The following is a 72089-nucleotide window of genomic DNA, read 5'->3' on the forward strand; positions in this document are numbered from 1 at the left end:
TTTTATGTCCGTTTTAGATTATGGTGATATTATCTATATGCATGCATCGGCAAACACATTAAAACCACTGGATGCTATTTACCATTGTGCACTCGGGTTTATCACGGGTGATAGTTACAAAACTCATCACTGTATCCTATATCAACATGTGGGTTGGGCCTCTCTATCTGTGAGGCGAGAGCAACATGCTCTCTTGTTTATTTATAAAGCGCTTCTTTTAAAACTACCTCCATATATATCATCATTAATTTCCACTAGATATACAAATTTTAAAACCAGATCACAGATGTGGATTACATTAGAGACTCCTGCGGTCTCCACAGAGTTGGGTAGGACTGCCTTTAGTTCCTTTGCGCCTTATTTATGGAACAAACTGCAGATCCAACTTAAGTTAGACACTCTGGTGTCCCTTGCCCATTTTAAAAATGTTATGGAGGATCAATATGATGTTGTCTGTGATTGTTTCTGTTGAATTGTGTCTTTGTTTTGTATGTTTGAAATGTTCTTGTCTGTATGCCTAAAACTGTACATGTCAACATGTTTACACAGGGCACAGCCGTAAAAGAGATCCAGGTCTCAGTCTGTTTTCCCTGTTAAAATAAAGATAAAAAAAATAAAAATAAAGTTATCCTAGTGGGATCCTAATTGGATGTTCCGTTGTGCATGTGCGTTTATGCTTACACAATCGCGCATGTCAAGGGAAGAAAACCAAGTATCCTGGCAGATTACAACTTGTTCAGAATGAGTGTGACGTAGTCAGGTAATTTTCAGGTCAATGCCTGGAGGTCAGTCAGAATTGGTGTCAAGGGAGTCTGTAGTAGTTTTTCTACAAGTCACTGTGTCTTCCACTATTGTAGTGGCAGTAGGTATGAAGTCTATTTCATAGCTATGTTATCCACGGAGGAGCTAACCTCACGACGGAAGTACTCTAAGTATTAGACCAGTCGTACGTGGTGTGATCATGGTTCATGACTTCTAATAATTTTCTCCTGAACGGAGGGTTCTATTTATTAGTGGCATGTGTTAACCATTGGAAGAGTGCAATGGAGATTCCCTTCCCAGTGTTGCACTTTGAGTGACTCCTATGTCGCTATTATCAATAGCAATTTAACTTGTGAGGTTACTAATCCTCTTACTGAGTGTTGCTGGACTGACTGTGGTATTGGTACTGGTATTCAAGGGGTCCAGTTGTCCTACCGATTTATTCTGAAATGTTATCTACCGGAACACATGATTGGAGCATATTACTAGTTGTATTGTAGTTGAACCTACACATGGCAAGGAATGATTATTGTTGCCATTTGTTTTGGAGGTGGACAAGTCCATTGGACTTCCTTTACGACCAGTGTGGTACACCTCAGTACTATCTTAGATGTGTTCTAAGATAATCCCCGTCTAGGGGCCTGTCTGCTCCTCACTGTTCTCATAGGAGAGTTTACAACTAGATTTGATTTATGCTCTGGCGGCCTTGTACGGTGTTGTCCGTAGTCTCGACCCCCCCACCGGCCTCGATGAGGCTCATCATGGGTCTGGGCTACTATTCCCCCCCTTTGTGTCTCGGGACCCCCCCACCAGCGGGTGGTATTGGTGTCCGAGGCGCAAACGAAAAGGTCGGACCCTATGTACGAGTTGTCAGTGGCCACGTTATTATGAGAATGGCTGTAACCTTTCAACCAAATCTCCTGGTGTTTGTGCTTCAACACCCTCAGTGGCTGTCGAGGTCTGTCAGTCACTACCGCGTCCGCGTGTGGCAACCTCTTCAGTACCTGCAAACTGAGACGAGGATATCGGTCTGTGATATCGCAAAGTGTTTCACCAGTGGGAGTCATCGGGTCAGTTGCTGGACTGACGCCATTAGTGTCATTGTAAGGGGTGACAGTCCCCAACAAAGCAGAAGGTGTATCATCGGAAGCAGAGTGTACTCTGCGCATCAATGTTTTTCTTGCTGAGATGGCCGCGGAAGTGTCCGAAGGGCAAGAGAAGTTCATCTCAACTACCGTATTGCACGACTGCAAGGAGGAGGGAAGTTGCTCATTCACAGAGACAGCTGGCTCGAAATCATGAAAAGAATGGTCAATCAGATTGGCTGATGGAATGTGTCGAGATATCGTAATATCTCCTTGGATCGGATTCTGCACCAAGAGGTTTCTAAACGTCTTTTTCCCAAGGGGTGCTTTCGACAGATACCCCTCGTGAATGACTGCGTTGCAGCTAGCGTTAGGGGAAGACAGTGTGGTCAGTGGAGAAGGCACTGTGGCCTGTGACCATACCTGGTTGGTTTTCCAATCCATCAATGGGAGTAATCGATCCATCAAGTCTGCTCCAAGTAGCAGGGGTACAGTTTCGAGGCTCGTAACATACACAGGGTGAACGAGCGATACGTCCTTGAACTGTAGTTTCAGCATGACTCTCATGTGAGAGGCGAGATAGTCTGAGTGACCCCTCGAAGTGTAGTTTCGCATCGTTCCACTTTTAACCAACGTTTAGTTGGCTTCAAAGCCCTTTTGAGATCATCAAACAATGTTTGAGAGATGAGTGATATTGTCGCACCTGAATCAATTAGCGCATGACAAGTTAAGCAGTCCTCCAGGACTGTTTCCAGGTATGGCCGTTTAGATTCGTGGTTAGTGGACATATTCCCCACAAAGTGGAGTGGTCGTTCGCAACGACGTGATCTGCCATTTCTGTTCAAGGTGGAAGCAGATTGACTTTTCCGATTTTGAGTGGGCTTGGCTTTAACGAAGCGTTTGACCTTTTTCTTCTTAACTTTTGTATCAGAGTCTACAGACAAAGCCCGGGGGCTTGTTTCTTGATCAAGCGGGCCCTGGATAGGGTCTTGAATGAGAGCGGGAGAAATTTGAACTTTAACGTCCTTGCTATGGGTGTTAATTTCTGCAGACCTGGTGTCCGGTAATTCCCCGTCTAGTCCTTGTGACTTATCTTTTACCCTTTTCTCAAATTGTTCTCGCTTTAGTTCTTCCCGTAGTGGGACTTCTGGAGAACATTGGTCTACGTTTTGATCGTCCTTCAACCCTTTGTTACCCTTGTGCTCTGACACTTTGTGTGGGTTGGGTGCAGGAACGTAGCGAACAGGTCGATTGTAGCGGTAGTCGTTTTGAAGGCGACGTACTTTACAGTTATTTCGACCGCGGCGGTTATTGGAATCATGGTTTCGTGGTAGAAACTGTTGTGGTGCGTCATCTCTCGACGCTCCAATACCTGATAATGCACCCTCTAACTGGAGTGAGTGCTCCTGGTCAAACTTCAAAACCGAGTGGTCAGGGCTCTTAGTGTTGCGAGCTTTTGATGCCTCAAAAGCTGTTCTTGCAAGCTCTCTGAGTTGTAAGATAGGCAAGCCAACGTGGGCTGCAGGGCCCAAGTAGGTAATGAAGGTGGGATACATGTTCGACAGAAACATTTGTTTGAATGGTAACAGCTCTTCCATTCCTGTTTCCGTGAGTAGGCCAAAGTAAGCTGAACGAAGCCTATGATAGAAAGCTTGTGGGTGTTCGTTCCGAGCTTGTTTGACCGTGTTAGCCAGTGAGCTATCGTGTTTGCGAGTCGCAGAACCACTGAATTCTAATTTCAATATTACTCAGTGCCGAATGGCCAAGAGGAGAAGACTGAGGGACACATGATGGAGGCAATGTCTGAAACCTATCGTCTTCACTCCTTTGAGTACCGGACTCCGGTTGCTTGGATGGGTAGTCATGCTGTAGAGCGTGACCATTCTGGACTTCCTCCAGATGGTACCTAAGGGTGGTCTTCTGCTGCATTGCAGAGTCCACTTGAGCGCTTAGAGTACCAATTTTGGACACGTGAGTGTCACACCTGCTCCTTTCGGTCTCAAACTTATCTGTCATGGTTTGCAGATAGAGGTCTCGAGTACGGAGCGAGAGATTCAGTGATGAGATTTCCTCTGCTTGCTTAGAAATCAATATTTCCATCCTCATCACCTGAGTTCTCTCATCATTCAATTGGTCAGCGACTTCAATATGTTCTGCTGATTTGTCATCCAACTTTGTCATTGTGTTCATCAACTGATCGTCTTTGGTCTGCAGAATTTGGAGTAGAACATTGTTACCTTGAGTAACGTTCAACAAAACTGCCTGCATGTTATCAAATTGTGCGCTCCTGTTTATAGATAACTCGACAGATTTATCTAGTTTGGAGTGGACTACATCGTATTTAGTTTTGGCTAAATCGAGTTGTTCCTGCAGATGACGATTTTGTTGGAGAGTTTGTGCTCGTTCATCGTCATAAGTATTTGCAATTACTTTTAATTCTTCCGATTTCAAACGCAGTTCCTCGGCTATCAGAATGTTTTCATTTCCTGCTTTTGTCAATAGTTGCTCAGTTCTCTCCACCTTTGCTCTCATGTTAGCCATGTCTTGCACGTGCTTCAGCTGTGCACTGTGGTATTGGATCGATGCCAACCTTTGATGGCGATACATAAGTGCTAAAGTGGAGAGAACCGTCACAAAGCCTGTGTTTGATGGTTGATTTTGGAGAGCGTTCGCAATTTCGGCTGTGTTTTCGCTAATGTCGTAATTAGGGTTGGTATCCCTGCTGACGTCAGAGATCGATCCTTTTATGGGTTGAGGTTCACTAATTAGCGGAGGAGTGGTGACCACCTCCTTTGGTAGCTTGCACATTATTAGAAAAATGTAGAGGAAAAATTGTCCTATTTTTTTCAATGTTTGGGTTTGGAATTCATTGGAAGCTGCAAAGACAAGTTTAATCTATTTATAGATGTTGACGAACCATCAGTACTGTACCAGTAATGTGGAAGTTGGACGTGAATGAATTTGCAAAAGCAAATTGACTTAATTAATCAATGCCAATGATTAATCCTACCTGGGTAGGCTATCTGGGTATTAAACTTGAATTAACCTGAGGTTGCTTCATCCAGGTTAATATGGGAAGTTTAAAAGTGTCTCATTTGATTGCAAGAACATTAAGGTATGTTCAACAATTTAACTTATTAAATTGAATGAGATGATAATCCATACAATCTCCATTGATTGGATATCATAAGTGTAAACAGTAGATCAAATGTTGGGAACACTCCCCACTATGGTACACTTCTTCCTTGGGCCGAAGCCACATGGGATTCCCGCTGGGGCGGGACTTCTGTCAGTACTGGATTACTGAATGGGTTTTGCAAAAACCAAATTTTACTGATTGATTAATTTTAATGATAAATCAAACCTGTATAGGCTATTTGGGATTTAAACTTTAATTAACCTGAGAGGTTTATTCATCTAGGTTAATGTGGGAAAAAGATTACAATGTCTCATTTAGAAAACTTATTTAAAAGATCCACTTGAGAATGTAATTCTGGCAATTTCACTTATTAGTTCAATTGAATAAGACATCGATATCCGTCTGGATATCACGAGTAACGACTTGAGTGTCACCTGACTAATTATTCTTGAAGGAAAGTACTGGTGACTCTTCAGAGGTCCCTGCTGGCACACGCTGAAATCCAACTCAAGTCGGATGAATTACAATGTGGCACAAAACAAAATGGCTGTTTTCCCTTTTGTTAGCTTAGCATCTCGAGCAAGCTAATGCTACTTGATGCCTGAAAAATGCTCAACATAGGATTCCCTTGGCAAGGGAAAGGTTTTACTTATAACGTATTATGTTCAAACCCTTTTCGGCGATATTTGACGATGTTTTAACTGGAACTCGCGGCAAACAATCGAAATGCACCGTGGTCTACTCGCATCGAAACGCGAGAGAGACAGAGATATACTTATCGCTGGTCAAGCTAATCTCTCCTAAATTTCAATCGGCTGGGTCTTTGTCCTCGCTCGAGAAATTAATAATGACCTAGCCAACACGCATCTGAAACGCGAGAGGCAGAAATACTTAGCGTTTGGCCAAACGTGCTATTTCTCAGATAGCTTTATCAGTCCTCATACAGAACTGTATAGCTTATGCTCGCCACTGACTACCTCAGAGCACAACACGGAGGCGATTCTCCAGAGCACACACGCACCAATAATTCCGGTCTACAATTCCCATAATGTATATAATAAACTTGGTATATTATGTAATCTGCTTTTCAATTTTATATAGGCTGAATCAAAATGAAAGCGTCATCCTATTTTAGATTCCTCGCACGGGGCGTCGTATGTTATCGAAATTACCCAAACGTGCGGCCTAGTTTTAGAGTCCTCACAGGGGGCGCCAAATGTCGTGTCTTTGGCTTTCCCGGATTAAGTGATATGACATGCTAACCTATAAAATTCTTTCTCTAATTAATATTACCTGATTAAGCTAATCATGTAAATGTAATTAACTAGAAAGTCGGGGCACCACGGAAGAACGTTTATAGAGCCGTTATCTTCCGACTAAACTCTTAAAATACTTTGTAATATTTTACATCGATAGCAGTCAATATTAACCCTTGTCTTATTTTCAGTCTCATAATGAAAGTTGTAAATTCTTGGTTATGTTCACGAACCCTGGCTAACAAGTTGAATCAGCAATACAGAATTGGGTTTAATTATTTATTTTCTAAATACCTAAACTAATCACACAGAATTACAAATACACAGAATACAAATGATGTCATACAGAAAACGTCCCGGTGGACGGAACCTGGTTACACAAAGGAAAGGGGGTTGGGCTTGAATGAAAGAGCGGGAAGACTTAGGAACCACAAACAGCAGCTATGCTATCGTAAATACATTATCTTATGCATTCTAAATTACCGCCCATTTGGAAAAGGAAAATGCAATAAATATTTACTCTGAGCTGAGCTTCGGTAGATTGGTCGTAGATGCTGGCCGGGTTGGCCAACAGATCTTCCTGTTTTCGGAAGAATGTCAATGGTGGTCAATTGGATACGTGGTGGTATCTTCGTCTGGTTGTTAGACTGGATCCGTCGTCCGTCCTTTCCTAGCCCACGTCTACAGCGGCCGCTGCTAACTCAACGGCTAGGAAGTATCACTTCTGTAGTGAATAAGCTCAAAGTTCATACCATTCGCCACCAAAGCTCACGCCGAGGTTGGCTTAGTTCTGTACTTGACATGTGTGACCTTCTAACGTAGAGGCTGCAGACCTCCCGTACTGGAACAACATGGTTATCTTTTCGTCAAAGGCTTATATAGTGGAGAGGGGGGAAGGATGTGTTTCATCGTTTATAACCCCTCCTCTTCACAGGGGTGGGCCACTGATCAAGCAGGGCACTTTCCTTATGAAAACCCAAATCTCTCATTTGGAAGCTAAAATTACATTTAATCTCCTAACAAACAATTTCAATATCAAACATTTCAATTGCATAACAATTCCATGTGACTCTGATAACTAGAGGGTGTATACTTTCCCAGGTACAGTTTATGTCGTCCTGTCATCAGTCATAATGTCTCAGATGACAACCGAACCCATACTCATTACGTTCCAAAGCATATTTCCAACTGGTTTTATTACCAAAATATGGTTCCTTTCCCCATTTGTTTGATGTTCCCAGACTCTCTATATTTAACCTGTTAGGGCTAGGGGGCAGTATTGACACGGCTGGATAAAAAAACATACCCGATTTAATCTGGTTACCACTCCTACCCAGTAACTAGAATATGCATATACTTATTACATATGGATAGAAAACACCCTAAATTTTCTAAAACTGTTTGAATGGTGTCTGTGAGTATAACAGAACTCATTTGGCAGGCAAAACCCTGAGACATTTTCTGACAGGAAGTGGATAACTGATGTGTTGTATTACCTTTAAACCTATCCCATTGAAAAACACAGGGGCTGAGGAATATTTTGGCACTTCCTATTGCTTCCACTAGATGTCACCAGCCTTTACAAAGTGTTTTGAGTCTTCTGGAGGGAGATCTGACAGAACAAGAGCCATGGAACGATGATGGCCCATTAGACACCTGGCGCGCGAGTTCATGTTGGGTACCCTCGTTCCAATACGTTATAAAAGAGTATGCATTCGTCCACCTTGAATATTATTCATGTTCTGGTTAAAAAAGGCCCTGATGATTTATGCTATACAACGTTTGACATGTTTGAACGAACGTAAATATATTTTTTCCCCTCGTTCATGACGAGAAGTCCGGCTGGCTTAGATCATGTGCTAACAAGACGGAGATTTTTGGACATAAATGATGAGCTTTTTTGAACAAAACTACATTCGTTATGGACCTGTGATACCTGGAAGTGACATCTGATGAAGAGAATCAAAGGTAATGGATTATTTACATAGTATTTTCGATTTTAGATCTCCCCAACATGACGTCTAGTCTGTATCGCAACGCGTATTTTTCTGGGCGCAGTGCTCAGATTATTGCAAAGTGTGATTTCCCAGTAAGGTTATTTTTAAATCTGGCAAGTTGATTGCGTTCAAGAGATGTAAATCTATAATTCTTTAAATGACAATATAATATTTTACCAATGTTTTCTAATTTTAATTATTTAATTTGTGACGCTGACTTGACTGCCGGTTATTGGAGGGAAACGATTTCCTCAACATCAATGCCATAGTAAAACGCTGTTTTTGGATATAAATATGAACTTGATAGAACTAAAAATGCATGCATTGTCTAACATAATGTCCTAGGAGTGTCATCTGATGGAGATTGTAAAAGGTTAGTGCATCATTTTAGCTGGTTTTATGGTTTTGGTGACCCTGTCTTTGAATTGACAAAACATTACACACAACTCTTGTAAATGTACTGTCCTAACATACTCTAAATTTATGCTTTCGCCGTAAAACCTTTTTGAAATCGTACAACGTGGTTAGATTAACCTGTTAGGGCTAGGGGGCAGCATTGACACGGCTGGATAAAAAACATACCCGATTTAATCTGGTTACCACTCCTACTCAGTAACTAGAATATGCATATACTTATTACATATGGATAGAAAACACCCTAAATTTTCTAAAACTGTTTGAATGGTGTCTGTGAGTATAACAGAACTCAAATGGCAGGTCAAAACCTGAGAGATTCCTTTACAGGAAGTGGCCTGTCTGACCATTTCTGGAACTTCTTTGCCATCTCTATCATTTACTAAGGATCTCTGCTCTAACGTGACACTTCACACGTCTTCCATAGGCTCTCAGAGCCCGGGAAAAAACAGAATGTCGTCATTCCAGCCCCAGGCTGAAACACATTATCGCCTTTCTCAAGTGGCCCATCAAGAGACACTAGCTTATGCGCGTGACCCCGACCGCCCCCGCCTTTGGGATTTTTTCCTCTGTTTGCCGAAAAGGAGATTCCCTGTCGGAATATTATCGCTTTTCTACGAGAAAAATGACGTAAAAATTGATTTTAAACAGCGGTTGACATGCTTCGACGTACGGCAATGGAATACTTTGAATTTTATTGTCAGGAATTGCGCCAAGCGCGTGACACTTCTTTACTATTTCGGATAGTGTCTGGAACGCACGAACAAAACGCCGCTATTCGGATATAACGATGGATTATTTTGGACCAAACCAACATTTGTTATTGAAGTAGCTGTCCTGGGTGTGCATTCTGACGAAGACAACAAAAGGTAATGACATTTTTATAATAGTAAATATGATTATGGTGAGTGCTAAACTTGCCGGGTGTCTAAATAGCGAGCCCGTGATGCCTGGGCTATGTACTTAGAATATTGCAAAATGTGCTTTCACCAAAAAGCTATTTTAAAATCGGACATATCGAGTGCATAGAGGAGGTCTGTATCTATAATTCTTAAAATAATTGTTATGCTTTTTGTGAACGTTTATCGTGAGTAATTTAGTAAAATGTTAGCGAATTCCCCGGAAGTTTGCGGGGGGTATGCTAGTTCTGAACGTCACATGCTAATGTAAAAAGCTGGTTTTTGATATAAATATGAACTTGATTGAACAAAACATGCATGTATTGTATAACATAATGTCCTAGGGTTGTCATCTGATGAAGATCATCAAAGGTGAGTGCTGCATTTAGCTGTCTTCTGGGTTTTGGTGACATTATATGCTGGCTTGAAAAATGGGTGTCTGATTATTTCTGGCTTGGTACTCTGCTGACATAATCTAATGTTTTGCTTTCGTTGTAAAGCCTTTTTGAAATCGGACAGTGTGGTTAGATTAACGAGAGTCTTATCTTTAAATGGCTGTAAAATAGTCATATGTTTGAGAAATTGAAGTAATAGGATTTTTAAGATTTTGTAAATCGCGCCATTGGCTGGCAGTGGCTGTTACGTAGGTGGGACGAATTCGTCCCGCCGGTCCCATAGAGGTTAAGGAGATGTTTATCTTTCAAAGGGTGTAAAATAGTTGTATGTTTGAAAAATTTGAATTTTGACATTTATTTGGATTCAAATTTGCCGCTCTTGAAATGCACCTGCTGTTGATGGAGTGCACCACGGGTGGCACGCTAGCGTTCCAACTAGCCCATAGAGGTTAACACAGGCTATTCAAGTCCTTCAGTAGGGTCAGAGAGAGAGGGGAAGGGAGAAAGGTATTTATGGGGGGTCATAAACCTTACCCACAGGCCAACGTCATGACAGCACAGTGACAGAGACACACACTAACCTGTAGCACAGTGACATAAACACACTAACCTGTAGCACAATGACATAGAGACACACTAACCTGTAGCACAGTGACATAGACACACACTAACCTGTAGCACAGTGACATAGACACACACTAACCTGTAGCACAGTGACATAGACACACACTACCCTGTAGCACAGTGACATAGACACAGTAACCTGTAGCACAGTGACAAACACACTAACCTGTAGCACAGTGACAAACACACTACCCTGTAGCACAGTGACATAAACACACTACCCTGTAGCCCAGTGACATAGACACCCACTACCCTGTAGCACAGTGACATAAACACACTACCCTGTAGCACAGTGACATAAACACACTACCCTGTAGCACAGTGACATAAACACACTAACCTGTAGCACAGTGACATAGACACCCACTACCCTGTAGCACAGTGACATAGACACAGTAACCTGTAGCCCAGTGACATAGAGACACACTAACCTGTAGCACAGTGACATAAACACACTACCCTGTAGCACAGTGACATAAACACACTACCCTGTAGCACAGTGACATAAACACACTACCCTGTAGCACAGTGACATAGACACCCACTACCCTGTAGCACAGTGACATAGACACACACTAACCTGTAGCACAGTGACAAACACACTAACCTGTAGCACAGTGACATAAACACACTACCCTGTAGCACAGTGACATAGACACCCACTACCCTGTAGCACAGTGACATAGAGTCACACTAACCTGTAGCACAGTGACATAGACACAGTAACCTGTAGCACAGTGACACAGACAGACACTAACCTGTAGCACAGTGACAGGGCTGAGTCACTGGCTTACTGGTGTTCTTCCATGCCATCCCTGGGAGGGGTGCATCACTTGAGTGGGTTGAGTCACTGACGTGGTCTTCCTGTCTGGGTTGGCGCCCCCCTTGGGTTGTGCCGTGGCGGAGATCTTTGTGGGCTATACTCGGCCTTGTCTCGGGATGGTAAGTTGGTGTTTGGAGATTTACCTCCAGTGGTGTGGGGGCTGTGCTTTGGCAAAGTGGGTGGGGTTATATCCTACCTGTTTGGCCCTGCATTATGTTTCATCGGAAGGGGCCACAGTGTCTCCTGACCCCTCCTGTCTCAGCCTCCAGTATTTATGCTGCAGTAGTTTATGTGTCGGCGGGCTAGGGTCAGCCTGGCACATCTGGAGTATTTCTCTTGTCTTTTCCGGTGTCCTGTGTGAATTTAAATATGCTCTCTCTAATTCTCTCTTTCTCTCTCTCGGAGGACCTGAGCCCTTGGACCATGCCTCAGGACTACCTGGCTTGATGACTCCTTGCTGTCCCCCGTCCACCTGGCCGTGCTGCTGCTCCAGTTCCAACTGTTCTGCCTGCGGCTATGGAACCCTGACCTGTTCACCGGACGTGCTACCTGTCCCAGACCTGCTGTCCCAGACCTGCTGGAACCCTGACCTGTTCACCGGACGTGCTACCTGTCCCAGACCTGCTGTTTTCAACTCTCTAGAGACAGCAGGAGCGGTAGAGATACTCTCAAAGATCGGCTATGAAAAAGCCAACTGACACTTACTCTTGTGTTACTGACTTGACAACTACTATGATTATTATTATTTGACCATGCTGGTCATTTATGAACATTTGAACATCTTGGCCATGTGCTGTTATAATCTCCACCCGGCACAGCCAGAAGAGGACTGGCCACCCCTCATAGCCTGGTTCCTCTCTAGGTTTCTTCCTAGGTTTTGGCCTTTCTAGGGAGTTTTTCCTAGCCACCGTGCTTCTACACCTGCATTGCTTGCTGTTTGGGGTTTTAGGCTGGGTTTCTGTACAGCACTTTGAGATATCAGCTGATGTAAGAAGGGCTATATAAATACATTTGATTTGATTTGATTAAGTGACATATACACACACTAACCTGTAACAGTGACCATTAGCTGGATGCAACAGAACACAAAAATAGCCATTATTTTTGCAATAATGCATTGCTACAGCCATAGACAACGTTTTCAAAAGAACAGAGGAAAAACAAATTCACAGACATACTTTCACAACTGCATTTATTTTCCTTCATTGAATTACAATCAAATATTATTGTACCACAGTATCTATTCATTATTCAATACTTGTACTTCATTTGAAGATAGAAAAAGCATGAGCTTTGCTTTTGCGCAATTGGCAGTTCTTTCGAATGACTTTTGCTCAACCATCGAATGGAATGAACAAAGGCAGTGAGCCCACACATGAGCTACATAACTGGTCAAAGTCATTCAACCTTTTAAAACGATCATGAGATTGACTCTAAACACCTAAGAGAGTGTACATCTGGGACCATTCTAAGTTAATAGGAACATGGAGTGAAAACATAGACGGGAACTCAAAGTATTCACATAATATTGTTCCCCGGCAAAGGAATATAACATTTAGTCCTAGGAAAATGTCAAGGACCGTGAACAAACCAAGCAGGTCTGCTCTGTAAGCCTTCACTTACAGACCGTTATTTAAAGTAATCTACAGTGTAATGTACACATGTACTACACCACGAAGACAATGCATTATCCCTGATCCACAAAAATTCTACATGGTGTAGAAAACATAATTTGCACGTACATTAGTGCATGTTGAGGCCAGCTTAAGGGTGATGCAATTGTAGGTTCATTTAAAAATATCCTGGACAGGGAGAGTTACACTAGAGGACATCAACTCTGTTCAAATATCACCTTTCCATCCAGCCTCTCTTGTCTTTCTCTGAAATAAAGCAGAAAGAATCAGAATCACCTTTAATCTACACAGACCCAGAATTTGTGACAAGGTGCTGCCAGCAATAGATTACAGAAACAGTAATACTGGAAGATTGTCTGTGTATAACAGGCTACTCAGACACACACATAACCCCACCGACCCATCTACGACCCCAGGGTGGTTTCTGCCCCTTGTCCTTCTTTGATATGTCCTGCCGTGGCGCAGAGTGGGGAGGACTAGGGCCTGTTGGGGCCTGCAGGGTAACCCTAGATGTGTCTGCAGCAAGGGGCTGAGGACTGTGGCTGCAACAAAGGGCTGAGGACTGGAGCAAGGGGCTGAGGATGGAGCAAGGGGCTGAGGACTGGAGCAAGGGGCTGAGGATGGAGCAAGGGGCTGAGGACTGGAGCAAGGGGCTGAGGACTGGAGCAAGGGGCTGAGGACTGGCGCAAGGGGCTGAGGACTGGCGCAAGGGGCTGAGGACTGGAGCAAGGGGCTGAGGACTGGAGCAAGGGGCTGAGGACTGGAGCAAGGGGCTGAGGACTGGAGCAAGGGCTGAGGACTGGAGCAAGGGGCTGAGGACTGGAGCAAGGGGCTGAAGAAGGAGCAAGGGGCTGAGGACTGGAGTAAGGGGTTGAGGACTGGAGCAAGGGGCTGAGGACTGGAGCAAGGGGCTGAGGACTGGGTGGGGAGCAAGGGGCTGAGGACTGGGTGGGGAGCAAGGGGCTGAGGACTGGGTGGGGAGCAAGGGGCTGAGGACTGGGTGGGAAGCAAGGGGCTGAGGACTGGGTGGGGAGCAAGAGGCTGAGGGCTGGGTGGGGAGCAAGAGGCTGAGGACTGGGTGGGGAGCAAGAGGCTGAGGACTGGGTGGGGAGCAAGAGGCTGAGGACTGGGTGGGGAGCAAGGGCAGAGAGGCCCATACCATCTCCACACAGCATCAGAGGAAGTAGCAGAGTATCACGCAAACAAGACCAGACCAGACCAGGCCAGGCGTGTGTGTGTGTGTCTCCAGACATCAATGACAAGTGTGTGTTGACCCAAGGAAGGTGTGTTTAATGGTATGAGTTCACAGGAATGCCTTTGGTGAGCTTTCCCATGTGTCCTTATTATCTCAGCATGTAACATGTATGTAGATGTGTGTCCTTATTACCTCAGCATGTAACATGTATGTAGATGTTTGTCCTTATTACCTCAGCATGTAACATGTATGTAGATGTTTGTCCTTATTACCTCAGCATATAACATGTATGTAGATGTTTGTCCTTATTACCTCAGCATGTAACATGTATGTAGATGTTTGTCCTTATTACCTCAGCATGTAACATGTATGTAGATGTTTGTCTTATTACCTCAGCATGTAACATGTATGTAGATGTTTGTCCTTATTACCTCAGCATATAACATGTATGTAATGTTTGTCCTTATTACCTCAGCATGTAACATGTATGTAGATGTTTGTCCTTATTACCTCAGCATATAACATGTATGTAGATGTTTGTCCTTATTACCTCAGCATGTAACATGTATGTAGATGTTTGTCCCGCTAAAGTAAGTTTGTGAGACCCCCTCTGGTGCTCCCTATCCACACAGGTAATGACCTTTGACACTTATCTTCTTACCTTCCCTCCCTCCCTCTACAGATGAAAGCAAGGTGATCAACAACCCTCATCAACCCTCTAAAAACAGGGCAGGTGCGCTCCCCTCTCCCCCTTACGGGTGTAAACCATAGTCGTTAATTTCTCTACCTGCAGAACACAGGCTGAATGCTCCAAGTGCACCTGGGAGCGGGGGCCAAGACAAACCATCCTTTCTCTCTTCCATAGGAGAGTTATGGCGGGGGGAAGCCCTCTTGACGTCTATGAGGCCCATAAAAATAGGCCTGTCATTTGGTTAGGTAGCGAGCCCAGGAGCTACGGTAGCTGGCTTCTGTTCCAGTAGTGTAGTGTACTGAGGGAGAGGTTTATCCACAGGGTGTATTCTACATCACAAATGGCACCTTATTTCCCTATGGGCCCTAGTCAAAAATATTGCACTACATAGGGAAGAGGGTGCCATTTGGGACACAGCCTGGGTCTAGCCGAATATGAAGATATACTGTATCGTTTGATCAGATCAGAAGGGTTTTATGAGCGTGTGTGTGTGTCTGTGGTTTATGAGGAGGGCTCAGAGGCTAGCAGGTGGGATCAATGGTAATCACGAATCATCGTTTTCTTTGTTCATTGGGAATTTAGACAATCGAGGGATATCTATTTTATCATATATCTTATCAGGTAGCCCAGTGGTTAGAGCGTTGGGCCAGTAACCGAAAAGTTGCTAGATCGAATCCCCGAGCTGACAAGGTAAAAATCTGTCGTTCTGCCCCTGAACAAGGCAGTTAACCCACTGCTCCCCAGTGGACCTTCATTGTAAAAAAAATAAAAAATTAAATTATCCCTATGTCTGTCTCTATAACATCTGTATAATATACACTGAGTGGACAAAATTAGGTACACCTGCTCTTTCCATGACATAGATTGACCAGGTGAAAGCTATGATCCCTTATTGATGTCACTTGTTAAATACACTTCAAATCAGTGTATATGAAGGGGAGGAGACAGGTTAAAGAAGGATTTTTAAGCCTTAAGACATGGATCGTGTATGTGCCAAAAGATTGAAGTGCCTTTGAACGGGGTACGGTAGTAGGTCCCAGGCGCACCGGTTTGAGTGTGTCAAGAACGGCAACACTGCTGGGTTTTTCACGCTCAACAGTTTCCCGTGTGTATCAAGAATGGTCCACCACCCAAAGGACATCCAGCCAACTTAAAACACCACTGCGAGAAGCATTGGAGTAAACATGGGCCAGAATCCCTTTCGACACCTTGTAGAATCCAAGCCCTGACAAATTGAGGCTGTTCTGAGGACTCAATATCAGGAGGGTGTTCCTAATGTTTTGTACACTCAGTGTATATTGTCTATATAATACCCTTTGTGGGTTGAATTGAAGACCATTAAAATCCTATAATTTAATTCAATGAAGAAGACACTCAAAGGGATGAGCTCTCAGCTAAGATGGACAGGAAAAGCCTGCTATCATATCAATATCTTATCTATTTTATGCCGTCTGCTGATAACGTCTACGTCATATAACACGTTCCTGTATGAGATCCTGCTGAACATGAGATTCAGTGTCCGTTAGTGAAACGTTCAACTCTGTGTGACTGTGATGAATGTCTGTTACCATGTGAAGAGGGAGACAGAGTAACTGTACATGTAGTGAAGGTGGAAGAACGACATCTGATTGAGTAGCATCGTCTTGAGACCTGGACATTTCTACTGTTTTTAGTAACAACCAGCAGTAGTAGACTGGTGTGTAAAGCTAACAGGCTTTAGCTCAGTGGTGGGATCCCAGGAACAGACGGCCCAGGTTTGAGACCCAATCTGTTACTGCAGATCACTGCTTTGGTTTCTTAGCTAAAACGTGTGTCCATTCGGTGTGTGTGTGGTGGTGGTGAGTGAGTGAGTGAGTGAGTGTGAATGTGTGTCTATGTGTCTGTGTTTCCGTGTGCGCGAGTGCGTGTGTGTCCGTGTGAGTGCGTGTGTGTCCGTGCGAGTGCGTGTGTGTCCGTGTGAGTGCGTGTGTGTCCGTGCGAGTGTGTCCGTGCGAGTGCGTGTGTGTCCGTGCGAGTGTGTGTGTGTCCGTGCGAGTGTGTGTGTGTCTGTGAGTGTGTTTCCGTGCAAGTGTGTGTGAGAGAGAGAAACAGTGAACCCACCTTTTCTGTTTCCTGAAGTGTAGATTGATCATCACCCCCATGGTTATCAGAGTAGCTATGGAAAACACAGAACCCAGCACCACTCCTAGGACATTATCTGGAATACACAAACACCACAAACTAGAATAATACATAGAGCTTTCCTCAAAACCAAAGACAACAAACTAATGTATCTCTCAGTGTAGAACAATTGATCAATGTGTTACTTATCAATACAGAACAGGCAGAAGGAAACCAAGGAATTATATCATATGATTCGAAGAGGACTAGAAACACACACGCACACACACACACACACACACTCGGACACACACACACGAAGACAAACAGACAGAAACACACACACACACAGCATGCTCCCTGAAGTTTTCCAATTAATCTCTCCATATGGTGGCTAGCTCCACATCTAACCACCATATGTACTGGCCCTCAGATGCTGGAGCAGAGGCCTCCTGAGTCCCTCTACCAGGCCAGGCCCAAAACCTGGGGCACGGGTTGACTGGCGGCCCTGATAAAAGACGTGCCTGTGGGCCTGGAGGCTAGGAGCACAGGGAGACTGGGAAGTCAGTTCTAACATTCCTCTGATCCTGGTTCAATAGCCTCAGGCAGATCATTACTTCACTACCCCTCCACCCCCACCCAATCTCATAGTACGGCCCAAGGGAGCAATAGATGCATGCATCAGTGATCACACTGGACCATCACATTACCCCAGAGGGGGGGGGGGGGGGGGGTCACAGGGTCACCACACAACATATGTACATGTAGGGTAATGGAGGGAAGAGGTTGAGAAGTTATAGCAGATGAGAAATAGGCTTTCATACAGACGTAACCCTACTTTATGGTTAGGTGGATGTCACACAAAAAAGTGGAAAACTGATTTGATCTTGTTTATCTGTTGAAAACCACATTGATCCAAGGAACACATTTTTAGATGCCCAGTAGCTTTTTCCATTAGAAAGTATTACTACACTTTAAATCCCATCCTGAATTCAAGTAAAGCTATCTGACAGAACCAGACTACAACTTCAAGTTGTCTGAATGAATACAAGTTCTGCTGCAGTATTTCATGTGAAAGTCTGGGGAGAAAAGCAAGGATATGAAGAAATAAACGTAATTCTCTTACAGCCTATTGTACACATGCAAACACACAACCCATCCTCTGTTAGATATCATACCACCCATCCTCTATTAGCTCTCATACCACCCATCCTCTATTTGAGATCAATACCACCCATCCTCTATTAGATATCATCTCACCCATCCTCTATTTGAGATCATTACCACCCATCCTCTATTAGATATCATCTCACCCATCCTCTATTTGAGATCAATACCACCCATCCTCTATTAGATATATCACCCATCCTCTATTAGCTATCATACTACCCATCCTCCAGTAGATATCATACCACCGATCCTCCATTAGAAATCATACCACCCATCCTCTATTAGATATCATACCACCCATCCTCCAGTAGATATCATACCACCCATCCTCCAGTAGATATCATACCACCCATTCTCCAGTAGACATCATACCACCCATCCTCCAGTAGACATCATACCACCAATCCTCTATTAGATATCATACGACCCATCCTCCAGTAGATATCATATCACCCATCCTCTATTAGCTATCATATCACCCATCCTGTATTAGCTATCATACCACCCATCCTGTATTAGCGATCATACCACCCATCCTCTATTAGCGATCATACCACCCATCCTCCATTAGATATCATACCACCCATCCTCCATTAGATATCACACCACCCATCCTCCATTAGATATCACATCACCCATCCTCTATTAGCTATCATATCACCCATCCTCTATTAGCTATCATATCACCCATCCTCTATTAGCTATCATACTATTCATCCTCTATTAGCTATCATACTACCCATCCTCCAGTAGATAATATACCACCCATCCTCTATTAGATATCATACCACACACCCTCTATTAGATATCATACCACCCATCCTCCAGTAGATATCATACCACCCATCCTCCAGTAGACATCATACCACCCATCCTCCAGTAGACATCATACCACCCATCCCGTATTAGATATCATACCACCCATCCTCCAGTAGATATCATACCACCCATCCTCTATTAGCTATCATACCACCCATCCTCTATTAGATAGCATACCACCCATCCTCTATTAGATAGCATACCACCCATCCTCTATTAGATATCATTCCACCCATCCTCCATTAGATATCATACCACCCATCCTCTATTATCTATCATACCACCCATCATCTATTAGCTATCATATCACCCATCCTCTATATCACCCATCCTCCATTAGATAGCATACCACCGATCCTCTATTAGCTATATCACCCATCCTCAATTAGATATCATATCACCCATCCTCTATTAGATATCATATCACCCATCCTCTATTAGATATCATATCACCATCCTCTATTAGATATCATACCACCCATCCTCTATTAGATATCATACCACCCATCCTCTATTAGATATCATACCACCCATCCTCCATTAGATATCATACCACCCATCCTCTAGAAGACATCATACCACCCATCCTCCATTAGATATCATATCACCCATCCTCCATTAGATATCATATCACCCATCCTCTATTAGATATCATACCACCCATCCTCCAGTAGATATCATACCACCTATCCTCTATTAGATATCATACCACCCATCCTCTATTAGATATCATACCACCCATCCTCCAGTATATATCATACCACCCATCCTCTACTAGATATCATACCACCCATCCTCCATTAGATATCATACCACCCATCCTCCATTAGATATAATATCACCCATCCTATATTAGATATCATACCACCCATCCTCTATTAGCTATCATACCACCAATCCTCTATTAGCTATCATATCACCCATCCTCTATTAGCTATCATACCACCAATCCTCTATTAGATAGCATACCACCCATCCTCTATTAGATAGCATACCACCCATCCTCTATTAGATAGCATACCACCCATCCTCTATTAGATATCATTCCACCCATCCTCTATTAGATATCATTCCACCCATCCTCTATTAGATATCATACCACCCATCCTCTATTAGATATCATACCACCCATCCTCTATTAGATATCATACCACCCATCCTCTATTAGATAGCATACCACCCATCCTCTGTTAGATATCATTCCACCCATCCTCTATTAGATATCATACCACCCATCCTCTATATCACCCATCCTCCATTAGATAGCATACCACCCATCCTCTATTAGCTATACCACCCATCCTCCATTAGATATATCACCCATCCTCTATTAGATATCATATCACCCATCCTCTATTAGATATCATACCACCCATCCTCTATTAGTTATCATACCACCCATCCTCCAGTAGATATCATACCACCTATCCTCCATTAGATATCACACCACCCATCCTCTAGTAGACATCATACCACCCATCCTCCATTAGATATCATACCACCCATCCTCCAGTAGATATCATACCACCTATCCTCCATTAGATTACACACCACCCATCCTCTAGTAGACATCATACCACCCATCCTCCATTAGATATCATACCACCCATCCTCCATTAGATATCATACCACCCATCCTCCATTAGATATCATATCACCCATCCTCCATTAGATATCATATCACCCATCCTCTATTAGATATCATACCACCCATCCTCTATTAGATAGCATACCACCCATCCTCTAGTAGACATCATACCACCCATCCTCCATTAGATATCATACCACCCATCCTCCATTAGATATCATATCACCCATCCTCTATTAGATATCATACCACCCATCCTCTATTAGATATCATACCACCCATCCTCTAGTAGACATCATACCACCCATCCTCCATTAGATATCATACCACCCATCCTCCATTAGATATCATATCACCCATCCTCCATTAGATATCATATCACCCATCCTCCATTAGATATCATATCACCCATCCTCTATTAGATATCATATCACCCATCCTCTATTAGATATCATACCACCCATCCTCTATTAGATATCATACCACCCATCCTCTATTAGATAGCATACCACCCATCCTCTATTAGATATCATACCACCCATCCTCTATTAGATATCATACCACCCATCCTCTATATCACCCATCCTCCATTAGATAGCATACCACCCATCCTCTATTAGCTATATCACCCATCCTCCATTAGATATATCACCCATCCTCTAGTAGACATCATACCACCCATCCTCTAGTAGACATCATACCACCCATCCTCCATTAGATATCATACCACCCATCCTCCATTAGATATCATATCACCCATCCTCCATTAGATATGATATCACCCATCCTCTATTAGATATCATATCACCCATCCTCTATTTGATCACTTTTTCAATTGTGACTTTGGTACTTTACACGTTCTCTTACTTGCTGTCTTTGAAACACATGCGTGTGTTTGGGGTACAGGACAGTCAAAACACACAGAAAGTGAGAGTGCCATTAAGTTGTTTACAACTAGCTAGTCTGTATGAGGGCTCTTAGAAGGCCAGTACAGGCTGATAACGGTGGAAGCCTGAGAGGCTGTGAGTTAAACCCACATAACATTACAGTCAACTGAATCAGTGGAACAGAGATCAAAAGAACCTTGTCACAGACAATCTGTGTACATACCAAATGGCACCCTATTCCCTATATAGTGCACTACTTTTGACCAGAGCCCTATTGACCCCTCCTTAAAAGTAGTGCATTAAACAAGAAATAGGGTGCCATTTGGGACGTATCCATAGCCATTCTATTTTTCCATTACGCTGCTTTAAAGTCAAGGAGAGTAACCTTCAAGTGTGCAGCGTCTTTCTTCACGCTCCGTTTCCCACACAGTTTGTGTCAATAAGGAGAAAGGAAAGCACCATCACCTGGAGGTAAGGGGGATTTAAGAAGGTGTCTCTTAAGGATGCTGCAGTACCTCTATAACTCTCACTTTACCACCGGGCCTCCGGAGTGGCGCAGCGGCCTAAGACGCTGGATCTCTGTGCTAGAGGCGTCACTACAGACACCCTGGTTCAAATCCAGGCTGTAATCACAACCGGTTGTGATTGGGAGTCCCATAGGGCGGTGCACAAATGGCCCAGCGTCATCCGGGTTTGGCAGGGGTAGGCCGTCATTGAAAATAAGAATTTGTTCTTAACTGACTTGCCTAGTTATATAAAAAAATTATAATATCACCACTGTACCACCCACACATTCTCCATCCTTCTTAGGACACTCTCTCCTTCTCCACGTCTTCCCTTCCCCCAAGGAGATAAGGAGCACTGTGATTCTATCTTTCACTCATTCCCCTGATGGACACATACCCTATGGCAGTGTTTTGCTGTTGTTACACGTCTGCAGATGCCATCCCAGTCCATCCTGCTATATCAGATCTCCAGTCCACTACCTTCTCATCTGGACTGGAGTCTGTCCAAAAAGATGGATGGAGGGAGAAAGGGGGGGGGGGGGGGGGGGGAGACTGTCCCATAGCCCACTGTACGGTGAAACAGGGCTGTGGTGTCACGAGGGTCTGTATTGAGAAACAAGGCTAAACGAATGCAAACTCATTCATAGTCTGACAATGATCAGAGGTTACGTGTCGAGGATAATGAACAGAGGTTACGTGTCGAGGATAATGAACAGAGGTTACGTGTCGAGGATAATGATCAGAGGTTACGTGTCGAGGATAATGAACAGAGGTTACGTGTCGAGGATAATGAACAGAGGTTACGTGTCGAGGATAATGAACAGAGGTTACGTGTCGAGGATAATGATCAGAGGTTACGTGTCGAGGATAATGATCAGAGGTTACGTGTCGAGGATAATGAACAGAGGTTACGTGTCGAGGATAATGAACAGAGGTTACGTGTCGAGGATAATGATCAGAGGTTACGTGTCGAGGAGGATAAACAGAGTTTACGTGTATGCAGAATGTGTTGTTTACACACTATCACACCAAGTATTCACTGTTTCATACTGCATACAGTGCATTCGGAAAGTATTCAGACCCCTTGACTTTTTCCCCAAAAATGTACGTTACAGCCTTATTCTAAAAATGATTAAATCGTTTTTTCCCACCTCAATCTACACACAATACCCCATAATGACAAAGCAAAATAACTGAAATATCACATTAACATAGGTATTCAGGCTCTTTACTCAGTACTTTGTTGAAGCACCCTTGGCAGCGATTACAGCCTAGAGTCTTCTTGGGTATGATGCTACAAGCTTGGCACACTTGTATTTGGGGAGTTTCGCCCATTCTTCTCTGCAGATCCTTGCAAGCTCTGTCAGGTTGGATGGGGAGTGTCGCTGCACAGCCATTTTCAGGTCTCTCCAGAGATATTCGATCGGGTTCAAGTCCGGGCTCTGGCTGGGCCACTCAAGGACATTCTGAGAGTTGTCCCCAAGCCACTCCTGCATTGTCTTGGCTGTGTGCTTAGGGTCGAAGTCCTGTTGGAAAGTGAACCTTCTCCCCAGTCTGAGGTCCTGAGTGCTCTGGAGCATGTTTTTATCAAGGATCTCTGTACTTTCCTCCATTCATCTATCCCTTGATCCTGACTAGTCTCCCAATCCCTGCCACTGAAAAACATCCCCACAGCATGATGCTGCCACCACCATGCTTCACCGTAGGGATGGTGCCAGGTTTCCTCCAGACGTGATGCTTGGCATTCAGGTCAAAGAGTTCAATCTTGGTTTCATCAGACCAGAGAATCTTGTTTCTCATGGTCTGAGAGTCTTTAGGTGCCTTTTGGCAAACTCCAAGCAGGCTGTCATGGGCCTTTTACTGAGGAGTGACTTCCGTCTGGCCCCTCTACCATAGAGGCCTGATTGGTGGAGTGCTGCAGAGATGGTTGTCCTTCTGGAAGGCTCTCCCATCTCCACAAAGGAACTCTGGAACGCTTTCAGAGTGAGCATCGGGTTCTTGGTCACCTCCCTGACCAAGGCCCTTCTCCCGCGATTGCTCAGTTTGGCTGGGTGGCCAGCTCTAAGATTCTTGGTGGTTCCAAACTTCTTCCATTTAAGAATGATGGAGGCCACTGTGTTGTTGGGGACCTTCAATGCTGCAGAAATGTTTTGGTACCCTTCGCCAGATCTGTGCCTCGACACAATCCTGTGTCGAGGCACAATTAATTCAACCTCATGGCTTTGTTTTTGCTCTGTAATGCACTGTCAACTGTGGGACCTTATATAGACAGATGTGTGGCTTTCCAAATCCAATCAATTGAATTTACCACAGGTGGACTCCTAATCAAGTTGTAGAAACATCTCAAGGATGATCCATGGAAACATGATGCACCTGAGCTCAATTTCAGTTTTAATACATTAATACAAAAATTGAAAAACCTGTTTTCGCTTTGTCATTATTGGATATTGTGTGTAGATTGATGAGGGGGAAAAAGGATTTAATACATTTTAGAATAAGGCTGAAACGTAACAAAATGTGGAAAAAGAGAAGGGGTCTGAATACATTCTGAATGCACTGTATGAAATAAATTGTGCTTATATCTAAAGCGCATATCTAAATAGGAGTTGCTTTCTGTAGCGGTGACTGAGTTCATCAGCATCCTCCATCATGGGTTTATTATAAGTTCAGAGCACTTTAGATTTCAGAGGTGGACTTGACTGTCAAAATCTGAGGAGAAATACTGGAAATAAATATGAACAAGTATAAATAATACCTCCCCGTAATATGGAAATGGTGTGTGTGTGTTTCTCAGCTCTGCTTTGATCCAGCACACAAGCTCCCTCCCTCAGGTCTTTGTGACCGAGAGAGAGAGAGATGCAGATGAGAAAGAACATGAAAAAAGAAAAAGAGAAGAAGTGAAGATAGAGAGCCTCTTCACAATAGATTGTTTACTCTGAGGTCCCAGACAGGGACCTTGTTCATTCAGGAAGGCTCCCTTACAGAGACAGTGGTGCACAGGGACATGACAGGTTTAAATGTCTTGCACTGTGATGGCATTTCAAGTTCCTCCTCTCTATACAACCTGTTTCTTCAATTCCAACACACACTCTCTCTTTCTCTCTCACTCTCACTCTACATTGACATTTGAATTATTTAGCAGAGATTCTTATCCAGAGCGACTTACAGGAGCAATTAGGTTTAAGGTGCCTTGCTCAAGGGCACAGACAGATGTTTCACCTAGTCGGCTTGGGATTCGAACCAGCAACCTCTCGTTTACTGGCCCAACGCTCTTAACCACTAAGCTACCTGCCGCTAGTCTCTCGCACTTTCTGCACTGTGCCTTGTTGCCATAGGGAAATAAAAGTCTTGCTCTCTTTATTGTTTTATTTCCTTGCCTTTTTCAGTCAGCATCTCTACCTTTCTCTCTCTCTCTCTTTTCATCTGTCCTCTGCTGCTGTCATTTCGACTTTAATCATCTCCTACTCTCCTCCTCTGAGAGTGACTCGATCCAGCCCAATTCTACAACTTGATGATTCTTTCTCCCGAGTCCTTTTTGAAGTTACAAAAAGGACTTTCTCTCTCACCCTTCCGCTGCGTGACTCTCATCTCCCACGCTGAAAAACATTAAAATGGATTAGCAGAATAAATTACGCCCTGATAAAGGTCATTTATCATACACAGAACCGGGTCCAAATACTATTTCCAACCAATCAAATACTTTATCTGTGGTTTATTGAGTTTGTCTGGCGCTATGAAACTAATGGAATTCCCAAAACAGCAAACCCCACCCATCTAGCACTCAAAGTAAATGAAATATATATATTTTTTAAATATATATACATTTTTTTCTCCCTTTTTCATGACTACGATCTAGTCTCGTCGCTGCAACTCCCCAACAGGGAGAGGCGAACGTCGAGTCACGAGTCCCCCGAAACATGACACGCCAAGGTGCGCTTCTTAAAACTCGCTTGCTTAACCCGGAAGCCTGCTGCACCAACTGATGACTGAAGTCAGCCTGTAGGCGCCCGGCACGCCACAAGGAGTCGCTACAGCGCAATGAGCCAAGTATTGCCCCCCTGGCCAAACCCAGACGATGCTGGACCAATTGTGCGCCCCTCTATGGTACTCCCAGTCACGGCCGGTTGTGACAGAGGGATCGAACCCCAGGCTGTAGTGACACCGCAACACTGCGATGCAGTGTCTTAGACCGCTGCGCCACTTGGGAGGCCGTATATATATATGAAAGATTTCAAATAGTATCTGCTCCAGTGGAGGCTGGTGTTCTCCTGTATCACACTGTCATTACCTTTACTACAGTTAACTCACTCTTAACTGGATGTTTATGCTGCGCTAGAACTGCCGTAGTGACTCACACAGGGTGAGGAGAACACAGGCAAAGCATTTCCTGACTCTACTGTCACTGGTTAGTGTTTATGTCATGTCCCCATGGGCAGATTCTGTGTGTTGACTGAATCTGCCAGGACTGAATGGGATGAGTGAGATCCGAGCAGCATTAGTTCCGGTATTGTGGGTTTTAGTCATTGGTTATTTGGACGTAACAGGATTGGGGAAAGGCGGTGCTTAAACTGCTTCAACACGAGTGCTTTGGCTGAGAATTTCGTTTTGTGAGGGTGGAGACTTTGTTTTTGCCAGAACTCTCAATGTCTAACACGTATGAACCCAGAAGTTAATCACGCAGCTGACCAAATGACATGAGATTTTCCTCTGGGTTAACAGAGATTAGTGTTTATGGGACATGGATAGGAGTCCTGTAGGATGGGACATAAGTAACTGGTTGAGTCCCAAATGGCACCCTATTCCCTAAATAAGTGGGGTAGCACACATTTCAGAAGGTTGTTTGGAGTGTGTGTGTGTGTGTGTGTGTTAGTGATGCGCGGGTCAGCTGTTTGTTCACCCGCACACAATTGCTTATAACCCATCAGAAACCACCCGACTATATGTGATAGTGAAAGTCTGAGGCCCTCAACCCGACCCGCTTCTCTTCTGTTATTACTTTTTGAGAGAGAGAAAGAAAAAGAAAGAGAGAATGCAAGTGTTTGGACATCTGTACACTTGAACAGCCTTGTGGGAAAGGCATTCTTTGACAAACCGCTCAAACACTGTGTTATTGTTATAATGGTCCCCTCTCTCACCACCAGGCAGTGTATTGGGAACCAGGCCCTGAAACACTGTGTTAATGTTATAATGGTCCCCTCTCTCACCACCAGGCAGTGTATTGGGAACCAGGACCTGAAACACTGTGTTAATGTTATAATGGTCCCCTCTCTCACCACCAGGCAGTGTACTGGGAACCAGTGTGTTTCAGTGTCACTTTCAGCAACAAGTACCAACGATAAGCCAAATGACTTATTACCAAGATTCTCTCCCATTTCTTGTGTACTGCTAGATCACAGTGAAGTTTGTCTTGACTTATGGTTATGCACTAACTAAGGCCTGGAGTTCTTCCCTGACTACGTGGCCTGACCAGGAATAACTCAAGGCCCCAGTTACTGCAACTCAGGAAAAACTACTGGCCCTAGTAAAAACATCACCAACGTATACTGTTACTGTATACTTCACTAGAGGATGACAACAAGATACCATACACCTGTTGTTGTAGTATGTCTGAAATAATAGAATACCCAGAAATGTCATGGTAAGACTAATAGAAACACCTGGACCAGGGGAGGAGGTGACGTCAGGTTCTATTCCTTCTATTCTATCCAGCTGTGATGCGCTGAGCCAAAGTAGTGCACTACATAGGGAATAGGGTGCCATTTCAGACACACACACACTACAGCCACATGAACAAGGAAAGGGGTGTAGTCAGGTTGGTTTCTATTTTATCCAGCTGTGACCCAGTCAGGGAGTCAATATGTGTGTTTCCCCGTCCAGATCTAATATCTATCCAGCTGTGACCCAGTCAGGGAGTCAATATGTGTGTTTCCCCGTCCAGATCTGATATGAAATCCGTCAACATCCAGCATGAAGGAAGTCTCTGCTAGCAGACTAATGAAAAGAGGATGAGAGAAGACTGATAGTCTGAGAATGGAGCCGATGGAGGGACTGGGCTGTTGTAGCCTTCAGGGGGTGAGACTGAGACAAGTGGACAACTTGCTTCTCCACCAGACGGGGACTGGGATTTCTCCAGGAAAACACTGCCATCTGCTGGCAATGATAGAGCACTACTCTCAGCCAAGGCTCGCTTTCTGTTACTGGCTGCAACAAGGCATTCTGGAAACACAGGTGGTTGCCATTCACAAACAGACAGAGAGAGGGGGAAGAGGGGAGAGAGAGGGGGGGGAGAGAGAGAGAGAGAGAGAGGGGGGAAGAGAGAGACAGAGAGAGAGGGGGAAGAGGGGCGAGAGAGAGAGAGAGAGAGAGAGAGAGAGAGAGAGAGAGAGGAGAGAGAGGAGAGAGAGAGAGAGAGGAGAGAGAGAGGGGGAAGAGGGGAGAGAGAGAGAGGGGGAAGAGGGGAGAGAGAGAGAGGGGGAAGAGGGGAGAGAGAGAGGGTAGAGAGAGAGGGGGAAGAGGGGAGAGAGAGAGAGGGGGAAGAGAGAGGGAGAGAGAGAGGGGAGAGAGAGAGAGAGGGGAGAGAGAGAGAGAGAGGGGAGAGAGAGAGAGGGAGAGAGAGAGGGGAGAGAGAGAGAGAGAGAGAGAGGGAGAGAGAAGAGAGAGGGAGAGAGAGAGAGGGAGAGAGAGAGGGGAGAGAGAGAGAGGGGAGAGAGAGAGGGGAGAGAGAGAGGGGAGAGAGAGAGGGGGAAGAGAGAGAAGGGAGAGAGAGAGGGGGAAGAGAGAGGGGGAAGAGAGAGAGGGGGAAGAGAAGAGAGAGGGGGGGGGGAGGAGAGAGGGGGGGGGAGAGGGGAGAGGCCAAGCCAAAGCCTTTAGTGCTTCAGCTCTAATGGACTAATATCTTTTTTTGTTGGTATGTCTGGGCAACTAGCTCAGAGCACAAGCCACGGTTGCTGGAATCTCTGCTTCTAATGAGTCACGCTAAATGGGATTTTCAAAGTTGCTCTGTTTCTGATTTGAGGACAATCACTGCACAAAACCAAGTTAGGCCAGACAACTAAGATAGTCCATTGAGAGGTAGGTTAAAGGTCATGTTGCCCTTCTTTAGGCTGGCCGCAGGGCACATTTAGTCCCTGGCAGATGGGTGACAGTTAAAGGTTAAAGGTTAGGCTTGGTAGTTAGAACATGTGTGTGGTTAGAAAGAGTTGGACTTCCATCCTGCTGTCTAGCATGACCACACAGTGATATAACCTATGACTGTAAACCTACCAGTACCACATATTAGAAGAGTGACAACTTTCATGCTTCTAAATGAAAATGAAACATTTTCAAAAATGTATCTACTGGACGATAGGGACCTACCAGAGATACAGGAGGCTTCCTCTCCAGTCCACTCTCCGCTGGGTAGACAGGTGCGTTCTGGTGATCCATACAGAACGTAGCCACTGTTACAGGTGAAGCTCACTGTCGAACCCTCTAGGTAGCGTGTACCTATCTTCTCACCGTACCTCGGAGAGGCCAGCCACCCACAGGACACCACTAAGGAATATAAGGATGTTATCTACTAATACAAGTATTGATTACGTTGATAAATCAATCATTTGTATATGTCAAACGATTCAAAACAACTTCTTAATATATACGGGATCATTTTCTTCAACAGTGTTTCCCAGCTCCGATCCTCCAGTACCCCCAACAGAATATATTTTTGTTGTGACCTGGGACAAAAACACCTGATTCAACTTGTCAGGGGCTTGATGATTAGTTGACAACTCAAGGACTGGAGTCAGGAAACACTGATCTGGAATATAAGCCTATGTACAAAGTAATGACACAGAACCATACTATACACTGTGGTGAAGTACAGGGCTGTAGCAACACTCTATACATCGTGAGAAGCTACTGTAACTTACTCAGCACTTTGCTTTGGGAAAAATGTGTTGTAAACTTGCATTAGTCAACACACATACGTATACAGTAAAGTCCTGCTTACATATGGTATTCAAGAAGTAGGTTAACAATTCAGAACATACTGGTTATGTTCACCTCACTGTAGTCTAAAGGTCTTGGGGTTAATGAGTAGACTTGATTAACTCCATAAACGTCCATTTCACAACTCATGTCAATGACAGAGAGGTGACTCCTGTATACATACCAGACTCCAGGTCCTGCATGAGTGTCTGGTGACACATGAAGGACAGGAGTGTGGCGTTACCCACAACCAGACTACGGGTGCTCAGAGTGTCGTACTTGCAGAACTGGGCCCCCTCACCTATATAAAAGATTGTGTTCAAAATGTACAATTGCATTTAATTCTGTTCTTCTATGTTTGAATGTTGTTGAATGTCATATCATAAAAAGTATGGTTACATCCCACATGTCAACATATAGGGGCAGAGTAGTACATCATAAAGACAACAGGCTGCCATTTCAACATATAGGACTCGGGGCAGAGTAGTACATCATAAAGACAACATGCTGCCATTTCAACATATAGGACTCGGGGCAGAGTAGTACATCATAAAGATAACAGGCTACCATTTCAACATATAGGACTCTGGGCAGAGTAGTACATCATAAAGATAACAGGCTACCATTTGGAAAGCAGCCTGTATGATATGTTTTAAAGAAAGAGCTCCTGTGGACTGTGATGTCCAACGGTCAGTACCGGGGACGCCTTCACATTGCACACCTTGCCCTTGTCCCATCGTGCACTAGCGACTCCTGTGGCGGGCCGGGCGTAAGGCACGCTGAACAGGTCACCAGGTGTACGTTGTTTCCTCCGACACATTGGTGCGGCTGGCTTCCGGGTTAAGCGGGCATTGTGTCAAGAAGCTGTGCGGCTTGGTTGGGTTGTGTTTCGGAGGACGCACGGCTCTCGACCTTCGCCTCTCCCGAGTCCTTATGGGAATTGCAGTGATGAGACAAGACTCTAACTACCAATTGGATACCACGAAATTGGGGAGAAAAATGGGTAAAAAAATAAAAAATAAATAAAAACTCTCTGGAACCAAAAGGGTTCTACCTGGACCAAAAGGGTTCTACCTGTAACCAAAAGGGTTCTACCTGGAACCAAAAGGGTTCTACCTGGAACCAAAAGGGTTCTTCAAAGGGTTCTCCTATGGGGCCAGCCGAAGAACCATTTTAGGTTCTAGATTGCACTCTTAGAAAAAAAGGTGCCGAGTCGGTATGGGTTTGAATCGAAACCATTTTTTCCTACCGTTAAAGTCTCCTCTTCACGGTCCTTTATCAATAAAACACATAAACACTCCTAAAATATACATTTAGAGAAATAGAGAGCCCCCTCACCGAAACACATCTTCAGCATGTCCCCCACCAGAGGGTCAGCTGGGTCTTCGGACACAGAGAAGGCCGGGACGAAGGCCGAGTCGTGTTTCACGTAGTAGTACGTGTCCAACAGGTACTTACTGTCGTAAGTGAACAGAGACGTCTCGTTGGAGGTTTTCCCTGTGGAGAAGACAACACAACATCACTTGTGCCCATATTCACAAAGAGTGCTGATACAGGATCAGTTTTGACTTGAAGATTATACTGATTAAGACAAGAGGGACGTGGGCCCATATTTATCAAGTGTCTCAGTGTAGGAGTGCTGATCTAGGATCAGGTGCCTCCTGTCCATGTAATCTAATTCATTATGATCTAAAAGGCCAAACTGATCATAGATGAGGACCCCTACTCTAAGACTCTTTGTGAATACAGGCCCAGAACATGTTTTTTTATTTGATCAAGTTACTTGATTAAGAACACATTAACAGCAACGACCTGGGGGATAGTTACAGGGGAGAGAAGAGGAAATGAATGAGCCAATTGGAAGACGATTAGGTGGCCATGATGATACAATATGTGGGCCAGTTTGGAGATTCACCTGATGTTTACTTGGTTTTAACTACAGAGGAGTTTTGTTTTGAACAACATAGTACACAGGTGCAGGGTCATGTACTCTCATTCATTCAGTAACATAGTAAACTACAGCATGTCGGTGAAGCTAACAGTTTAACTATCATAGTTTAACTAACTGAACTCTGATCAGAAACATGTTGGGTTGTTTTTCCAGCTTTATATTTCCTTACAACTGGTTAAACTGATATCATTGGAAATTTAGCACACAATTTGTAAATAAAGAAAATTGCATTTTGTTTTATTGCATTTTCTCCCGGGTCCCTAAACGTCTTTGCGCCGCGAAATAAGCATAGACAGAGAAAACTTTACCGATGCGAACTAGATTGAAACATTCATTCTATCGATTCATGTTATTATTCTGGTGAGCAAGAGTTTATTTAGTCTTCTAGGGAAACATATAATGACAGAAGAGAAGCTACATATGTCTAATTATAGACAAGTCGACAAACAAATAGCCTACCAAAATGTTGGAAATTATAAGCAGAAACATATGTAAATAAGTCAATAAATTTCAAAAAATTGTTCAGCAGTCTCTAACTGTAGCCCACAGCGCATTTTCTATATTAGCGGTGTGGGTTGGTTACAGGCCTCAGATTTTCACTTCATCACATACATAGTCAGGCAGTTGCGGATGGGTTAAAAGCAATTGCATGTGGGTGAACAAACAGCTGACCCACGCACCAGTATCGCAGGAGTAAAATGAAAGCCATCAACCCAGTAAGATTTAAGTGACAACAAGTGGATGTTGTACACCTGGAACACAGGAAATATTGATATTAGATATCAATATAGTATTATAACACAGATGGCTCATTGAAAGTGTTATCAGGAACTCTGAAACAAGAGAAGTGCATCTGAGCAGCTGAGAGTGGGAGGAAAAATCAGTTCATTTCTCTTCATCTCTGTGGGTTGTGTGGAATGTTATCATGGTGTGTGACTGTGGCTCAGCCTGGCCAGGCCAGGACACCACTGATCTCCTGCCATTAGGTCTGCTCTCTGGTCTGACACCATGGCTCGGCTAAGATCTCTCTCTCCATTTCCGTCTCAAATGGCACCCTATTCCCTACATAGTGCACTACTTTTACCAATAACCCTGTAAGGCTCTAGACAAAAGTAGTGCACTATATAGGGAATAGGGTGCCACTTGGGACTCACACCTGTCATCTATTAAAACCCTTTAGATGCCCTTTAACTCTAAACAGGTGGTTGGGATGGCTGGGTTGAGGGAGGGAGGGAGGGAGGGGTGAGTACACAGTACACACACTCTTCTCTTCCTTGAGAATATCTCAGTCATAGAGAGTGAAAGTTCAAATTAAGGAATTGTTGTTTACGATTCGAGATGTACCAAAAGGTTAAGTGCAGCGTTTTTGTTTTTTCAGTATGGTATGTATGAAACACACACAAACAAAGATAAAACTTGTTATATTCCTTTTCCTAACACTGCATATGTTTCATAGTTTTTTTTTTGGGGGGGGGGTTAACATTTGTAAATCTGTTTAGTAAATCTAGCTCCCCAGTCCCTGGTGTCAATACAGAAGACCAGGTGATTAGTAAATCTAGCTCCTCAGCCCCTGGTGTCAATACAGAAGACCAGGTGATTAGTAAATCTAGCTCCTCAGCCCCTGGTGTCAATACAGAAGACCAGGTGATTAGTAAATCTAGCTCCTCAGCCCCTGGTGTCAATACAGAAGACCAGGTGTTTAGTAAATCTAGCCCCTCAGCCCCTGGTGTCAATACCGAAGACCAGGTGTTTAGTAAATCTAGCCCCTCAGCCCCTGGTGTCAATACAGAAGACCAGGTGTTTAGTAAATCTAGCCCCTCAGCCCCTGGTGTCAATACCGAAGACCAGGTGTTTAGTAAATCTAGCCCCTCAGCCCCTGGTGTCAATACAGAAGACCAGGTGTTTAGTAAATCTAGCTCCTCAGCCCCTGGTGTCAATACAGAAGACCAGGTGTTTAGTAAATCTAGCTCCTCAGCCCCTGGTGTCAATACAGAAGACCAGGTGTTTAGTAAATCTAGCTCCTCAGCCCCTGGTGTCAATACAGAAGACCAGGTGTTTAGTAAATCTAGCTCCTCAGCCCCTGGTGTCAATATAGAAGACCAGGTGATTAGTAAATCTAGCTCCTCAGTCCCTGGTGTCAATACAGAAGACCAGGTGTTTAGTAAATCTAGCTCCTCAGCCCCTGGTGTCAATACAGAAGACCAGGTGATTAGTAAATCTAGCTCCTCAGTCCCTGGTGTCAATACAGAAGACCAGGTGTTTAGTAAATCTAGCTCCTCAGCCCCTGGTGTCAATACAGAAGACCAGGTGTTTAGTAAATCTAGCTCCCCAGTCCCTGGTGTCAATACAGAAGACCAGGTGTTTAGTAAATCTAGCCCCTCAGCCCCCGGTGTCAATACAGAAGACCAGGTGTTTAGTAAATCTAGCTCCTCAGCCCCTGGTGTCATTACAGAAGACCAGGTGTTTAGTAAATCTAGCTCCTCAGCCCCTGGTGTCAATACAGAAGACCAGGTGTTTAGTAAATCTAGCCCCTCAGCCCCTGGTGTCAATACAGAAGACCAGGTGTTTAGTAAATCTAGCTCCTCAGCCCCTGGTGTCAATACAGAAGACCAGGTGTTTAGTAAATCTAGCCCCTCAGCCCCTGGTGTCAATACAGAAGACCAGGTGTTTAGTAAATCTAGCCCCTCAGCCCCTGGTGTCAATACAGAAGACCAGGTGTTTAGTAAATCTAGCTCCTCAGCCCCTGGTGTCAATACAGAAGACCAGGTGATTCAAGGATGTACAGCTCCGAAGGTGAAGAAAGACAGATAAGTTTATTTGTTTTTTCCAGATGTAGCACCTGTTTTTCAGTGAATTTACATGTTACCTTCATATCACCTTTTTCGATTCTGCCTGTCCAATGAAGGAGGAAGCAAGGAGGGGACTGATTTTAAGACAGTAAAAAAATAGCTTTTTGAGGTCGGTTCGGTTTCAGGTCGATTATGAAAAAATAATCAGTAAAAAAAAAAAGTATAATTCGATTTTTGAACATTTTATGCTGTAACACTGAAGGCTGTAACACATAAAACAATTAACAAAAGTCCCATGAATGTAGTGTTTACCCATTACTGCTTATCACTTATTAACTTTCATTTATTCACATTATTTTAATAAAATATTTCAGTTGTTGTGTATATTAAGTTTTTGTTATTTGATGAATATTATTTAATTCAAAGTCATCCTCTCTGCTGCCTATGCTGTCTGCCAAAATCACTACTTTAGTAGTTCTTCAAAGTAAATAAGGCAAACTTTTATGACTGCTGAATACCAACTATCAATCACTTAGATCATGTATTTTCAGGTAGATACCTCGCGAAGCAACTGCTTTCTATCTCTCTCGATCGCGTGTCTTCTGTCTCTTCTCTATTCTGTGTCTGCCTGTGGTCATTGTAGTTATTTACCTCATTTTCTGCGCTAAGCTATGTCAAATATTGGCCTGTTCGAAACTACAACTCCCTACTACATCGCACAGTTGGTGCTTGATCCGATTTATGTCTGGAAACAGTGCATTGAGATCACAGAAAAAAAATCTGAATTAAATGGAATTTAAATATTTGAACCGACGTCGTTCAATTACTTATTTAAAAAAAAGAAAAATAACCAACATTTCAGATAATCACTCAACAAAATGAATCAACATTTTGGGATCCTAAGATGCACTTTATGTATCAATGAAGACAAAGGCCCAGGCACTCACAGCTAGCTCCGAAGGTGAAGATTTCCTCAGGACTGGTGTTGTCAGGGGAGACGACATCTCCCAGGCTGGTCAGGAGGTCATCTAAGGGGTCAGAGTTCATCTGTCCTAGCAGGCCCTGGGTGAGGTTGGTATAGTCTGTGGGGAGCAGCACGGTGAGGGCCATGGCGCCCCCCTCTCGCCCCCGTACCTCCACCCCCACGCCAGAGGAGAACATGACGGTCACGTTCTGGGGTATTGGGGAGTACAGGAACACACCTGGAGGGAGGAGAAACGCAGAAAGCATCTTCAGAAGGAGAGGCTGAATCCTAACTTGAGATACATGCATATAACATCACTCAATGTGGGAGATTTGTGTAGAAGTTTTAGGCTATGTGCTCATTCCTCAAGTAAAGATTAGTTTCCAAATGAACTTGATATCTTTTTGTTGAGATGTAATCTTGGCACCCACTGGTCAGTAACAAGAGACAAGTTGAGATGCACTTTAATTCATATTTTAAAGAATATAAGCACGGCACACAAACAAGATTATATTGATGCCTGATATTCTCTCTTACCATGTAGGTCCATCCATGACTGCTCTGTGAAGGAGAGGACCTGCTGGTTCCTCAACACCTCCAGCTGGTTCTGCTGCTCTGCCTGGCGCACTTCTATGACATCAGAGCTCCTCTCCCTCATAGCCACCGCCGATAGCCTGGTAGCCTTGAATAATGTACCTGAGGGATTATACAAATAACCTCCTCTCAGGTAAAACCTATATAGGTTAAGAGAAATTATTGGCTAAGATGGGCTATTCAACTGGCCGCCCGCGGGCCAGATCCCTATGGTGCCTATGTAGAGTTTGAATGCTACAGAAAATAGTTTGACCCCATTCCTGAAAGCTATGACTCTCAGGAACACCTAGTTGCCTTCCGTTTCCCTCTCTGATGCTCACAAGGACTCGTTAGAAGGGAGCGCAACAAAAAAACAAACACACCTAATGACTGAGGGAAATTAATTAAAATCATAATTCTTTCAGACTGGAATTTGGCATTACCTGATTTGACCCATCTTTATCATATTTCATTTTCATTTTAGTCATTTAGCAGACGCTCTTATCCAGACCGACTTACAGTAGTGAATGCATACATTTCATTTCATACATTATTTGTATTTATTTTTATTTTTTACTGAGATACTTCATTTTCAGTTGATTTTAAAATTACCCAATTACTTTTAAGAAGCTTTTAATAGATAAAAAATGGTGAGCGAGCGTTGCGCCTTTTCCTTTTCAATGATGAGATCATTTTTGGTTGCACCTCAACTCACGTTGGTTTTAGCCACTTCATTTTAGGAAAAGTGTTAAATTGGTGTGTATGAGTTGCTTTTTTTAAATATATAAATATGCTCACTTAAACACTTAAACAAAACATCCTAGATCTGAATGAAATAAATAATCTTATTAAATACTTTTTTCTTTACATAGTTGAATGTGCTGACAACAAAATCACACAAAAATAATCAATGGAAATCCAATTTATCAACCCATGGAGGTCTGGATTTGGAGTCACACTCAAAATTAAAGTGGAAAACCACACTACAGGCTGATCCAACTTTGATGTAATGTCCTTAAAACAAGTCAAAATGAGGCTCAGTAGTGTGTGTGGCCTCCACGTGCCTGTATGACCTCCCTACAACGCCTGGGCATGCTCCTGATGAGGTGGCGGATGGTCTCCTGAGGGATCTCCTCCCAGACCTGGACTAAAGCATCCGCCAACTCCTGGACAGTCTGTGGTGCAACGTGGCGTTGGTGGTTGGAGCGAGACATGATGTCCCAGATGTGCTCAATTGGATTCAGGTCTGGGGAACGGGCGGGCCAGTCCATAGCATCAATGCCTTCCTCTTGCAGGAACTGCTGACACACTCCAGCCACATGAGGTCTAGCATTGTCTTGCATTAGGAGGAACCCAGGGCCAACCGCACCAGCATATGGTCTCACAAGGGGTCTGAGGATCTCATCTCGGTACCTAATGGCAGTCAGGCTACCTCTGGCGAGCACATGGAGGGCTGTGCGGCCCCCCAAAGAAATGCCACCCCACACCATGACTGACCCACCGCCAAACCGGTCATGCTGGAGGATGTTGCAGGCAGCAGAACGTTCTCCACGGCGTCTCCAGACTCTGTCACGTCTGTCACGTGCTCAGTGTGAACCTGCTTTCATCTGTGAAGAGCACAGGGCGCCAGTGGTGAATTTGCCAATCTTGGTGTTCTCTGGCAAATGCCAAACATCCTGCACAGTGTTGGGCTGTAAGCACAACTCCCACCTGTGGACGTCGGGCCCTCATACCACCCTCATGGAGTCTGTTTCTGACCGTTTGAGCAGACACATGCACATTTGTGGCCTGCTGGAGGTCATTTTGCAGGGCTCTGGCAGTGCTTCTCCTGCTCCTCCTTGCACAAAGGCGGAGGTAGCGGTCCTGCTGCTGGGTTGTTGCCCTCCTACAGCCTCCTCCACGTCCCCTGATGTACTGGCCTGTCTCCTGGTAGCGCCTCCATGCTCTGGACACTACGCTGACAGACACAGCAAACTTTCTTGCCACAGCTCGCATTGATTTGCCATCCTGGATGAGCTGCACTACCTGAGCCACGTGTGTGGGTTGTAGACTCCGGCTCATGCTACCACTAGAGTGAAAGCACCGCCAGCATTCAAAAGTGACCAAAACATCAGCCAGGAAGCATAGGAACTGAGAAGTGGTCTGTGGTCCCCACCTGCAGAACCACTCCTTTATTGGGGGAGTCTTGCTAATTACCTATAATTTCCACCTGTTGTCTATTCCATTTGCACAACAGCATGTGACATTTATTGTCAATCAGTGTTGCTTCCTAAGTGGACAGTTTGATTTCACAGAAGTGTGATTGAGTTGGAGTTACATTGTGTTGTTTAAGTGTTCCCTTTATTTTTTTGAGCAGTGTATATATATCTACAGTTTTTCTGAAGAATAATCCTATGTGGAAAATGTTTTTAGATCTGGCCCAGTAAGAATTTAGTTGAACAGCCCTGGGTTAAGGTATCAGTGACAACTTGACACTTGTTTGAATGCTTAATTGAATTTACTGTAGGCCTAAAGTGTGGACACACTTTAACATAAGCTACTGTAGAGGATTCAATTTCATACGCATAGCATAACCACAAATATACACTGAGTAGACAAACATAGACTGACCAGGTGAAAGCCAGGTGAATCCCTTATTGAAAACCAGGTGAATCCCTTATTGATCACGTGTTAAATCCACTTCAATCAGTGTAGATGAAGGGGAGGAGACAGGTTAAAGAAGGATGTTTAAGCCTTGAGACAACAGACATGGATTGTGTATGTGTGCCATTCAGAGGGTGAATGGGCAAGACAACAGATGAAGTGCCTTTGAACGGGGTATGGTTGTACGTCCCAGGCGTACCGGTTTGTGTCAAGAACTGCAACGCTGCTGGGTTTTTCACGCTCAACAGTTTCCTGTGTGTATCAAGAATGGTCCACCACCCAAAGGACATCCAGCCAACTTGACACAACTGTGGGAAGCATTGGAGTCAACACGGACCAGTATCTTTGTAGACACCTTGTAGAGACCATGCCCCGACAAATTTTAGGCTCTGAGGGCAAAAGGGGTGCAACTCAATAATAGGAAGGTGTTCCTAATGTTGTGTACACTCAGTGTATAATATCATCTTAAATTGAAAGCTCTTGGCAACATATACCCATATCCAGACGTTCTATTATTAGCTGAATACCACTGCATCTGGCATCTGGCATCTGGCATCTGGTAATTGTTTTTGTACTTCCGGTTTGGAGCGAGCAGTCGCACCACGCTTCGCTCCACAGGTAATATTACACTTCACTACATTACAACGGCTTGATTTGTTTGATCTGAGCAATTCTTCTTAGCTAGCTACATAGCCGTCTTTGTATCAAAGATAATTGTGTAGTTTAGAGTAACTGAGTAATTATCGTGGCTAGCTATCTTCGTCCTCCTAACGTAGTCAACACTGCTAGCTGCTAGCTAGCTAGTCATCACTGCTAGCTAGCCAACTTCTACCGACTAGCAGCACCGCAGAAACTATTACATTACAACGTAACGACGTAACGACTTGATTAGTGTGGTGTTAGTGTTAGTTAGCCAGCTACGTAGTTGTCTTTGCTGTCTCTGTATCTAAGATAAATGTGTAGTTTGAGTTTGAGTATTATCGAGGTGAGCTAGCCAGCCGCGACGCGGCGCCAGACTTACTCAACACACCTAGTCATCATTAACCCACTGCCAGCTAGCCAACCGTTACCGACTAGCAGCGCTGTAGATACTAATACTTTACAACGGAACGATTTGACTAGTGCAGTGTTACCTAACTAGCTACTTAGTTGTCTTTGTCATAGCTTGATAATTGTTAGCTAGCCAGCCATCGAGGTTAGCTAGCCAGCTATTTCCGTCCCCCGCGACGCCATTTTTCCTAACCCAGCCTACTATCACCGACGAGCAGCATTGTTGAAACTAAATACACTACAAGGAACGTCTTGATTAGTGTTATGTTAGCTAGCTAGCTACAAAGTTGCTTTGTATCATGACAAGGTGTAGTACTGAAACCACCGAGGTTACCTAGCCAGCTACACGTTCAAAGTCAACAACGCAGCCACTGCTAGCTAGCCTACTCCACCAGCCAGCAGTACTGTATCATTTTAGTCAATAAGATTTTTGCAACGTAAGCTTAACTTCCTGAACATTCGAGACGTGTAGTCCACTTGTCATTCCAATCTCATTTGCATTAGCGTAGCCTCTTCTGTAGCTTGTCTACTATGTGTCGGTCTATCCCTGTTCTCTCTCCTCTGCACAGGCCATACAAACGCTTCACACCGCTCCAAACGCTCACTGCCACTCTAACCTGGTGGTCCCAGCGCGCACGACCCACGTGGAGTTCCAGGTCTCCGGCAGCCTCTGGAACTGCCGGTCTGCGGCCAACAAGGCTGAGTTCATCTCAGCCTATGCTACCCTCCAGTCCCTAGACTTCCTGGCGCTGACGGAAACATGGATTACCACAGATAACACTGCTACTCCTACTGCTTTCTCCTCGTCTGACTACGTGTTCTCGCATACCCCTAGAGCATCGAGCCAGCGGGGTGGTGGCACTGGAATCCTCATCTCTCCCAAGTGGACATTCTCTCTTTCTCCCCTGACCCATCTGTCTATCTCCTCATTTGAATTCCATGCTGTCACAGTTACCAGCCCTTTCAAGCTTAACATCCTTATCATTTATCGCCCTCCAGGTTCCCTTGGAGAGTTCATCAATGAGCTTGACGCCTTGATAAGTTCCTTTCCTGAGGATGGCTCACCTCTCACAGTTCTGGGTGACTTTAACCTCCCCACGTCTACCTTCGACTCATTCCTCTCTGCCTCCTTCTTTCCACTCCTCTCCTCTTTCGACCTCACCCTCTCACCTTCCCCCCCTACTCACAAGGCAGGCAATACGCTTGACCTCATCTTTACTACATGCTGTTCTTCCACTAATCTCATCGCAACTCCCCTCCAAGTCTCCGACCACTACCTTGTATCCTTTTCCCTCTCGCTCTCATCCAACACTTCTCACTCTGCCCCTACTCGGATGGTATTGCGCCGTCCCAACCTTCGCTCTCTCTCTCCCGCTACTCTCTCCTCTTCCATCCTATCATCTCTTCCCTCTGCTCAAACCTTCTCCAACCTATCTCCTGAGTCTGCCTCCTCAACCCTCCTCTCCTCCCTCTCAGCATCCTTTGATTTCCTCTGTCCCCTATCCTCCAGGCCGGCTCGGTCCTCCCCTCCTGCTCCGTGGCTCGACGACTCACTGCGAGCTCACAGAACAGGGCTCCGGGCAGCCGAGCGGAAATGGAGGAAAACTCGCCTCCCTGCGGACCTGGCATCCTTTCACTCCCTCCTCTCTACATTTTCCTCTTCTGTCTCTGCTGCTAAAGCCACTTTCTACCACTCTAAACTCCAAGCATCTGCCTCTAACCCTAGGAAGCTCTTTGCTACCTTCTCCTCCCTTCTGAATCCTCCTCCCCCTCCCCCCCCCCCCTCCTCCCTCTCTGCGGATGACTTCGTCAACCATTTTGAAAAGAAGGTTGACGACATCCGATCCTCGTTTGCTAAGTCAAACGACACTGCTGGTCCTGCTCACACTGCCCTACCCTGTGCTTTGACCTCTTTCTCCCCTCTCTCTCCAGATGAAATCTCGCGTCTTGTGACGGCCGGCCGCCCAACAACCTGCCCACTTGACCCTATCCCCTCCTCTCTTCTCCAGACCATTTCCGGAGTCCTCTCCCCTCCCCCTCGCTCATCAACTCATCCTTGACCGCTGGCTACGTCCCTTCCGTCTTCAAGAGAGCGAGAGTTGCACCCCTTCTGAAAAAACCTACACTCGATCCCTCCGATGTCAACAACTACAGACCAGTATCCCTTCTTTCCTTTCTCTCCAAAACTCTTGAACGCACCGTCCTTGGCCAGCTCTCTTGCTATCTCTCTCAGAATGACCTTCTTGATCCTAATCAGTCAGGTTTCAAGACTGGGCATTCAACTGAGACTGCTCTTCTCTGTGTCACGGAGGCTCTCCGCACTGCTAAAGCTAACTCTCTCTCCTCTGCTCTCATCCTTCTAGACCTATCTGCTGCCTTTGATACCGTGAACCATCAGATCCTCCTCTCCACCCTCTCCGAGCTGGGCATCTCCGGCGCCGCCCACGCTTGGATTGCGTCCTACCTGACAGGTCGCTCCTACCAGGTGGCGTGGCGAGAATCTGTCTCCGCACCACGTGCTCTCACCGCTGGTGTCCCCCAGGGCTCTGTTCTTGGCCCACTCCTATTCTCGCTATACACCAAGTCACTTGGCTCTGTCATATCCTCACATGGTCTCTCATATCATTGCTATGCAGATGACACACAATTAATCTTCTCCTTTCCCCCTTCTGACAACCAGATGGCGAATCGCATCTCTGCATGTCTGGCAGACATATCAGTGTGGATGACGGATCACCACCTCAAGCTGAACCTCGGCAAGACGGAGCTGCTCTTCCTCCCGGGGAAGGACTGCCCGTTCCATGATCTCGCCATCACGGTTGACAACTCCCTTGTGTCCTCCTCCCAGAGTGCTAAGAGCCTTGGCGTGACCCTGGACAACACCCTGTCGTTCTCCACCAACATCAAGGCGGTGACCCGATCCTGTAGGTTCATGATCTACAACATTCGCAGAGTACGACCCTGCCTCACACAGGAAGCGGCGCAGGTCCTAATCCAGGCACTTGTCATCTCCCGTCTGGATTATTGCAACTCGCTGCTGGCTGGGCTCCCTGCCTGTGCCATTAAACCCCTACAACTCATCCAGAACGCCGCAGCCCGTCTGGTGTTCAACCTTCCCAAGTTCTCTCACGTCACCCCACTCCTCCGCTCTCTCCACTGGCTTCCAGTCGAAGCTCGCATCCGCTACAAGACCATGGTGCTTGCCTACGGAGCTGTGAGGGGAACGGCACCTCCGTACCTTCAGGCTCTGATCAGGCCCTACACCCAAACAAGGGCACTCCGTTCATCCACCTCTGGCCTGCTCGCCTCCCTACCTCTGAGGAAGCACAGTTCCCGCTCAGCCCAGTCAAAACTGTTCGCTGCTCTGGCACCCCAATGGTGGAACAAGCTCCCTCACGACGCCAGGACAGCGGAGTCAATCACCACCTTCCGGAGACACCTGAAACCCCACCTCTTCAAGGAATACCTGGGATAGGATAAAGTAATCCTTCTAACCCCCCCCTTAAAAGATTTAGATGCACTATTGTAAAGTGGTTGTTCCACTGGATATTATAAGGTGAATGCACCAATTTGTAAGTCGCTCTGGATAAGAGCGTCTGCTAAATGACTTAAATGTAATGTAAATGTAAATCTGAAAAGATAAACAACGTGGTCGACTCCCAACGTATAGAAACTTACATCAGGTGCTGGGTCCTCGTATATAATCCACAGAACTGAAATGGCAGCACGCCGGTAAAAAAACTGACATTCACATATTTTTATTGCCTAAACAAAAGTTTTCGGTATGAGCCCTACCGCTGACATCTGGCAATCTCCACTGATCTGGCTTCAGATCAGTTTCCTAAAGTAATGGGTTTGGAGGAGCTCCTAACCACCGTTCTCCTCATAACAGCTGTTCTAGAGTCAGATTGACCCAGAGAGATTGACAGGGAAAGAACAAGAGAAAACTAGAGGAAATAACATGTCTTTTCACAGCTCCAAAATGTTTTCACTCCCACAAGTATCTCAAGACCAGACCCCTTCGCTCTGTTGTTGTGTAAAACAGTGTGTATGTGCATGTGTGTGTGAACCTGAGCTGTGATGATGCCTCTTGAGAAGAATAGCAATCCAGCATTCTCAAAAGGGGACAAAAAAATGTGTTAAGAAGTAAAAAAGTATTCATTCAATACAATCAAATCGATTAACTATTACAGAATGTTTTGTCTTTCGAGACGAGCCTGAAACCCTGAGCAGCCAAACAAATAGAAGCTGAGACAGAGAGACAGCGAGAGAGAGGCAGAGACAGAGAGGCCGAGACAGCGAGAGAGAGAGGGGTAGAGGCAGAGAAAGACAGACAGGCAGGGAGAGAGAGAGGCAGGCAGAGAGAGACCAGCAGAGACAGACCGGCAGAGGTAGAAGCAGAGAGGCAGAGACATAGAAGTTGAGAGGCAGAGACAGAGAGGTAGAGGTAGAGACAGAGAGGTAGAGACAGAGAGGTAGAGACAGAGAGGTAGAGACAGAGAGGTAGAGACAGACCGGAAGAGACAGACCGGAAGAGACAGAGAGGTAGAGACAGAGAGGTAGAGACAGAGAGGTAGAGACAGAGAGGTAGAGACAGAGAGGTAGAGACAGACCGGAAGAGACAGACCGGAAGAGACAGAGAGGTAGAGACAGAGAGAGAGAGGTTGAGACAGAGAGACAAAGCAGTAGAGGCAGAGAGCTTGAGACAGAGATCTAGAGAGACAGAAAGAGACAGCCTAGAGAGACAGAGAGCTAGAGAGACAGCCTAGAGAGAGGAAGTACACTACAAACAGACAGGCTCGTTTCCAGTGGAGAACAAACTCACCGTTCTCTAGTTTCACCTGCTCTGTCCGGCCCTGAACACTGAGCCCTCTGTCTGGTGAGAGAACCAGGTAGTACTCTCCTTTCCCATTGAAGGTGTACCTTACACCATCAAACGTTAGAAAATGAGGGTCCCCTAGAACTGCACCTAGGAGGGGGAGAAAGAGAAAAATAATAGAAGAATCAGTTTGCTACTTGTTTGTGTTTGTGTTGAAGAGACAACACAGCATAACAAGAGAAGAGAGGCTTAGGGAGAGACCAGACTGCGATAAGTACTCAGTATACAGTAGATGGTTCTGTAACAACCAGAGAGCATTTTATTCTACTGTAAACACCCATGAGTTCCTCACCAGCTGTAGGTGGTGTGTAGCGTCTACAGCCGCTGGAGGGTCTGTGTGTGAAGTACACCTGGCAGTGGTCAGACCACAGACAGCAGTAGTAGAATGTCAGGACGTCGTACATCCAGTGGGAGAGGCTGGGGATCCGAGGGGGGTCTCTGTAGGGAGGGGAGCCCCAGTCGTGGGCCCGATCTGGGGTGCTGCCTCCAATCGAGTCCCCTGTCAGAACCTGGGCCCCCGTGCTGTCATAGCAACACTGCTGTCCTGCTCTGTACACAGGGCTGGGGATGGGAGAAAGTGGCTGTTATTGATACAGTTGGTGTTTTCTACTGATTGTTTGGTATACAAATTGCTGACTTAGGAAAGACCTGTACATATTTTTTTATGACAAAATATAACTTGATGTCAGTAGGTGTCAAATCAATACTTCTTCTGAATTCTCCCAAACTTAAGAGATGAGGTGGCCGTGTCGCCTACCTTGCCTGTACGGCTCGGACACAGTGTACAGAACCAGGGTGGTAGGTACACACACTCCCCTTCTCCATGTCACAGCCGTAGTCAGTCTGAAACACCAGAGACCTTCACTTTTAAAGTGCTAGAAGGATACAGTACCAGAGCCTCTAAAATCTAGCCTGAAGGTGCTCTTTGGTTGAGGTGTTATTGGTCCTCATGAACAAGGAGTTCTTACATGGAACCTGCCGGTGTCTGCGCGGGCCTGGGCCAGGGTACAGGGACAGTCCACCACCTCCTCCAGGAAGTTAGGGAGACTCTTCTCCAGGACGTCCCAGGCCAGGCACCTGTCCAGGGCCCAGGCTGCTGAGTCCTGCCTGAAGGCCTCCTCCAGGTGCCAGGCCAGGGCATGGGCCCCACTCCACACAGCCCTGACGTTCCTGGACAATTACAGGGTTTATACACAGGGACGGTATATCTATGCACAATTCCAGGTATATAGTTAGTGACAGAGGACTCTGTAGTCTGGGCCCTGGTTGTGTACGGTGCCAGGCCAGGGCCCGGGGCCGGGCCCCACTCCACACAGCCCTGACGTTCCTGGACAATCACAGGGTTTATACACAGGGACGGTATATCTATGCACAATTCCAGGTATATAGTTAGTGACAGAAGACTCTGAAGTCTGGGCCCTGGTTGTGTACGGTGCCAGGCCAGGGCCAGGGCCCGGGCCCCACTCCACACAGCCCTGACGTTCCTGGACAATCACAGGGTTTATACACAGGGACGGTATATCTATGCACAATTCCAGGTATATAGTTAGTGACAGAAGACTCTGAAGTCTGGGCCCTGGTTGTGTACGGTGCCAGGCCAGGGCCCGGGCCCGGGCCCCACTCCACACAGCCCTGACGTTCCTGGACAATCACAGGGTTTATACACAGGGACGGTATATCTATGCACAATTCCAGGTATATAGTTAGTGACAGAAGACTCTGAAGTCTGGGCCCTGGTTGTGTACGGTGCCAGGCCAGGGCCCGGGCCCGGGCCCCACTCCACACAGCCCTGACGTTCCTGGACAATCACAGGGTTTATACACAGGGACGGTATATCTATGCACAATTCCAGGTATATAGTTAGTGACAGAAGACTCTGAAGTCTGGGCCCTGGTTGTGTACGGTGCCAGGCCAGGGCCCGGGCCCCAATTCCACACAGCCCTTGTGTTTCTGGACAGGTTCAGAGGCATAGTTAGTATGTTTAAAGGGATACTTCACTAAAGCAGCGGTATTCTCTTCTTTTCTATGGTTGAATATCTTCTTTCTAATGACGTCAGGTTCATTTATCAACTCTTAATATTGAGCAAATTGCACTCATTGGAGATGATTACAGTCACTGGAGTATCTGACAGTATCTGAGTGTCTGGCTTTGAAACAGCACCTGTGAAGTGGCTACCAGTGTAGCAAGTGCCTCTGGCTGCTGGTTAGCTGACTAAACTCAACTCCATGGTGGAGGTTTCTGATCAACTCCACCAACGACAGAGTGGAGCAGAGACCAGGCTTTGTGGAATTCATCAGCTTCGACTACATCGATTCGCCCATGGTAAATATTTCAACAAAATGTACATTATGAAACGTTTACCATGTACCTATGTTTGTCCTCTCTAGCTGCGTGCCAGTAGTGCACATTTTTGCTCTACCCCTGCTTTAACTCATCAAGGATTATGGGATAATTAGTTAAATCGGGTGTGCTTGCTCTGGCTCAGGGCAAAAAAAGATGCTATCGTCTGTAAGTACTCTTCCATGTACAGTTCAGTACAGTACATATTCCATACCTGGCTCCATCTGAGTAGATACTGGAGCTCACTCTGACACTCCCCACCTCCCAGTCAGAGTAGGGCTTCTCGGAAGGCTTGGGGGTGAATCTGAAACTACCGTTGTTGGCTAGGCCTTTACCGAGAGAGTACAGGTAGGTCCATTCTGCCCTCAGGGGGGGCAACTCTTCCTCCCATGTAGTATCAGTAGTAGAGGTATTGACCTCTCTGTACCCCCATAGTTCTATGTTGATGCTGTCCTTGTCTCCAATCAGAGAAGGATTCCATGTCATCCTCAGTGTTCCAGCTGTGTTGGGGGTGCCGTAGTATTGCCACTGTGTTGAATTCACCAGCGTCACTTTAAATGCAGCGTCCATTTTACTTGGGTGGACTGATAGAAAAAGTAGAATAGAGAATGTGTGAGAAAATTCTTAAATTGCAACTGTGTGAGAGTAAATTATACTATGTTGCAACTCTGTAGCTGCAAGAAAAATATTCATCTTTGGAAAGGTTGAAAACTTAACAACTTGCACATGGGAGTAGCAGATAATGTGAAATAACAGAGTTTCAAAGCTCTGGAGTTATTTACATCTTAATGTCTTATCCTGTCTTTAATCTTATCTATATAAAACTTCAGGCAAGTGCAATGAACTTTGATTTACTGTGTACAGTTCATCCTCAATACGGAGTCCATCTTTTTAGACAGCATTTACTAAACATTAACGAGAGTTCTAAAAATCTAACAAAAGCTGTGTATACCTTTACCGTAACTGTAGTGTTGTCAAACGGGAACTCTTACCTGACAGGTATTCTCCAGAACTGTTGAAGTTCCGTCCATCTGTAGAAACGTCAAAGGGAAGCCATCCACTCTGGAACAGTAAGGGGGAGACACAGTAACCTCTTCCTTCTCCATCTGTGTAGCCCACTGTCTCTATCTCACCCCTGAACCTGCAACACAACATGGTTACTGTTAGGATTCATCCCTGAACCTGCAACACAACATGGTTACTGTTAGGATTCACCCCTGAACCTGCAACACAACATGGTTACTGTTAGGATTCATCCCTGAACCTGCAACACAACACCATGGTTACTGTTAGGATTCACCCCTGAACCTGCAACACAACATGGTTACTGTTAGGATTCATCCCTGAACCTGCAACACAACATGGTTACTGTTAGGATTCACCCCTGAACCTGCAACACAACAACATGGTTACTGTTAGGATTCACCCCTGAACCTGCAACACAACAACATGGTTACTGTTAGGATTCACCCCTGAACCTGCAACACAACAACATGGTTACTGTTAGGATTCATCCCTGAACCTGCAACACAACATGGTTACTGTTAGGATTCATCCCTGAACCTGCAACACAACACCATGGTTACTGTTAGGATTCATCCCTGAACCTGCAACACAACATGGTTACTGTTAGGATTCATCCCTGAACCTGCAACACAACATGGTTACTGTTAGGATTCATCCCTGAACCTGCAACACAACAACATGGTTACTGATAGGATTCAACAACATAACAACACATATAGAGCTACAGTAAGGAAAGATGAGGTTACCCCTGATAGAAACTGATTCACAGTAAGGAAGGATGAGGTTGCCCCTGGTAGAAACTGATTTTCAGTAAGGAAGGATGAGGTTGCCCCTGGTAGAAACTGATTTACAGTAAGGAAGGATGAGGTTGCCTCTGGTAGAAACTGATTTACAGTAAGGAAGGATGAGGTTGCCTCTGGTAGAAACTGATTTACAGTAAGGATGAGGTTTCCCCTGGTAGAAACTGATTTAAAGTAAGGTCAGTTTTCACTTCATCCTAATGGTTACAGGTAGGAGTTGGAAAAGATTAGCTGTTTACAGACTAAACTAATTGGTATCTTTCAAGATATTGACGTTATAGGGTCCAACCACAGAGCTGAGTTAAAGATTTAAGATCCCAGGGCTAACCCATGATATATCTCAAATATGTCAATGTGTGTTACAAAGATCACTACAGCTAGACGCTACATAGATGTTTACCTCCCACAATTATCTCAAGACCAGACCGCTCTGTTGTTGTATAAGAGAGAAGGGGTGTGTGTGTGTGTGACCCACACCTACCTGCAGGTGAGCTGCTCTTGCTTGCTTGGATAGAAGGTAGCATTGAGGATAGAGAAGACACTTCCACCCATCATGGTTCCTGAGTAAGGGGAGATCTGGAGACAGTACTGCCTGTAGTCTCCACAGCAGGTCAGAAGGGATACACATGTAGCATGACATGAACACGTCCCCCGTGTTTCACCACACTGTCCATCACATGATTGACCTGAAGAAAGATACACACATGTAGCATGACATGAACACGTCCCCCGTGTTTCACCACACTGTCCATCACATGATTGACCTGAAGAAAGATACACACATGTAGCATGACATGAACACGTCCCCCGTGTTTCACCACACTGTCCATCACATGATTGACCTGAAGAAAGATACACACATGTAGCATGACATGAACACGTCGCCCGTGTTTCACCACACTGTCCATCACATGATTGACCTGAAGATAAATCTTCTTATCTCACTCAAAGTTAACTATTTTGTTTGACAGATAAAAATAAATAAAAAATGTTACATTCAAAACTATGGTAACAATTACAGTAATTGGTATCGTAATCTTTTTAATCTTGGTTAACCCAGAACTAAAACTTTGCGTAATTTGGTCAGCTGTGTGACTTCTTATAAGCAAATGAAATGTATAAAGTACACAGAACTAAAATATAAACGCAACATGTAAAGTGTTTGTCCATTGTTTCATGAGCTGAAATAAAAGATCCCAGAAATGTTTCATATGCACAAAAATCTAATTTCTATAAGACGTGCATAAATGTATTTACATCCCTGTTAGTGAGCATTTCTCATTTGCCCAGATAATCCATCTACCTGACAGGTGTGGCATATCAAGAAGCTGATTAAACAGCCTCATCCTTAAACAGGTGCACCTTGTGCTGGGAACAATAAAATGGCACTCTAAAAGGTGCAGTTTTGTCACACAACAATGCCACAGATGTTTCAAGTTGAGGGAGCGTGCAATTGGATTGTCCCCCAGAGCTGTTACCAGAGAATGTAATGTTAATTTCTCTACCATAAGCCGCCTCCAAAGTCAGTTTAGAGAATTTGGCAGTACGTCTAACCGGCCTCACAACCGCAGACCACATGTATGGCGTCGTATGGGCGAGCGGTTTGCTGATGTCAACGTTGTGAACAGATGATGTCGGTGGGGTTATGGTATGGGCAGGCATAAGCTATGGACAACGAACACAATTGCATTTTATCAATGGCAATTTAAAAGCACAGAAATATTGTGACGAGATCCTGAGGCCCATTTTTTGTTAAGGTATCTGTGATCAACAGATGCATATCTTTATTCCCAGTCAGTGAAATCTATAGATTAGGGCCTAACGAATGTATTTAAATTGACTGATTTCCTCATATGAACTGTAACTCAGTCAAATCTTTGAAATTGTTGCATTTATATTTTTGTTCAGTATATTTTCAGGTAATTATAAATAATGTTTCTGGACTAGTAAATGATATGTTAAAAAATGGATTGTAATGACATACTCAACAGGCTTTATGGTAAATGAACAATCTAAGCAGTTTTCATATGCAAAATAATACAATAGTAAGACAATATCCCTATCTGATACTGTTTAATAAGTAGTTCTGTTATCTCCTGAACATAAATACATGAAGTGCTCTGGTAATGAATCTACTGTTTACATTACATTCACAACACTGTTATTAACCATCCAGATTTGTTGGACTCTGTATTTGCCTTGTTATGAGCTTTTAAACCAGTAATAATGTATCTACTTGACAGAATTAAATGTATTCTTAAACTGTTATTTACATCTTTAACTTGAAAAATAACAACTTACCAGTTATTTCGGAAATGCATACAAGTATAACTGCTAAGAGCAAGATGCTCTGTCTCCACTTGAACCTCATAGTAGACAGCTGTCCTACATTCTTTCCTGTGTTCATTTTTATCAGCACAATGTTATGACGATGTGGCATTGAACAAGTCTGCAGTTGCGGTTGTTGTGAAAGTAACAAAGGTCTTTCTGATAATGAATATTTCGCTCCAGGCATGCGAGTCATGCAGTTATTATTTAACAGAATACGGCTCACACATTTTTACTTCTAGTAGAGAATGTATCGCTCTTCAGGGTAATCTGTTGCTATTTTAGAGAAAAGCATTTTGCAGAAAAAGTAAATAGAAGTCATATTTAAATAGATTAAGTAGCCTTGGAATTACAGTTCGATAACTGTATATCTTTTTCCTGCAACATTACAGCGCTTTCAACAGTCTCGTTCAATAAACTGAAAGGCACATTTTACAGCCCCGTAATCTAGCAGGTCAGCCAGTTGGCTCTCAGTATGTATTAAAATACGTTTTTCAGTCGTTTTCTAGTATTATTTGGTTGGGATTTCGTTACTTGTGTCGCGGAACAGAATGCTACAGCTTCATAACACCGTTTTTATGTGGCTAACCAGCTACTGTAGCTTACAAAAATGTATATTTTGTACACGATTATCGCTTTATTAGTTTGCTTTTTGTTTTTGAAATGGATGAAAAAGAGGAGGTATTGCACGGACTTGAAAAGACTGGACGGTAAAACAGCTCTCATCACTAGTAAAGCCCAAGCGAATCTCAGAAATGAAAATTAGGTTGGTTAGCGAGCTATTCTTCTTTTGTCATTTCATAGCGGTCCGCAAACAATCGTTTAAGTGCATGCCGCCACCTACTGTGCTGGAATGTACGATCAATCAGGATCTTCCCAATTCTGTACTACCATGAAAATAAAATTAAAACCTAATAAATCCCTACTAACTTCTACCACACCCTCCCCCAAAACCCCTTCCCCAACCCCATTAAACTGTATCTATGTCATGCTGTAACTGTATCTATGTCATGCTGTAATTGTATCTATGTCATGCTGTAACACTCCACCCTTAGTATCATCTGTGGGCTTCCGAGTGGCGCAGCGGTCACTCCAGTCCCTGGTTCGAATCCATGCTGTACCACATCCGGCCGTGGTTGGGAGTCCCATAGGGCGGTGCACAATTGGCCCAGCTTCGTCCGGTGTAGGCCGTCATTGTAAATAAGAATTTGTTCTTATTATCCATGAGGGAGTTCTGTTAGACCTTCCTACAGAGAGAGAAGAGACTGGACATACTCATCAATAACGCAGGTGAGAGGGTGGGAGGGAGGGAGGGAGTCTTGTGACCCATTTCCCATTTGCTCGAAGTAAAACAAACTATGCCAGAAACAAGCCATTACATTGGTCCTAGCTGATAGAATCATTACATTTTCGCGGTAGTGAATGAACCCTCCAGCTACCCAAGACATAGACTGTTCTCTCTGCTTCTGCACTGCATGAGGTACCGGAGCAACAAGTCTGACACCAAGAGGCTCCTGAACAGCTTCTATCCCCAAGACATAGACTGCTAAATAGCTAACACAATGGCTACACGGCCTATCTGCATTGGCACTTCTATTTTATTTTTCAACTGACTCTATGTACACACTCACGCTGACACTCACACACACACACACACACACACACACACACACACACACACACACACATACATTCATCAAATACGCTGCTGCTACACTGTTTATCATATATCCTGATGCCTAGTCACCTTACGCCTATACATATTTAACCCTCCCACTCCAGTATCCCTGCACAATGTAAACTGTAAACTGAGCCTGTATATAGCTACTGACCCTGGAACTGAGCCTGTATATAGCTACTGACCCTGGAACTGAGCCTGTATATAGCTACTGACCCTGGAACTGACCCTGGAACTGAGCCTGTATATAGCTACTGACCCTGGAACTGACCCTGGAACTGAGCCTGTATATAGCTACTGACCCTGGAACTGACCCTGGAACTGAGCCTGTATATAGCTACTGACCCTGGAACTGACCCTGGAACTGAGCCTGTATATAGTTACTGACCCTGGAACTGACCCTGTATATAGATACTGACCCTGGAACTGACCCTGTATATAGCTACTGACCTTGGAACGGACTCTGTATGTAGCTACTGACCCTGGAACTGACCCTGTATGTAGCTACTGACCCTGGAACTGACTCTGGAACTGACCCTGGAACTGACCCTGGAACTGACCCTGGAACTGACCCTGTATGTAGCTACTGACCCTGGAACTGACCCTGGAACTGACCCTGGAACTGACCCTGTATGTAGCTACTGACCCTGGAACTGACCCTGGAACTGACCCTGGAACTGACCCTGTATGTAGCTACTGACCCTGGAACTGACCCTGGAACTGACCCTGTATGTAGCTACTGACCCTGGAACTGACCCTGGAACTGACCCTGTATGTAGCTACTGACCCTGGAACTGACCCTGGAACTGACCCTGGAACTGACCCTGGAACTGACCCTGTATGTAGCTACTGACCCTGGAACTGACCCTGGAACTGACCCTGGAACTGACCCTGGAACTGACCCTGTATGTAGCTTACTTTCTCGTATTCTTATTTCTTTTTCTCGTGTGTTTTTGTTCTACCTCACTTTTTGATTGATTTGTTTATACTCCTACTGATATTTATTTCTGCATTGTGGGGAAAGAGCAATAAGGCATTTCACTGTACTTGTGCAGGACAATAAAAAGGTGAAATGTGAAACCCTCAGGCCCTGCTTGTAGGGGTTTTGGCAGTGTGTTTGAGTGCGTTCATGTGGAAGTACAGACTCACTATACTCAGCGTTCTGCAGGCACCGTTCCTCTAATACCCTGTCACAGAACCATCTAACCTCAATGGGATATTAACTCGTATTTTCATCACCCGCTCTCTTCTCCCAGGCATGCCCAGTGTGCCCCGCTCTCTCCACCCAGGCATGCCCAGTGTGCCCCGCTCTCTTCTCCCAGGCATGCCCAGTGTGCCCCGCTCTCTCCACCCAGGCATGCCCAGTGTGCCCCGCTCTCTCCTCCCAGGCATGCCCAGCGTGCCCCACTCTCTCCACCCAGGCATGCCCAGTGTGCCCTGCTCTCTCCACCCATCCATGCCCAGCGTGCCCCGCTCTCTCCTCCCATCCATGCTCAGCGTGCCCCGCTCTCTCCACCCAGGCATGCCCAGCGTGCCCTGCTCTCTCCTCCCATCCATGCCCAGCATGCCCTGCTCTCTCCTCCCAGGCATGCCCAGCGTGCCCTGCTCTCTCCTCCCAGGCATACCCAGTGTGCCCCGCTCTCTCCACCCAGGCATGCCCAGCGTGCCCTGCTCTCTCCACCCAGGCATGCCCAACGTGTCCATGCCCAACGTGCCGGTTGGACGTAATGCCAAATTCTCCAAAATGAGATTGGATGCAGTTTATGGTAGAGAAATTAACATTACATTCTTTGGCAGTAGCTCTGGTGGACATTCCTGCAGTCAGCGTGCCAATTGCACACTCCCTCAACTTGAGACATCTGTGGCATTGTGTTGTGTGGCAAAACTGCACATTTTAGAGTGGCTTTTTATTGTCCCCAGCACAAGATGCACCTGTGTAATGATCATGCTGTCTAATCAGCTTCTTGATATGCTACATCTGTCAGGTGGATGGATTATCTTGGCAAATGAGAAATGCTCACTAACAGGTATGTAAACAAATTTGTGCACAAAATTAGAGAGAAATATGTTGGGGGGTTTTGGGGGATGGGGGGTATGGAAAATATCTGGGATCTTTTACTTCAGCTCATGAAACATGGGATCGCGTTTTATATTTTTGTTCAGAGTAGTTGTGCCTGTTTTTCACATGTGTATCTGCCATCTCATTGGTTCGAATGGTCCCACCTGACCTCAATTGCCTTCGCTCATTGAGGACATGAATTTCCACTGTTAGAGCGGTCTCTTGGCTATCTTGTCAATATAATAGATCATCTTTCGTATAAATTAAAGAAAATGTTGGCACAACTCTCTGTTGTCCAATGAAATGTAAATTGTTTGTTTTACTAAGTCATTAAGAAAAAAACAATCATTCATCTCTTTCCCCTCCCTCCCTCCCACCCTCTCTCCTCCCTCCCTCCCACCCTCTCTCCTCCCTCCCTCCCACCCACCCTCTCTCCTCCCTCCCACCCTCTCTCCTCCCTCCCACTCTATCCCTCCCACTCTCTCCCTCCCACACTCTCCCTCCCTCCCTCTCTCTCCTCCCTCCCTCCCTCCCTCTCTCTCCTCCCTCCCTCCCACACTCTCTCTCTCCCTCCATCTCTCCCTCCATCTCTCTCCTCCCTCCCCCTCTCTCCACCCTCCCTCCCACACTCTCTCCCTCCCTCTCTCTCCTCCCTCCCTCTCTCCTCCCTCTCTCCCTCCCTCCCTCCCTCCCACACTCTCTCTCCCTCCCTCTCTCTCCTCCCTCCCACACTCTCTCTCTCTCTCCTCTATCTCCTCCCTCCCACACTCTCTCTCTCCTCCCTCCCCCTCTCCCTCTCTCTCTCTCCCTTTCTCTCCTCCCTCCCACACTCCCTCCCACACTCTCTCTCCCTCTCCCTCCTCCCTCCCTCTCTCCCTCTCTCTCCTCCCTCCCTCACACACTCTCTCTCTCCCTCCATCTCTCCATCCCTCTCTCTCCTCCCTCCCTCCCTCTCTCTCCTCCCTCCCTCCCACACTCTCTCTCTCCCTCCATCTCTCCCTCCCTCTCTCTCCTCCCTCCCCCTCTCTCCACCCTCCCTCCCACTCTCTCCCTCCCTCTGTCTCCTCCCTCCCTCTCTCCTCCCTCTCTCCCTCCCTCCCTCCCTCCCACACTCTCTCTCCCTCCCTCTCTCTCCTCCCTCCCACACTCTCTCTCTCTCTCCTCTATCTCCTCCCTCCCACACTCTCTCTCTCCTCCCTCCCCCTCTCCCTCTCTCTCTCTCCCTTTCTCTCCTCCCTCCCACACTCCCTCCCACACTCTCTCTCCCTCTCTCTCCTCCCTCCCTCTCTCCCTCTCTCTCCTCCCTCCCTCACACACTCTCTCTCTCCCTCCATCTCTCCATCCCCCTCTCTCCTCCCTCCCTCCCACACTCTCTCCCTCCCTCTCTCCATCTCTCCCTCCCCCTCTCTCCTCCCTCCCTCCCACACTCTCTCCCTCCCTCTCTCTCCTCTCTCCCTCTCTCTCTCCACCCTCCCACACTACCTCCCTCTCTCTCCTCCCTCCCTCTCTCTCCTCTCTCCCTCCCACCCTCTCTCCCTCTCCCCTCCCTCCCTCCCTCCCTCCCTCCCTCCCTCCTCCCTCCCTCCCTCCCTCCCTCCCTCCCTCCCTCCCTCCCTCCCACACTCTCTCCTCCCTCCCTCCCTCTCTCTCCTCTCTCCCTCTCTCTCCTCCCTCCCTCTCTCTCCTCTCTCCCTCCCACCCTCTCTCCCTCTCCTCTCTCTCCCTCTCTCCTCTCTCCCTCCCTCTCTCTCCCTCTCTCAGAGCAGCTGGATCTACTCCTACTCCATCCTGTTTCGTATGCTGATGCCGTGTGAGACGGGCGTTCAGACCATGGTGTACTGCACCGTGTCGGACGAGGCCGCCAAGCACAGCGGGGGATACTTCACTGACTGCCGGCTCGTCAGTGCAGTAGGCCACATACAACAAAATGTTTCAATACTCCAAGAAACAGCTGGTATCCACAGAGAGACAGATCAGAGGGGAGTTTGAGAAGCTTCACCAGTTCCTGAGAGAGGAAGAGGAGGCCAGACTGGCAGCACTGAGGGAGGAAGAGGAGGAGAAGGGGAAGACGATTGCCAGAGAGATGAAGAACATTCAGGACCAGATCTCTTCTCTCACAGAAAGCATCACTGCTGTGAAACAAGAATTCCAGAAACGAGAGGTGTCATTTCTCAAGAGCTACAAACACACCCAGACATTCTCCAGAGCCCAGTACACACTGCCGGATCCACAGCTGGTCTCAGGAGCACTGATAGATGTGGCCAAATACCTGAGCAACCTGCAGTTCAGAGTCTGGGAGAATATGCAGGGGATTGTCAAATACACTCCTGTGATTCTGGACCCCAACACTGCTTCCCGCTGGCTCTCTCTGTCTGATGATCTGACCAGTGTGAGACATTTAGGCAAAAGGCAGCAGCTCCCTGACAACCCAGAGAGGAACACCATTTGCATCACAGGTCTGGGCTCTGAGGGGTTCAGCTCAGGAAAGCTCAGCTGGGAGGTGGAGGTGGAGGACCACCCTCACTGGTATATAGGTGTGGCCAAGGAGTCGATCAAAAGGCAGGAGGAAGTACAATATTTTAACCCAGAGTTTGGACTCTGGTCTTTAAAGCTGAACAGTGGTCAGTATAAAACAGGAATAGGTGGGACCCTCACTCTGAAGAGGAGACCCCAGAGGATCAGAGTACAGCTGGACTATGACAGGGGAGAGGTGTCCTTCTACGATACCAAAGACATGACACACATCTATACTTTCAGAGATACATTTACTGAGAGACTCTACCCATTCTTCTCTAATGGAAAGGTTGGTGATGATGGCAACACTGGTATATAGATCTGCCAATCAATGGTGTCTCTAACAGAAAAGTCATCTCAGTGAGCTGTGTGTGTGTGTGTGTGTGTGTGTGTGTGTGTGTGTGTGTGTGTGTGTGTGTGTGTGTGTGTGTGTGTGTGTGTGTGTGTGTGTGTGTGTGTGTGTGTGTGTGTGTGTGTGTGTGTGATTAGTGCTTTGGTTTCTGATGAATATGAATCACTCTGATAAGGTGACTGTTGATAATAAACAGTCACCTTATATTTGGGGTAATATACTCTCTGTTCTCAGAGAGATTAAACTCATCTATACCCAGAGAATCAGAGTGATGTCGTTAGGTTGTGACTCATCTATACCCAAAGAATCAGAGTGATGTCGTTAGGTTGTGACTCATCTATACCCAGAGAATCAGAGTGATGACTTTATGTTGTGACTCATCTATACCCAGAGAATCAGAGTGATGACTTAGTTGTGACTCAGCTGTATCCAGAGAATCAGAGTGATGTCGTTAGGTTGTGACTCAGCTGTATCCAGAGAATCAGAGTGATGTCGTTAGGTTGTGACTCAGCTGTATCCAGAGAATCAGAGTGATGTTGTTAGGTTGTGACTCATCTATACCCAGAGAATCAGAGTGATGACTTTATGTTGTGACTCATCTATACCCAGAGAATCAGAGTGATGTCGTTAGGTTGTGACTCATCTATACCCAGAGAATCAGAGTGATGTCGTTAGGTTGTGACTCATCTATACCCAGAGAATCAGAGTGATGTCGTTAGGTTGTGACTCATCTATACCCAGAGAATCAGAGTGATGTCGTTAGGTTGTGACTCATCTATACCCAGAGAATCAGAGTGATGTTGTTAGGTTGTGACTCATCTATACCCAGAGAATCAGAGTGATGTCGTTAGGTTGTGACTCATCTATACCCAGAGAATCAGAGTGATGTCGTTAGGTTGTGACTCATCTATACCCAGAGAATCAGAGTGATGTAGTTAGGTTGTGACTCATCTATACCCAGAGAATCAGAGTGATGTTGTTAGGTTGTGACTCATCTATACCCAGAGAATCAGTTATGTCGTTAGGTTGTGACTCATCTATACCCAGAGAATCAGAGTGATGTCGTTAGGTTGTGACTCATCTATACCCAGAGAATCAGAGTGATGTTGTTAGGTTGTGACTCATCTATACCCAGAGAATCAGAGTGATGTCGTTAGGTTGTGACTCATCTATACCCAGAGAATCAGAGTGATGACTTTATGTTGTGACTCATCTATACCCAGAGAATCAGAGTGATGACTTTATGTTGTGACTCATCTATACCCAGAGAATCAGAGTGATGTCGTTAGGTTGTGACTCATCTATACCCAGAGAATCAGAGTGATGTTGTTAGGTTGTGACTCATCTATACCCAGAGAATCAGAGTGATGTCGTTAGGTTGTGACTCAGCTGTATCCAGAGAATCAGAGTGATGTTGTTAGGTTGTGACTCAGCTGTATCCAGAGAATCAGAGTGATGTTGTTAGGTTGTGACTCATCTATACCCAGAGAATCAGAGTGATGACTTTATGTTGTGACTCATCTATACCCAGAGAATCAGGGTGATGTTGTTAGGTTGTGACTCATCTATACCCAGAGAGTCAGAGTGATGTTGTTAGGTTGTGACTCATCTATACCCAGAGAATCAGAGTGATGACTTTATGTTGTGACTCATCTATACCCAGAGAGTCAGAGTGATGTCATTAGGTTGTGACTCAGCTGTATCCAGAGAATCAGAGTGATGTTGTTAGGTTGTGACTCATCTATACCCAGAGAATCAGAGTGATGTCGTTAGGTTGTGACTCAGCTGTATCCAGAGAATCAGAGAGATGTTGTTAGGTTGTGACTCAGCTGTATCCAGAGAATCATAGTGATGTTGTTAGGTTGTGACTCATCTATACCCGGAGAATCAGAGTGATGTCGTTAGGTTGTGACTCAGCTGTATCCAGAGAATCAGAGTGATGTTGTTAGGTTGTGACTCAGCTGTATCCAGAGAATCAGAGTGATGTTGTTAGGTTGTGACTCAGCTGTATCCAGAGAGTCAGAGTGATGTCGTTAGGTTGTGACTCATCTATACCCAGAGAATCAGAGTGATGACTGTTAGGTTGTGACTCATCTATACCCAGAGAATCAGAGTGATGTCGTTAGGTTGTGACTCATCTATACCCAGAGAATCAGAGTGATGTTGTTAGGTTGTGACTCATCTATACCCAGAGAATCAGAGTGATGACTTTATGTTGTGACTCATCTATACCCGGAGAATCAGAGTGATGTCGTTAGGTTGTGACTCAGCTGTATCCAGAGAATCAGAGTGATGTTGTTAGGTTGTGACTCAGCTGTATCCAGAGAGTCAGAGTGATGTCGTTAGGTTGTGACTCAGCTGTATCCAGAGAGTCAGAGTGATGTCGTTAAGTTGTGACTCAGCTGTCATGCTAGGTTTTTTGTACTGCTGGGTCTCTGTCATCTGACTGTTTTCTATGGGGATTCGTGCAGTGATAAAGGTCTTTTTAATAATTATACCGAATTATGACTTATTAAGAGGACAAAAGTAAATTATACATTTTGTTAAAGTTTAACTATGAGACTGTAATATAATACAGTATGTGTGTTTATAGTCAGATGATGTCATATGTATCTGAGAGAGGAGCTGTGAGATCTGTGTTTGTAAAAGTTCTCTCCTGGTCTGGGCAAATGATTTCCTTTCATATATAAATGTTCTCTCCTGTTCTGGGCAAATTATTTCCTTTCATATGTAAATGTTCTCTCCTGGTCTGGGCAAATGATTTCCTTTCATATATAAATGTTCTCTCCTGGTCTGGGCAAATGATTTCCTTTCATATATAAATGTTCTCTCCTGGTCTGGGCAAATGATTTCCTTTCATATATAAATGTTCTCTCCTGGTCTGGGCAAATGATTTCCTTTCATATATAAATGTTCTCTCCTGGTCTGGGCAAATGATTTCCTTTCATATATAAATGTTCTCTCCTGGTCTGGGCAAATGATTTCCTTTCATATATAAATGTTCTCTCCTGGTCTGGGCAAATGATTTCCTTTCATATATAAATGTTCTCTCCTGGTCTGGGCAAATGATTTCCTTTCATATATAAATGTTCTCTCCTGGTCTGGGCAAATGATTTCCTTTCATATATAAATGTTCTCTCCTGGTCTGGGCAAATGATTTCCTTTCATATATAAATGTTCTCTCCTGGTCTGGGCAAATGATTTCCTTTCATATATAAATGTTCTCTCCTGGTCTGGGCAAATGATTTCCTTTCATATATAAATGTTCTCTCCTGGTCTGGGGAAATGATTTTCTCTCATTCACTTTTGTTTGTTATTTCAAAGACCTTTCTGTTGAGGACGTTTTATATCATCCTCTGATTATATATTATCAGCTGTTAAGATATCGTTTTTTATATTGTTTTAAACTATTAAATCAATACATGGGTAGCCTAATCTGTATTTGCTATGCTAATCGCTATAAAATGTGACCTGTTCTGATTTGAATGATATTAAGGCATTATATAACATGAATCATTTACAATAACATCAAACTACAGTATGTAGTGTAATGTATGAGTCTAATGTATGAGTCTAATGTATGGGTCTAATGTATGAGTTTAATGTATGCTGTTAGCCCAGTTACAATGTGACATGTAAAAAAATACAACTTTAAATATTAAATGTCAATATTATTTGCTAGTCTCTGTATCAGATTAACCATTCTGACTTGAATGAAACACATTTTTACTCTCGTCAATAAAAAGCCCATGAGGACGTCTCTGATCAATAAAGATTAAGAATCAAAGAGAAAGAGAAGTGTAACTTTATTTAAATTGTCATTTCATTTGTAACACCGTAACACATTTCCTTAAGTTAGAGAAACACATGTAGCATGTTTAGTACAGATCAATAACCAGAAGAATTAGAGAAATCTAGGATAAATATATTCTACAGAAAAAAAAAAAATGATACAAAGAGAACAAGTCAGGGAAAATATGAAGAGCCAACTGTAGAGAAATGATTGAATAAGGTTTTTAAACAGAGAGACTAGGAAAATAGTTAAATACTACAGAGAGATACTAACTCAGTGTTGTCAGTGGAGGTGGTCTAGTCACTGGATGGATGGAGGGAGGGAGGGGTGGAGGGATGGATGGAGGGAGGGAGGGAGGGATGGGTGGATGGATGGAGGGGTGGAGGGAGGGAGGGATGGATGGAGGGGTGGAGGGAGGGATGGAGGGAGGGGGGGGGAGGAGGGAGGGAGGGAGGGAGGGAGGGAGGGAGGGAGGGAGGGAGGGAGGGAGGGAGGGAGGGAGGGAGGGGTGGAGGGAGGGAGGGAGGGAGGGAGGGAGGGAGGGAGGGGTGGAGGGAGGGAGGGAGGGAGGGAGGGAGGAGGGAGGGAGGGAGGAGGGAGGGAGGGAGGGAGGGAGGGAGGGAGGGAGGGAGGGAGGGGTGAAGGGAGGGAGGGAGGATGGAGGGATGGAAGGAGGGAGGGGTGGAGGGATGGATGGATGGGTGGGTGGAGGGAGGGGTGGAGGGATGGAGGGAGGGATGGATGGAGGGAGGGATGGAGGGGTGGAGAGAGGGTGGGAGGGAGGGAGGGATGGAGGGAGGGATGGATGGAGGGATAGATGGATGGATGGAGGGTGGGAGGGAGGGAGGGGATGGAGGAAGGGAGGGATGGAGGGAGGGATGGAGGATGGGAGGGAGGGGGGGTAGAAGAGTTTTATAAAGACCACAACACATCCTCTCTCTAACTCTGCACTCCACACTAACACATATTTATATTACATCATATTTATCAACTGATTAGTACACTGGAAGAAGCTTGAAGTCGCTTAAAGTTAGACATCAAAATGCAGTGATTGTTCTTTTTGTTAGCTAAAAGTAATGTAAAAGTCTAAGATATATTAATGTGTAAATTGTGTGATATTATATAACCTTGGGAAGTTGCAGGTATGTTCGTGGTTAGAGCATTGGGCCAGTAACCGAAAGGTTGCTAGTTTGAATCCTGGAGCCGACAAGGTGAATGTGCCCTTGGGTAATAAACTTAACCCCAATTGCGCCAGGGTCGCCATTGATAATGGCTGGCCGTGACCCCACTCTTAGGGGGAGTTAGGATATGCCAAAAACACATTTCCAATTCGACTAACATATTCACCTACAGATGTAGACAGTGCACTTTGTATTTAGAGGTGTGAACGTTTCTAGTGTGTTCTTCCCTCTAATGTCTATTGTAGCTGATTACTAACAGTTTGCTTAAAGGGAAGTTACTTCAGCAGCCACAGTGATTTACTACCTGAGACTAATCTGACCCCTGATCAGCTAGTTGTGCTTTATTACGTGTGAGAGTGACCTCTAGTGGCTGTACAATAGAACATTCTTTATGCCTCCTGGTGACAAAGTGTTGAGTAATGTTCCTCTCAAAATAGGTTGAATCATAACTTCCACTTAGGTCAAATTTTCACTTAGTCTCCCATTAACATCAATGCATGATGCACACTCTCTCCACTGTAGAAAAGTAAGCCATTTTTAACATTCAGACCCATATAAAAGCATGCTATAGAATCTTCATTACATGTTCATCATCATCACCATCATCACCGTCATCACCACTGCCATCATCATCAGCACCACTGCCATCATCATCGTCATCATCTTCATCATCACTGCCCATCATCATCATCATCATCATCATCATAGCCTAATAGCCATATTCATCTACCTTTGATATCTATCATCTGGAGACAATAGTTGTCTGGTCTTTAAAAGCTCAGAGAATAGATAGAGGTTTAGTATTCCAACATTCAGTAGAAAATTACAAAGAGAAGAAGAGAAAGGACAAACGCCTTGTGTCGTCGTGCAAAGAAACGCCAGCTAAGATACTAGTTAATAGTGGTTGTGTAATACTGTATACTCCTCCCTAAGATACTAGTTAATAGTGGTTGTGTAATACTGTATACTCCTCCCTAAGATACTAGTTAATAGTGGTTGTGTAATACTGTATACTCCTCCCTAAGATACTAGTTAATAGTGGTTGTGTAATACTGTATACTCCTCCCTAAGATACTAGTTAATAGTGGTTGTGTAATACTGTATACTCCTCCCTAAGATACTAGTTAATAGTGGTTGTGTAATACTGTATACTCCTCCCTAAGATACTAGTTAATAGTAGTTGTGTAATACTGTATACTCCTCCCTAAGATACTAGTTAATAGTGGTTGTGTAATACTGTGTACTCCTCCCTTTTTAAATATGCTTCTTCTTTTTATATAGATTTTCAGTGCTAGTAAACACACGAAGAAGAACACAACACCACCTTTGAACATGCTGTTTTCTCTTGTTTTTCTTGGAGGGGGGAGGAGGAGGGGTCACGTGTTTGGTTAGCTCGATCACTCAGGAACACTTCCAGGGACATATACAATGAAGCCTTCATCTTTCAACTACGGAACCTCCCTTAAAATCATAAATCAACAGAGAGCAATCAAACATGAACCTGAGGGAGAAACTAAGTAAATGCACTTTATTAAACTATCCAACAAAATAAATAAATAAATAGAAACCTGAGGACGAATCAACCGGGTGACTGCCTGACTGTCCAATGCGATGGCTTCGCTAAAATTTGCCTGCCCAATAGCGACAAGACACCTAAGGTAGCCAATCACAGGCAGGCATAATGACTATGTTGGGACGGCGTCAGGAGAAAACCTTACACCTATTCGTTAAAGAGAAATAGTCCTGTGTTGATGTCTCTTCAGAGAGCGACACATCCTCACTGCTAAAGTACATGTGTGTATGAAGCCATCTATAGTGTTTAAATCCATCTGTCCATCTCTGTTGGCCTTGGCACAAACACGGTGAGTACTGTTGGCCTTGGCACAAACACGGTGAGTACTGTTGGCCCTGGCACAAACACGGTGAGTACTGTTGGCCCTGGCACAAACACGGTGAGTACTGTTGGCCTTGGCACAAACACGGTGAGTACTTTGGCCTTGGCACAAACACGGTGAGTACTGTTGGCCTTGGCACAAACACGGTGAGTACTGTTGGCCTTGGCACAAACATGGTGAGTACTGTTGGCCTTGGCACAAACACGGTGAGTACTGTTGGCCCTGGCACAAACACGGTGAGTACTGTTGGCCTTGGCACAAACACGGTGAGTACTGTTGGCCTTGGCACAAACACGGTGAGTACTGTTGGCCCTGGCACAAACATGGTGAGTACTGTTGGCCTTGGCACAAACACGGTGAGTACTGTTGGCCTTGGCACAAACACGGTGAGTACTGTTGGCCTTGGCACAAACACGGTGAGTACTGTTGGCCTTGGCACAAACACGGTGAGTACTGTTGGCCTTGGCACAAACACAGTGAGTACTGTTGGCCTTGGCACAAACACGGTGAGTACTGTTGGCCCTGCCACAAACACGGCGAATAATGTTGGCCCTGGCTCAAACACGGTGAGTACTGTTGGCCTTGGCACAAACACGGTGAGTACTGTTGGCCTTGGCACAAACACGGTGAATACTGTTGGCCTTGACACAAACACGGTGAGTACTGTTGGCCCTGGCACAAACACGGTGAGTACTGTTGGCCTTGGCACAAACACGATGAGTACTGTTGGCCTTGGCACAAACACGGTGAGTAGTAGTAACAGATTTCAATAACACTAGATAGTAAGTCAATGAGGATGATATTACAAATGAAAATATAATATACATAAAAATATCATTAAATCATAAGAAAAACAAGTCCTGGACTGACGGCAGAGGACTGAAAGGACTCCTGAAATAAAGCCTTCCTCTCCTAACTTACCTCTCTCTCATGTGGAATACCAACAACAGGGGCTCTCCCTCATACACACACCCCTCTGTATACCCTGTCAGACCTCAGTCACATCTCTCCACTCTAAAATGAGCAGCAACTACAGAGACCACAGGACAGAGAGTCAGGTGTATACAAAATAAACTCACACAGTCATACATGTGATCTCATGGCTAAAACACCTTCCATCTGCAGACCGCAGAGGCCCACATCTCTCCAGTCCACACATCCAACAGCCTGCCTGTTACATCTCCATTAAGGTCCCCTCCACATATTAAACAGGCATCAGTGACGACAGCCCTGGGCACGGCTCCCTGCAGGACCTCAGTAGTGATGTAGTTTCCACCCTTGACACGTCGTCAAACACACCCCTCATAAAAAAGTAGATGTCTTGAACATGATCTTGGGCTGAGTATAATATAATAGATAACATACAAGAAGCTAAAACAAAAACTGCCAATATCATTTTGTCACTTAATAGCCACAATAAAAAACAGCCAAATATCAAAAAACATCATGCTTCCTTAAAAGATAGTTCCTCTATCTAGAAACTCTAGAAACCACTAGCATTAAGAATTAGAATTATACAAATTACATATACAATTTCAATTGTGTAATAGCAGAAATAATAATGATAATAATGATTATAATAATAGATTTTTACTTAACTTTACATCATGTATTTCCTGTGTTAAACAACACAGGTTTAGATGGGAAGAGGAAGGGGGGACATCATGAGACAAAAGAGGAAGAATCAAACGCACACCGAGGACAAGAAAGCACCCCAACACACTCCCCTAACACTCCCCTAACACACACACCCTCAATACACTCCCTGCCCAAATCCTAATACTGGGCGTGAGTGTGTCGAGGGGAGAGTTGGAGAGGTTGGGTTTGAGGAAGGGCTGACAGTGAGTTGACAGTGGGTTGACCGTGAGTTGACAGTGAGTTAACAGTGGGTTGGGGTTGCGGTGAGAAGAGGGTTGCTGTTGTTGGATGGTTGGTTGATTGTTGAGATAGTGTCGTCAGTGGGTACAGTGGCAGACGGCGACAGACAAGGGGGCAGTAGTTGTAGAGAAGAGATGCATGCTGGGTATCCGGTGTGCGAGAGGTCTGGTGCTGCAGGCTTAGAGCCGCCCAACACTTGACATGTTCTCTGCCTCCCTCCCTCTCTCCCTCTCTCTCTCTCTCTCTCTCTCTCTCTCTCTCTCTCTCTCTCTCTCTCTCTCTCTCTCTCTCTCGCAGAGCACTCTTGTCAGACATGGCTTTGGCATTCTCCTCCTGAAATACAGGACAAGACACTATTTAACAGGCATTTTAATACTTTCTGAAACAAGTTGTAAAGGGGCGAGGGGGGACTCAATACACTTTAAAATGGTTAAAACCGCATTGAAACTGTATAAATGATACTGGACCTACATTCATACAGTTTATTGACTGTGTCCAGTTCACTAATAATCACTACATTTGTACAGTTTATTGACTGTGTCCAGTTCACTAATAATCACTACATTCATACAGTTTATTGACTGTGTCCAGCTCACTAATAATCACTACATTCATACAGTTTATTGACTGTGTCCAGTTCACTAATAATCACTACATTCATACAGTTTATTGACTGTGTCCAGCTCACTAATAATCACTACATTCATACAGTTCATTGACTGTGTCCAGCTCACTAATAATCACTACATTCATACAGTTTATTGACTGTGTCCAGTTCACTAATAATCACTACATTCATACAGTTTATTGACTGTGTCCAGCTCACTAATAATCACTACATTCATACAGTTTATTGACTGTGTCCAGCTCACTAATAATCACTACATTCATACAGTTTATTGACTGTGTCCAGCTCACTAATAATCACTACATTCATACAGTTTATTGACTGGGTCCAGCTCACTAATAATCACTACATTCATACAGTTTATTGACTGTGTCCAGTTCACTAATAATCACTACATTCATACAGTTTATTGACTGTGTCCAGTTCACTAATAATCACTACATTCATACAGTTTATTGACTGTGTCCAGCTCACTAATAATCACTACATTCATACAGTTCATTGACTGTGTCCAGCTCACTAATAATCACTACATTCATACAGTTTATTGACTGTGTCCAGTTCACTAATAATCACTACATTCATACAGTTTATTGACTGTGTCCAGCTCACTAATAATCACTACATTCATACAGTTTATTGACTGTGTCCAGTTCACTAATAATCACTACATTCATACAGTTTATTGACTGTGTCCAGCTCACTAATAATCACTACATTCATACAGTTTATTGACTGGGTCCAGTTCACTAATAATCACTACATTCGTACAGTTTATTGACTGTGTCCAGTTCACTAATAATCACTACATTCATACAGTTTATTGACTGTGTCCAGTTCACTAATAATCACTACATTCATACAGTTTATTGACTGTGTCCAGTTCACTAATAATCACTACATTCGTACAGTTTATTGACTGTGTCCAGCTCACTAATAATCACTACATTCGTACAGTTTATTGACTGTGTCCAGTTCACTAATAATCACTACATTCATACAGTTTATTGACTGGGTCCAGTTCACTAATAATCACTACATTCGTACAGTTTATTGACTGTGTCCAGCTCACTAATAATCACTACATTCATACAGTTCATTGACTGTGTCCAGCTCACTAATAATCACTACATTCGTACAGTTTATTGACTGGGTCCAGCTCACTAATAATCACTACATTCATACAGTTTATTGACTGTGTCCAGTTCACTAATAATCACTACATTCATACAGTTCATTGACTGTGTCCAGCTCACTAATAATCACTACATTCATACAGTTTATTGACTGTGTCCAGTTCACTAATAATCACTACATTCATACAGTTTATTGACTGTGTCCAGTTCACTAATAATCACTACATTCATACAGTTCATTGACTGTGTCCAGCTCACTAATAATCACTACATTTGTACAGTTTATTGACTGTGTCCAGCTCACTAATAATCACTGAGATGAAAGCTAGGCAGTCAAGGAGCATAGAAAATTCCAACATGATGGATAGACTAATCTTTGCTAATTTTGACAGAGAGGGAATATATAAATAATTTTCAGTGCTGCCCCCCCCCTCGGACCTCGTCGAAGACCGAATGCGGCCCTTTCCGTACCTCACGTACATCACTGGAGTGGCGCAGCGGGAGCGCCCGAACAGTGGAAGTGGACGTTCTGCCACTTGGAGTCCCGGCGGTGCCACACCCTAGTCTCCTCTGATTGGCTGGAGCGCGGATGGCCCAGGCCGTCGACAAATTGGGTGAGGCGGATGTAGGCGATGCAGGCGGCGTCCTCTCCAATCAGGTGGACGTGGGGGTTGAGGATGGTGGTGTGGATAGGTTTACTGTTCTTAGACAGGACTGGAGGGAGGGAGGGAGGGAGGGAGAGAGAGAGAGAGCAGCATTGTTATTGTCCATTGGTGTACTAACGAGAATTAACTCAAGTTATGAGAAGTGCTCTGTTGTTTGTTCTTACGGTTCTCAAAATAGAATCTGTGGAAGTCCATTCCCTCCACCAGGTTGCCCAGGGCCTCGGGCTCAAAGGAGGTCAGACCAGGATCACAGATCTTACTGTCGACAGAGACAAACACACGTCAATGTCTCTCTCTCTCACACACACACACACACACACACACACACACACACACACACACACACACACACACACACACACACACACACACACACACACACACACACACACACACACAGACTCTCTCTTTCTCTCTCTCTCTCAAACACACACACACACACACACACACACACACACACACACACACACACACACACACACACACACACACACACACACAGACACTCTCACACACACAGACTCTCTCTCTCTCTCACAAACACGCACACACACACACACACGCACACACACACACACACACAGACTCTCTCTCTCTCACACACACACACACACACACACACACACACACACACACACACACACACACACACACACACACACACACACACACACACACAGACTCTCTCTCTCTCTCTCTCTCTCTCACACACACACACACACACACACACACACACACACACACACACACACACACACACACACACACACACACACACACACACACACACACACACACACACATTACGATACATGTTCACACTACAAATGACTAAACCAATCATCAAATGTGTAGCAACCCACAGACACACTCTCTCTCACACACACAGACTCTCTCTCTCTCACACACACACACACACACACACACACACACCACACACACACACACACACACACACACACACACACACACACACACACACACACACACACACACACACACACAGACACTCTCACACACACAGACTCTCTCTCTCTCTCTCTCACCACACACGCACACACACACACACACACGCACACACACACACGACAGACTCTCTCTCTCTCTCACACACACACAGACAGACTCTCTCTCTCTCTCACACACCACACACACACACACACACACACACACACACACACACTCTGACTCTCTCTCACACTCAAATGAACTCACGCGTATGCCTCAAAGTCTCCATTGTTGACAGCCTGGATCAGCTGTTCAGTGATCTTAATGATGTCTTGTTTACGTGCTGTAGGAGGAAAGCAGGACAGAGTCACACACAAGTGGAGAGAACTAGAGGAGCGCGGTGAGAGTGCAGAGTACCCACCTCATACGCATGTCAACGCACGCAAACAATATTGATTAGTAATCTTGTATCAACCACCAGCACAACTACACACAAACACACACTGTTGATAACTCTCACAGCTGACCACACACACTGTTGATAACTCTCACAGCTGACCCCACACACTGTTGATAACTCTCACAGCTGACCCCACACACTGTTGATAACTCTCACAGCTGAACACACACACTGTTGATAACTCTCACAGCTGAATGAACAACCGCTTCCATTCCATCTGGCATAATATCAATCTGCAGTTAATGTTAGTTGCTACCCGTGAAACCACACAATTCACAATTTTCACTTCCAACAAGCAAAACAACACCACACAGGTAGATCAAATCAAATGTTATTAGTCACATGGGCCGAATACAACAAGTGTAGACCTTACAGTGAAATGCTTACTTACGAGCCCCTAACCAACAATGCAGTTTCGAAAAATTCTGAATAAGAATAAGAGATAAAAGTAACAGGTAGTTAAAGAGCAGCAGTAAAATAACAATAGCGGGACTATATACAGGGGGGTACCGGTACAGAGTTAATGTGCGGGGGCACCGGTTAGTTAAGGTAATATGTACATGTAGCTAGAGTTATTAAAGTGACTATACAATGATGATAACAACAGAGAGTAGCAGCAGTGTAAAAAAGGGGGAGGGGCAATGCAAATAGTCTGGGTAGCTATTTGACTAGAAGTTCAGGAGTCTTATGGCTTGGCCATAATGACCATCGTTATGTTTAGAGGAAAAAGGGAGAGATTTGCAAGCCGAAGAACACCATCCCAACCGTGAAGCACGGGTGTGGCAGCATCATGTTGTGGGGGTGCTTTGCTGCAGGAGGGACTGGTGTACTTCACAAAATAGATGGCGTCATGAGGGAGGAAAAGTGATGTGGATATATTGAAGCAACATCTCAAGACATCAGTCAGGAAGTTAAATCTTGGTCGCAAATGGGTCTTCCAAATGGACAATGACCCCAAGCATACTTCCAAAGTTGTGGCAAAATTGCTTAAGGTCAACAAAGGCAAGGTATTGGAGTGGCCATCACAAAGCCCTGACCTCAATCCTATAGAAAATGTGTGGGTAGAACTGAAAAATTGTGTGCGAGCAAGGAGGCCTACAAACCTGACTCAGTTACACCAGCTCTGTCAAGAGGAATGGGCCAAAATTCACCCAACTTATTGTGGGAAGCTTGTGGAAGGCTACCCGAAACATTTGACCCAAGTTAAACAATTTTTACTTGGATTAAATATCAGGAATTCAAAAAAACGGAGTTTAAATGTATTTGGGTAAGGTGTATGTAAACTTCCGACTTCAACTGTAATTGGTCAGGTGCCCATAAAACGGCCTCAATCCACTGCAGCGACATTCCAGTCTTTTAAATGCCCTAAAGCAAAAAATGCATCTAGAGCAACACTCAAAACACGTTGTAAACACTAAAACAATATATTCAAACCTATATGGCCTAGAGTTAGGTAAGAGGCCTGCCTCGCCTGGTATAATGATCGGGGTAACACTCGTTAGGGCTTATCACACAAGTCGGGGTGCTGAGTGAGTGGCATCACTGCGTGCACTGTAGGTATAAACCCACAGATTGGCAGATTCTCTGAGGTCAGGGGTCATGCTGAGTA

The 72089-nt window shown here is 44.9% G+C and overlaps 3 protein-coding genes across 17 annotated transcripts in view; 1 reads left to right on the forward strand and 2 right to left on the reverse strand.

Annotated features, from left to right (window-relative positions):
* Positions 1-12569: 12569 nt before the first annotated feature.
* LOC106570803 (sushi domain-containing protein 2) lies at positions 12570-51475 on the reverse strand. The gene is made up of 15 exons (XM_014143341.3): positions 51267-51475; positions 49447-49651; positions 48132-48280; positions 47354-47723; positions 45767-45968; positions 45556-45641; positions 45091-45359; positions 44745-44888; positions 36191-36349; positions 35637-35891; positions 31288-31446; positions 30134-30250; positions 29341-29517; positions 17015-17111; positions 12570-13274 (listed from the first exon to the last, which is right to left on the reverse strand). The coding sequence occupies exons 1-15, from the start codon at positions 51403-51405 to the stop codon at positions 13226-13228; spliced, it is 2577 nt and encodes an 858-aa protein (XP_013998816.2). The 5' UTR covers positions 51406-51475; the 3' UTR covers positions 12570-13225.
* A 5263-nt stretch (positions 51476-56738) lies between these two features.
* LOC106570804 (zinc-binding protein A33-like) lies at positions 56739-59986 on the forward strand. The gene has a single exon (XM_045695235.2). It carries the CDS (start codon positions 56958-56960, stop codon positions 57861-57863), a length of 906 nt encoding a protein of 301 aa, XP_045551191.2. The 5' UTR covers positions 56739-56957; the 3' UTR covers positions 57864-59986.
* Positions 59987-64368: 4382 nt separating this feature from the next.
* LOC100195738 (calcium/calmodulin-dependent protein kinase type II subunit beta) overlaps positions 64369-72089 on the reverse strand; it is a 222652-nt gene continuing 214931 nt past the window's right edge. For 14 of the 15 annotated variants that reach the window (XM_045695285.2, XM_045695280.2, XM_045695278.2 and 11 more), the window contains 4 exons: positions 70288-70363; positions 69237-69331; positions 68879-69121; positions 64369-66976 (listed from right to left, as the gene is read on the reverse strand). In XM_045695285.2, the coding sequence (XP_045551241.2) occupies positions 68889-69121; positions 69237-69331; positions 70288-70363 (404 nt within the window). In that variant the 3' untranslated portion in view covers positions 64369-66976; positions 68879-68888. The remainder of the gene's footprint in view (positions 66977-68878; positions 69122-69236; positions 69332-70287; positions 70364-72089) is intronic. The other variant, XM_045695279.2, reaches the window with a different exon arrangement.

This window comes from Salmo salar, chromosome 15 (assembly GCF_965601325.2).
Source record: "Salmo salar chromosome 15, fSalSal1, whole genome shotgun sequence".
Lineage (NCBI taxonomy): Eukaryota > Metazoa > Chordata > Actinopteri > Salmoniformes > Salmonidae > Salmo > Salmo salar.

Coding starts and splice junctions, on each gene's coding strand:
- LOC106570804 (XM_045695235.2), top strand. CDS start 56,958: ATGTTTCAATACTCCAAGAAACAGCTGGTATCCACAGAGAGACAGATC.
- LOC106570803 (XM_014143341.3), bottom strand. CDS start 51,405: ATGCCACATCGTCATAACATTGTGCTGATAAAAATGAACACAGGAAAG. Junction 47,724..48,131: donor TTCTGGAGAATACCTGTCAG/GTAAGAGTTCCC, acceptor TTTTTCTATCAG/TCCACCCAAGTAAAATGGAC. Junction 36,350..44,744: donor GCAGGTGAAACTAGAGAACG/GTGAGTTTGTTC, acceptor ATAATCCCTCAG/GTACATTATTCAAGGCTACC.